This window comes from Hippocampus zosterae, chromosome 15, assembly GCF_025434085.1.
Source record: "Hippocampus zosterae strain Florida chromosome 15, ASM2543408v3, whole genome shotgun sequence".
NCBI lineage: Eukaryota > Metazoa > Chordata > Actinopteri > Syngnathiformes > Syngnathidae > Hippocampus > Hippocampus zosterae.
This window is the reverse complement of record NC_067465.1, coordinates 13,280,554-13,352,642: the sequence shown is the minus strand read 5'-3', so window position 1 is coordinate 13,352,642 and position 72,089 is coordinate 13,280,554. Positions and strand designations below refer to the sequence as shown.

General features: G+C 43.2%; 1 protein-coding gene and 1 long non-coding RNA gene across 5 annotated transcripts in view; one reads left to right on the top strand and one right to left on the bottom strand.

Moving 5' to 3' along the window:
- The window catches only part of dsc2l (desmocollin 2 like), a 12,192-nt gene extending 8,187 nt beyond the window's left edge, over window positions 1-4,005 (top strand). For 2 of the 3 annotated variants that reach the window (XM_052087823.1, XM_052087824.1), the window contains exons 14-16: window positions 588-703; window positions 808-1,053; window positions 2,617-4,005. In XM_052087823.1, the coding sequence (XP_051943783.1) occupies window positions 588-703; window positions 808-1,053; window positions 2,617-2,817 (563 nt within the window). In that variant the 3' untranslated portion in view covers window positions 2,818-4,005. Of the gene's footprint in view, window positions 1-587; window positions 704-807; window positions 1,054-2,266; window positions 2,444-2,616 lie in introns of those variants that run through there. The other variant, XM_052087825.1, reaches the window with a different exon arrangement.
- A 27,913-nt stretch (window positions 4,006-31,918) lies between these two features.
- Window positions 31,919-38,808, bottom strand: LOC127616336 (uncharacterized). 2 transcript variants are annotated; one of them, XR_007967092.1, is made up of 5 exons: window positions 38,687-38,808; window positions 38,462-38,576; window positions 36,253-36,353; window positions 33,961-34,054; window positions 31,919-32,275 (listed from the first exon to the last, which is right to left on the bottom strand). It is a non-coding gene; the product is annotated as an uncharacterized LOC127616336 (long non-coding RNA). The 2 variants fall into 2 exon arrangements; XR_007967093.1 differs by having other exon boundaries at window positions 31,919-32,272.
- Window positions 38,809-72,089: the final 33,281 nt, after the last annotated feature.

The following is a 72,089-nucleotide window of genomic DNA, read 5'->3' as shown; positions in this document are numbered from 1 at the left end:
TACGGTTAGCACATAAATGCTCACCCACTCTGTACTTTGAATTGGTCTACAAAGCATTTACATGATCAAGAGTCCAATAATATTTGTTGTATTAATGTTGCTGTTTTTATTTTTCTTTTATATTGTTTTTATTTCTTCACCTCAGTACTTACTTGGAACATTCAACAATTTTACACCAATTTATTCAACCTTTTTCTTATTTATAATTTCATTACATTCCAAGATTTTGTGCCTTTTTTATTTTTGTTTTGTCTGTCCAATGTTGGAAATCAATAGTGGTCCCTGACTGAGCACAAAGCTTTGACCACCACTGTTGTAGATTATAGAACATTATCATTATAATAAACAAGATGTAATTCCCCTTTTAAGACAGTACAGATTAAAAGAAAAGCACAAAGCAATTATTTGGTCTCAAGGGCACTAGCAGGCAAAGGTTGGCACGTATGGGGGCGTGTCAGAGGCAGTGCCCATGCGAATAAGGATTAGCATCATACTCAGGGAATGTGAACATTTTTAGCAATCCTGACTTGTTGATTGACAAGTTTATTCCGCACCGCCATTTAACATGAGCCATGTTTCTCCTGCAGTCTTGCTGCTTGCCTGTTTCTGCACGACAAAGCCAGACTTGCAGATACTGGAGGATACAACTGACAGCGGTGGAATCCTGATTAAGTCAAACACAGAAGCCCCGGGGGAAGAAGTGGTAAGCACAAAGGAGTGTTGCTTCTTCAAATACAAGCAACGTAAACGAAGCACTTTTCAATTGCTGCTACGCTTTGTTTCCTAACTCGTGCTTTTGGTCGACAGGATGCTAGTCTCATCAAGGTGCCCCTTGCCGGCTCTGAAATCAAGGGCTCAGTGGCCAATCAGGATTGGCAAGTGAAGGGCTCCACCATCGGACGCCAAGACACCACCCTCTACAAGACCGGCTTTGGCAACACCGAAACGGAGTTCTTCAGCGGACATTACGACAGCCAGTATGGAGCCCAACAGATGAACTACGACGCGAACTTTCTCAGCACCTGGCAAACAAATGGACGCTATTTGCACCAGGTAATGTTTAACTCCTACTTTTTGGGGGTGGGGGGGGGGGGGGGTTGAGAGAGGCGGCGCGGTGGTTGACTGGTTAGTACATCCGCATCTCAGCACAGAGGTGTAAGGTTTGAATCCGGCTCCGGCCTTCTTGTGTGGAGTTTGCATTTCTCCCCGTGCCTGCGTGGGTTTTCTCCGGGTACTCCGGTTTCCACCCACATTCCAAGAACATGCGTGGCAGGCGAATGGAAAGACTCCGCATTGTCCGTAGGTGTGATTGTGAGCGCGAATGGTTGTCCGTCTATTAGTGCCTTAAATTTGTTGGCATCCAGTTCCCTGCTTACTGCCCGAAAAAAGCTGGGATCGTCTCCAGTACGCCCACGACACTTGTGAGGATAAAGCCGATCAGAAAATGGCTGGATGGATGGATGGGAGAATTTCTGTAGTTGTAAGAGTAGCGTAGCTAGCTCTACGACAGGCATGTCCAAAGTCCGGCCCGCGGGCCAAATCCGGCCCGCGGTCGATTTTCATCCGGCCCTCGGCCCCTGTCATAAAATCAGTGCCGTCTGGCCCGCAGGTTGGGCGCAATGGAACACGTGTTGCATTGACTGAGGTCTCGTAGACTGGTGAGTGATGTTTCATAGAGTACTGCTTCCCTCTAGTGGCTAAATGAGTAATAGCATTCACTAAATGAGTAATAGCATTTAGACACTAGAGGGCATCACTCACGAGTTAACAAGACATCACTCCGTGTTTATATTGACTGATATGTCATATTTCAAATGATCCTTGCAGTTGTGGATATGTGTATTGCTTGTTCATTTCCCTGTTGTTCGAGTCAAAGGTTTTGTGACTAGTGAAAAGTCATGGTGATACATTTTATGTTTCAAATCAACCAATTTGCACTCAGGAGACCTCCGTTTAAGAAAAAGTCAAGTGAATAAGCAGTTGCATGTGATATACCCGTTTCAAATGAACCAAAAGAAATTCTTAAGTGTGTGAAACAGACTGGCTTACTAAAATTTGTTGAACAATATTGTTGTTCAATGTAAAGAATGTCAGCCAAGGTCGGCCCCCCGACATTTTACCACATAAAATCTGGCCCCCTTGGCAAAAAGTTTGGACACCCCTGCTCTACGACTTGATTTAGAATGCAGGGTTTGATTTCCGACCTTTGTTCCATCGGAAGAAGTAAACAATAATACATCAACAATCGTAATATTATATGTTGCATAGTGTTTCGCTGGCCTGGGCTGGCTCTTCCTCCACCAATTTAAAATTGGGGTAAACTTGACATTACGCCATCGGCTGTCATCAGCTGTTACTTAGGCGAATTTACGATGAATGCGCCGCTAATGGAGCAGATTTATTTCAGACTTTATTTGTGTGTCTATGCTTTAGCTGTCGTTAAGATTAACAAAAGTGTTGTGTTTGTTTGTTTATTTATTTATTTAGACTGCCATCACATTTCTCCCAACGTTGTCATATGACAGCAGAACATTGGAATTGACTCGAATCATGCAGTGTAATACCAAATTTAATGAATGGCTGCCAAATCTTTTTTTTTTTATGTATGCCTTTCAGAAGCTTACCTATTTCGGGGGCGAGGAGGACGGGCGGTACGCTGATGACATCATCCACCAGTACGGCTTTGAGGGCGTGGGCTCGGCGGCCGGCTCGGTTGGGTGCTGCAGCGACGACGGCGGCAACAACGAAAACCTCGACTTTCTAAATACGCTGGGACCCAAGTTTAAAAATCTCGCAGGCGTTTGCAAAAAGACATGAACAACAAAGCCGAAGAATCTCAGTGTTTTGCCTTTATCGGATGCAGCGCGCCCCCTCCCACCCACGTGACGCCTGAACACGAAGAACGAAAGAAAGCCGAGTCATGTGTTTGTCTCTTTTGCTGGATTTTAATTTTTTTAAACCTCTGCTGCCTTGTTTTGAGTCACAGGCACTGATAACCTCGCTTACACTGTCATTTGTACATAACTGCTGCGTTGCGCTTTTTGCAATCTTGGTTTTGCAGGTCGTTAGTAGCTGATGCATTGATGTGTAGTGACAGGCATTGGGTATTTTTTTTTTTTTTGGGGTGATATTTTAGTAACAAGTTCAGGTATTTTGGGTTGTACTAATTCGACTTGTTCATAGTAAATGACGTGCAAAGTGGGGTTGGTTATTTGATGAAATGGTTCCCCAGTTTGTTTTGTTTTTATAGAGTTTTGATATTTTTCTATGATGAAATAATATGAACTAAGATGCATTTGCCGAAGCGACATTGAACTGTGGACTTTAAAGTAGGGTTGGGCATGATAAGGATTTCATTGCTGATTAATCGCGTCTGGAGGCACCGGAGAGCAGCCGGCGCACACCAGTTGGCTGCGACCACTCCCACCGTTGCCGTCTAAAAAAGTTCAACACGATGTCAGCCATGAGACGTTGCGCTGTGACCGCTCGCAAATATCAAGTCCAGAACTGTGTTTTATCATGCAATCAAATCATGTTAAAATGAACAATGAAACACATTGAAATGCCCGTCCCCACTATAAATTCATTTTGTGACTCGTCTGCTTCGAAACTATACGAGAGCTGCGCAAACACATTCCATCAGCGTCGGTTGCGATCGTCAAAGGCGGGAGCGGGTGTGGCTGCAGCAGCAGCCGCCGCCAGCGGTTATTGCAACATTCTGCCAAACCTGTGAAAGTCTGCACAAGGGCGTCAACTCGGCGACCAACGTATGACTGACACTAGACTGACAACGGCAACACAGAAGTCGAGTCGACGGAAATCTGGCATTTCCGCATTTTGCATTCGTTTGCTAACTGGCGATGAACATTCTAATCATCTCGTGAAGAATACGTTAAAGTAGACTTGGCTTAATTTATTGAACATTTGACTTCAACAGGCCGAATGTATTTTCACTGTAACATCTGTATTGTGTGCGACTGTAATATAATAAAAGGCTCTCTTGTATGAGTATGCCTGTTTTTTTTTGAATGCTCATTTTTCTGGTGGCCGCTGTGAATGATTTACTGGGTGTGGCAGTCTGGGCGTGCGTAATTTGAAGCATGCTGTGGGACACCTACGGCTACAAAAGCGCCCAACCTTGTCTCGTTGATGGATCGGGTTACAGTGCATACCGTACAACCCTTTTAGAACTATGGAAAGCCGTTTGAGCATTACTCGATAGCTGTGGAATTCAAATTCGGGCACATGTAGGCCCTACTGAGCTCTTTGTCTTCACCAAGAAGTTAATTCCGCACACGAGTTGATATAAAAAGAAAAAATCCGCTATAATCATTGACATTTCTACACATACCAGTCAGCAAAGGCATCTGGCATTTGGATTCGGCATGAAGCTGGCACAGCTGGCCTTGAGTCGGCACTGGCATAATGCATGTGGGCCGAACGTGGCAAAGGAGGCACTGGCTTGACTCTGGCAAACCAGATGAGGGCCAGTTGTGGAGTGAAGTATTTGGGCCAGAAATCAATTTACAACTCCGGCCCGTATATGGCCAGACAGTATTGAGCCACCCTTAAATGCAGTTTCAGATTTATTTTTTCAAAACAGAGCCTTGTTTTACAATTGCACACCGATGAGGAATTCCATTCATCACACACACACACACACACACACACACACACACACACGCACATATTTTGCTGAGCTAACGTTCCTCTTTTTAGCGTTGACAGTTTGTCTGCTCTCATTTGCCCATGCAAAAAATCGTACTTGTTGTTGTGACAGTCTGTATATACACACATGTACACACACAAGTCAGGAAAAGCGCTATCAATCAATCAAACTATTTATAGCACTTTTTAGACATAAAAACACAACTCAAAGTGCTGTGCAATTAAAATTTCAAAATTGCAAAAAAAAAAGAGGATTCCTTCCCCCCTGACACATAGCTATATATCCCCACAAGCATGCCTGTGCTTGCACACACACAGACAGACACACACACACACACACACATACTTTGAAATGAAGACATGGCAGGAAAAGAGCACCCAAGGGAAGCTAATCAACGCTGAGTGACAGCCGTCACACCTCCCAGCGTGGACACCCGACAACAAGAGGAAACACCGCCGCTTATAAAAAAAAATATATACTGTAATTATATACAGTACATATATAAAATGATAAAATAGGGAGGCCCAGAGGTTAGCGTGTTGACCTCACAGTGCAGAGGTCGTGGGTTAGTTCCCGGCTCCGGCCTTCCTGTGTGGTGTTTGCATGTTCTCCCCGCGGCTGCGTGGATTTTCTCCGGGTACTCCTTGTCGGGACTCGTGCGGCCGAGTTTTGGAGTAGTTGTGAGCTTGAAATACTCCAAAAAGCAGGTGGAGAAGTAGAAGCAGGGACACGCGCTGAGTAATTTGTAAACAAGAGTCAGCTGGGAGTGGAATTGATGGCTGGATGTTGTCTGCTCGTATCGAGCTGCCCAGAAAGTTTGGATGATAGGATCGATAGTTCCTGCATAATGAAAACTGGTGCGCCTTAGTCATTCTAACCAGTGTCCTGAATTTGGGTTATGCACCCCCCTCAGAACACGGTCTTCTTTTTCTTCCCCAGAACCCAATTTAGACAATAGTTTCCCCGATCCAAACACACAGTGATCCTTCAAAAATGTTCTTAAGATCTGAACCAAAGTTCCTACGGTGGAAATTAATTCATTGATTAGACCGGTGAGCTCATGTTGTGCATTTCACACAATTTGTTAATTTCTGCACCTTTCTCTATTTTCTTTTATTCCGTTGTCAAGTTAAATTGCAATACGTAGGCCTATGTATTGAGGAAAAGCATTCATTTTGTGCAATAACAAAGAATGGCATCCCTATATTATTGTGCATGTGACTGTTCCTTTGGCACAAAAAAGGGTTGCTTGTACATGATCTTCAATCTTATTTTTATGATTATAATTTCTTGAACGAATCATTAGAAAAAGCACCGTAGCATGCAATCAGCATCCCCACCTTTGAATGAATAATTCACAGTGTATTTAAAATGGGGGAGATTCTGTAGATAACAAGCTTATCTACATTATGCAGCAAGAGCCATAAATAAGTCATCCAATATGAAAAATGAATTTGAAACCTAAATTGAAATTCGCCTTGAATGAAGACTCAGGGATTATTAATTCAACGATGATTTCGTGTGCACGTGCAGTAAACAATCCACAGACGATTGATTTGGAAAGTGTGCTGATCATGCATCAGTGTGATATACTGCAAAGGTGGGATTTCGTCAGAGATTACAGAAACACTGTCAGCATGTGGTCGAGTTGTAAACATCAAACCCAAATCCCACTGAGGCCACTTAATAGAATCCTGCTAAGTCCAAATAATGAAAATAAGCAATTAACTTGGATAATTAATGAAGGCTCCCCAACCACAAAGGTAGCTCTCAAGCCACATTTTCACAAATAATCCTTTTTATTTTATTTTGATTGCAGTCCTTGTCAAAATGACTTCTGCATCAATAAGAAGGTGAAATCGGAAATTGGTGTTTGAAACTTGCTGATGTAAATGTGACAGAACAGCACTGCTCATTAAATCACCACAAGCTTTTTTTTGTTGTTTAAAAGCAGACATGATTTGAATCTTTTTCCCCACAGTCTAAATTATTTGCCAGGTGTCTATGTCAAAATTCCGGCACACTTTATACTCAATATATTGTCTTGTTGAAATAAATCCATTGAGACAGCACTCATTCTCTGCTGAACCAATCAGGAGAGCTGCGATTGTTACCGTGACGACCATGGGTGGAGCCTAGCTTTTCAAAAACAGTGGAGACTTGGCCTGCCTCTTGTCATCTTGCCAGCAAGTGTATGCATGACAGCGGGCTGCATCTCACTAATGAGTGTGTGTGTTCTCCACAGCCACTAAGACAAGCCCTGCCTGGAAAAAAAGCACCCGATTTAATAGACGGCGTTGTGTCTCGCCTTATCAGAGCGGCTTCTGCTAAGATGCAATTAATTCCCAAAGCAGCAGTGTGAAATTAATTTATTGCTTGTTAACGAGATTGCAGCCCAGTGTGAAAACAATCTTTAGAACGGATGCTTTTCCTCCTTCACCTAAAAAAGGACAAGGCCTGACTTGGATTGCTGGCAAGCAAACGAGGGTGTACCCCGCCTACTGCCCGATGACAGCGGAGATAGGCTCAATTAATTAATACCTTGCAGACGAGACGGCACTTACTTTGCTCCATATATTCGCATAGCACTGCTGATGCCATCATGAATGCCGCGTTTTTGATCATCCTTGCTTGCGGTTGTCGCAAAACAAAATTTACATTACATAGTCAAAGACATCTTCTTGAGTACGTCGGCGCCGCAGCCGTGTAGGATGTGGCAACGTGAAGCCCATTGTGAATATGCTTCCTCCTTGGAGATGTATCATCAAGCAAAAACTCACTGGATTAATACAGAATTATTGCTTTTGATTGTATGATGATATCCGAGCTCAGGTTAATTTATATCCTCCTGCCTACCTTATTTTCAGTAACATCGTGATTGGCTGTTGCAGAGAAGACTGGCCATCAATCAAGCAAAAAAAAAAGACATCACTTTTTCTTCATATTTTTAATGTGATAAGCAACTCAACATGAGTATAAATAAATAGTTACCATGCTAAAATAATATTAAAACTTTATTTTAGAAATCCTCGCCATCAGCATGGTGAGACTTGCAAGCTAGCCAGTTTTCTTGACCGGCTGGATTGATCGTTGGTGAAATGGTTGTCCGTAGGCACTTTATGTTCTCTGACTGTACACTAGGTAGCAGTGTTGCTATAAAAACAACGTTTGAAATGAAATACAGGTAGCCAATTCAGAAAATACTGTACAGTGTTTGGCTGGACTCTAACCTTGTTATTTTGCCACCACATCCTTCGGTTAGGAACGATTAAAGAGACCGACCTCCGTCTGTGCTTAAACCGTCCTTTTCAAAAGAATGGGCGTTCGTCCTGGACGGACGGACGGACGGACTGTTCCATCCTATGGACGAAATGTCTATCTCTGTCATAAAGACTACAGAGAGATAACTCCCTATTTTTTATGGCTAGGTAATAAATATATGGAATTTATATTTGGACATAAACCAAGAGACATCTCTTTAATTCTGCTTTTGTGTATTCATTGTGTTTGCACTCGCTTCAAAAATAAGGCTGTTCTGAGTACTGTGATATTCCCATCATGTACGCTAGATGGCAGCCTTTCCCTCTCGTACGAGTAGAAGGCGCGCCGTCTGAGGCCTTTGAAAGGAGAACTTGTGAGGGGAACAACCAGCTGACAGCACTTCAGTTAGGCATTAACTGTCACTTGTCTGACAACATCGCAAGTTTTCTCGTGGGCACACACCTGCTGGCTCATTAAAAAAGTCACAAGGGATTGCTCTATGACGTTCCGCACACAATCACACACAAGCTTTGAAGTTACTTGGGTGAAGCTACATTCTGCAACCGAAGAAGAGAAACTGGGAGAAAGTTTTCAGCATGGTACAAACTAATACTGTGTGTGTGTGTGTGTGTGTGTGTGTGTGTGTGTGTGTGTGTGTGTGTGTGTGTGTGTGTGTGTGTGTGTGTGTGTGTCCGATCTGCTTTACAGATCTGCCTCACAAGGGTCGCGAGGGTTGCCGGAGCCTATCCCAGCTGTCTATCTCAGTACGCATGGGACAACCTGAACGGGTTGCCAGCCAATCAAAGGGCACACAGAAACGAACAGCCATCCGCACTCACACTCACACACCTAGGGACAATTTAGAGTGTTCAATCATCCTGCCATTCAAGGTTTTGGAATGTGGGAGGAAACCGGGGGACCCGTAGAAAAGCCACATAGGTCCGGGGAGAACATGCAAACTCCACACGCATGTATGAACTAATTATTAGATTAATTTAGCGTAAGAAGCCATCAAACATCTGTTCAAAACTGCATATAAGCTACTTTGGCCAATTACACACACGTGCATGCATACTGAAATATTGGCATCACCAGTTACAGATTTACAGACAAAACATTTTACAATAGCTGCAGTGGAAATAAAAATAATAATAATAATAATGCATTAAGCTGTAATTTGTGGTATCGCTTTAGAAACCCGTCATATATCTTGCACCCCCCACCCCCGCCTCCTTCTTTTCATTTTCCATGCACCTTATGAAAAAGATAAGATAGCTCCACCAATGTTGCCATTTGCATAGAGTAGCCATAAAAATCTGAGAAAAACATCACTTTTGGAATGTGGTGTTTTGCACTGCGAAAAATACATCACATTGAATGAAGTGGTGTGCCGTGGTCCCTCTGCCTTTGGGAGGAATTTAGAAACCTTAATCCACCTCCTCTCAATTATAAAAAAACCCCATCAATATTACAGAGCACAACTTTGCAAACGGTAAGGAAACTACTGGTAATTTGCTCATCGATTGGATACGTGACGGTTTTCGTTGAGGTTTTGGTTCGGCGAGTGCGCGAGACCGTACTCTGTGTTCTTCATATTGAAAAACAGCCAGAGTTCAGATAACATTGCACGTTCGATTTCATATTTTCAATTCCAACCCATGGCACAGATCAAACTAATTGATCAAGAAGTAGAACACTTAAATCCAAGTTTGGCTAAACCTTCCCTCGGTTTGATCTGTAAGCAGGAGTTCATTTTCATTCCTTTCATGCTACGGTTGGAAATCAACCAAAGTAGTTCCAACCCCAACACTGCCAGCAAGTTAGAGAGTGGGCGGTCGCCGAATGAACAAATCACCAAAGGAAGAGTAATGGACCGCAAAATAAGAGAAAGTGAACCAACCAAAAGAGATGATTTATTTTATGATATTGATCTGGTTTCTCTCCACGTATCAAATGACAAAATAAAAGCACAAAACAAAACAAACAAAAAAAGTGTGGGATGAAAGCACAACTTTCATCGGGTTTCTCCTAATGAGGATCTAACGCGGATCAAACCGCACAATCCATCAAACATGTCTCACCATGGAATGCGCACCACGGTACTGTAAATGTCGCACATTCATTACGATGAGGAGTAAAGGTCTGTGCTCCTCTGGCTATTCATCTCTACGGCCACACCAAAACCTGTGTTTTTTGCCCTTTATTCCTATAAAACCTTATGAACGCAACAGGGTGCACTTCCTGTTCATTACTGTCCACCCTGTAGCTGGAACACACTTTAGATCGCACGACTCGGAGCAATGTTCTGACAGATGTGATTTAAGTCCAGCGCAGCATGATTGGAACCTTGGCTGTTTTTAACGCGAGAAAAATGACAGGTGAGGCACCAACCGCTGAGGTGGGCGACATCCTCAGAAGTCTACGCTACACTCAGCCCCTATTTTGCAGTGCTTTCTTGGAATTGCTTTTCCAAGAGAAGAGTATGAGGGTGGTCTTATATCTTTGCACGGTATGGAGTTGGTGTTGGGGTTGTCGGATGTCGAAAAAATTCTGTTTCGACGGTAGCCACGTAACACAAATTTGATCTTCAGAATCAAAGTAAACTTTAAAATGCGCTGTCTAGTGCATCGCTAACATAAGATAAGAAAAGATAAGAAAACCTTTATTTGTCTCACAATGGAGAAATTCTCAATTTACGGCAGCAAAATTATGAATGGGAGAAAGTAGAAGACAAAAAGTATATAAATAAATACAAATATAAGCATATTAATAACAATAATAATCATATAATAAATTTGGATGAAAAACCACCCAATCAAAAACAGCGGTAAGTGAGCCTTTGTGTGTCATGAACTGAAATGTATGTATAGTGAACATGAAATGTATAGTCACATTTTTATAAGACATGCTTTTGCAACAACATCTTGCTCGGTGGAATTCAATCTTTTGTCGCTTATCGTCCGACAAGATCATTTGTGTGGCAAGCTATATGCTCAAAATGCCATACAACTTGGGAAAACGTACATAAATCTAGGAGTGATTCAACTACTGTATATGTGTCATTTTTGCGGTACGGCAAATGTTCCTATAAAATTTGCGGTATGGCAAATATGAAACATATACAGTAGTTGAATCACGGGTGACATTTTTCAGTTCACCCCACTTTTGATGTTTTTTTTTTTTTTTGAGAACCTAAATTTTTGCGGAAAAAACGATTTGCATTTTTTGTCGTCCGTACAAAGCAATGAATATGTCAAAGTTAGCTGAAGGGCTTACCGTACAACCACTGAATGAAACCAAATGATTTGGAAAAAACATGAAATAGAGTCAGAAATGAGCGAAGCGTGTAGCTTTTTAAATTGCATGTTAACCCTTTTATGTCTACTATATGATATATATATTTTTTAAAAGAACAGTTCAGTTGTATTTAACCTTTAAATACACTTCACAACATTTGGGTTGAAAGAAGTGCCTGGTTTAAAATGTTTTAAACTTCTGTGTTCTAGCTTTTAATGGAATCATTATCTATAGTCGGTACACTTTTCATTTTCCCATTTTTTAAACACAGTGTTATTGAGCAAACTGTACACGATGTTACGGTGAGTTACAAAAATACTTTTTAGAATACCTACGATGTTGATGTATTTTAATATCGGTCAATATAATCAAATATTTAGGGAGGTGGTACGCTGCGTAAATAGTTCGAAACCAGTGCACTAAGTACTTCAAATTACTTCACAAAGAGCACTGGAAGAATTCTAAGAAACTTCAAACCAAAGAGCGCAGCTGACAAAAAGATTAGAGGCAATAGCAGACATGTCAGTAGGGCGGTGAGAAGACTAAACGCCTCACAGTGCGTCTTGTCAGAATCAGAAGAGCAGATACAATATTTTCCTCTCAATGAAAGGTGTCTCGCACCTGCTTGAACAAGGAAGGAGAAAAACTGGTGTGTGAGCTTGTGAGCTGAATGCGCAGCGAGCTCATGTCAGGTCTTAAGTCAGCCTCAGCGTGTCACCCCTGCCGTGAGGATCTATAGACCACCGTCTGTGCGACTTGCTGCTTTGCCTTTTCTGGCAGCACTTTGAGGCTGAGAGACGACAACCCGTCGGCTCACACGAGGGTCGCGGCCGGATAACCGCACAGACTGTGTGTGAGGTTTAATTGGCCGGTTGCGCATTTGAATTTCAAGGTTTCTCCCCACTTAGTTGGGGCTTAAATAAGGGATGATGCTAGGGGTGGAAAGAGAAACTCAGATCTTGTCCCTGACTGTCACGACAAAAATTGTGTACAATTGTGGGCAAAACGGCCATGACTTACCAACAAGACACGCCAGATGGTTGATTTCAATGTGCGGGGCTGTTTTAACATATATTACATCTGGGAAAGAGCTGAAGAAAGAACAAAGGATATGTGCTGAAAATAACTGTGAAGGTGATTGGGTGAACAATCGCATCCATCACAGGGAAACACGACTAAGAAGTAGAAAAACAAACAACACGGCAAAAAAGACAAAAGTCTTCCGTGATATGTTTGCATGGGGGCAAATGGCGCTGGGTATGGGGCACGGGGGTGTTCCCACGTCCACCTCAGTTTCTCAAAAAACACGATCCAGCCCCTCCACTTTCACCACGGAAAGCGACAAACATTTCTGGTAAAGCAAAGAGTTATTTCCTCTTCCTCTCTAACGGCATGTAGCCTGATGACGTATTAAACCGAAAATGCCGGAATTTGTACACCTCGGTTTAGAATTTCAATCAAACCTTTTCCTGAAGTCAAATCGGGCACTCAGCAAGGCAGACGAATCAAACAAGCCAGAAATATAATTAATGCTCTATTCATGTAAACACGATAGTTACGTGTTATGTTGTACATTTATTAGTCCGGGAAGTGGTGGGAAGGCGTTCCGAGTCTGCGTATCCTAAATTCCGAAACTGAACACACCGCAACAATTTTTTAAAATCCCAAACTAAATACACGTTGTAGTGTATTTAGCTAGCTGATAGATAGACAGACAGACAGAAAGACACTGGCGACCAAGGCGAGGTCCAAAATAAAAGCAGTGGCAGTTGCAGTGTTCAGAAATAAGAAAACAAATTAAGAAGCAAAAAAGAATTAGGACATCAGGGCATTGTCCAAGGTAAGGTAGTTGTGCAAACAGACAATTAGATGCATCTCATGACATGTGTGTCTTTTTTTTTTTTAATCATGTTTTGATTGATTAAACCAGTATGGAGGTGAGTGGAAATATCCTTTGGCTTTTTTTTATTTTTTATAAACAATTGTTAGATCCTCTAACAATTTAGCAGTTGATGTCATTGTTTAGAGGAGAGCGGATTTTGCCTCAATCTCCTCCAATTGTTCTCTTCATTATCTAGTCAATTTTATCAACTTGAAGCTTGGTATCGTCAATTTGGGAGTTTTGAAACGGACGACTTCGGCTGTATTTACTCCGCATGCTTCAAATGACACTTAAGTGTCATATATGGGAAATACAATTCAACTATGTATCATATGAGTGAAAAGACAACAAAAAACAGATTGAGTTGTACATATATTCTGATTGGAATCAGGCCTCTTCCAAATGTGAATAAAATTCTGAATCCATCATTGAAATATACCTGTGGGTGTTGTATTGACATCAAAGCGTCCCCAAACTACAAAAAAGGTGACCCCCCCAACCCCACTTACTGTAAATCTACACTACAGTGAAGCATAGACAACTATAATGGGCTAAATAAGGATGGATTCATGTTGACATTTGGAATTATTTCCGTTGACTTTGGCCACCTTCACATACAAGTTGTTTTCTGTGTAAATGCAGCCATATTGGATATGCGCCACTTAAAATGGACAGGGAAATAGGCAAAAATATAAAAGGTGGATGGGAGGGAATATATACATTAAATCGGACGTTTTGATCTGCAATGTGAAACCAGCCTCAATCAATCAGTCCGAGGTTAGGCTGCAACTAAAAATATGCTTCTGACTTTTTGGCAACAGGATCTAAAAAAACTGCACTGCTACTAATCTTCGACACAGACATACGACTACATTGTTTAGACGCTACACTTCAAACCCAGATTTCCTTCATATTTATGATGGAGCTTTGGATAGCTCGGGGAAATAAAATGTATCGATTTTTTTCTTTTTGCTAGTCTTGACCCAGCTAGTCTACTATCGGGAGTTTGAGCATCTGACAATGCAGCCAACAGAACACAAATAGAAAACAAATGACAATGTGTGCTCTTGGAAACAGACGCTTTGACCCTCTGTATGTCATGCAGCTGGCTTCCCAAAATGCATGCTCGCGCCAAGTCCCAGCGAGCACACTTGGATTGTTTTCCCCAAATATTGGCAAGCCAGTGAAAGATGCCAGTTAAAATTTGATTCAACTGAGTGGGTGTATTGAATTGCCAAGAGGAAACAAAAGACTCACGTCACGGCAGCACACTTGACCGGTGTAGATGTAACTTGTGTAACATAGATGCAGGATCCATCCCACATCAATTAAAATGAAAATCAATGTTACTTTTGAGTCAATCGTTTTGATGATGGTGAATTAAATGTGTTTTTTGCCTTCCATCCACATTCAAGCACAGCCTTAACAACTCAGCTTGCAGAAAACTGGCAACGGAAAATACTGAAAACATCATGTCCAAAGTGTGTAGAACAGAATTCTTTTTTTTTTTCACTTTTGGCTTGTGTCATTTGAAATGAGCAATATTATTCCCTAAACTTGAAACGTTATTTGCCTGAAGCACAATTGCCAGTTATCGGGCCAATTTTGAGACATTTTCCCCTCATTGTTGGATGTCATTCCTGAGCAATTGGCCTGTGGTTTGGCGTATTGGCAGTGACAGGGACTGTGCCCTGATGAAAAATAGCGGGGAATAAAATAAAGCAAATCATTGACATGCCCCCACCTCATAGAAATGTTTATACGTTGGTTCCCTGACAAAGCCGTAACCAGCCATAACTTTTTAAAGATACCTTGGGGACAGTGAACGCTGCTCAATTTCTTCACAGATATGATCACTCGGTCCACACGCAACTTTGTCACAAGGAAATTTTGGACAATTTCCCCTGGTCATCATCCTTCCAAAATCTTCTCATGTTTCCCTCCCACTGATGACACTTCATGTCCCAGTCACCAAAGGCCCTCTCCATCCATCTTGAATGACAGATAAAGGAGTGATGGAGGAAGGGAAATCGATGCATGGACATTCCACAGTCTCCTCTCCTCTGGCCTTCAATCTTCACCTCGGAGAGGTCAAATCAAAGCGATGTCATTTGCAATTCCCACAACGAGGAATGAATCACCCGATGTGTTAGCATGCTTCTTTCAGACGTATTAAATATGTCTAGACAGAATGACTATACTGGATGTACTGAGGTATTTTTAAAGTAGGGCTGGGAGTTTAATGCATTAATTTTGAGTAATAAAGAATGATTTTGCTTCATCCTGCAGCACTTCAAGCCTTCATTATTACCTTAGTGCGAAACACTTTGCACTGAACACTAACAGCGAGCGAGTAAACATTAGCATCAACTTGTGCAAACAAGGCTGGTTTGTCTCCGTAAGAGCCTGAATTGGGAGGACAAATAAGGTTGGTTAATGGGTTATTATCCCCCCCCTCCACCCCCACTTTCTTTTGAGTTGCCGGTACAGACAATGTCTGACAGTACATTGCAATACTGTTAACATGTTTCTAGCGTGAGGATCACTAGTCCGCAAATTACTTCTTGATTTGATACAGTAAGGAAACGTTTTAGGGCGGCCCGGTAGTCCAGTGGTTAGCACGTCGGCTTCACAGTGCAGAGGTACCGGGTTCGATTCCAGCTCCGGCCTCCCTGTGTGGAGTTTGCATGTTCTCCCCGGGCCTGCGTGGGTTTTTTCCGGGTGCTCCGGTTTCCTCCCACATTCCAAAAACATGCGTGGCAGGCTGATTGAACACTCTAAATTGTCCCTAGGTGTGAGTGTGAGTGCGAATGGTTGTTCGTTTCTGTGTGCCCTGCGATTGGCTGGCAACCGATTCAGGGTGTCCCCCGCCTACTGCCCGAAGACAGCTGGGATAGGCTCCAGCACCCCCCGCGACCCTAGTGAGGATCAAGCGGCTCGGAAGATGAATGAATGAATGAAACGTTTTTAAACTTACTGTAAAATCCCGTGTATAACATGCACCGCTGTATAATACGCCCCCTCATCTCAAATAAAACAAACAAAAAAAAGTTACATCACAATCAGCGATTCCAACATTTAAAGCAGTACATTTGACAAAGCCAGGTTTGTTAAAAAAACTGCTCAGTAGGAATCGCAACTGTCAGGCTGACAGCATCAAAGTGTGCAAAGTCACTGACGTCGAATAAACTGCCTTTGAAAAGTAATGCAGCAGCTCTCGCCTGTACTGGATTTTTTATAAACACTGACAACGGGCGCTGTAGAATACGGTGTCTGAGTAGTTAACATTTTCTTTAGTGCCCTTAATCAGCAGCCGAGTGTTGTTAAAGTCAGTAGCAACAGTTGGTAATGGCAATACCTAAGAGCAGGGGTGCCTATTACGTCGATCGCGATCGGCCGGTAGATCGCTGACTGGTCCCAAGTCGATCGCAAGGGGCGTAGAGGAGAACAAAAACAAACGTTTTGTGCGTCTTTGTGCATGTTAGGAATATATATATTTTTGTGTTCATGTGCACTGCACCTTAATCATCCTATTAGTCTCATTTTCACAAAAAGTATTAAAAAAATAAAACAAAATAAAGCAGGTAAATCTTTGACCTACGGTGGCGCGTGACCTGCGTCACCGGAAGTTGTTCGCACTCGGCAGTCTGCAATTGCAGCTTGTGATCAGAGCTGTTGCGCTCTATCTTTATCATTATTCTCATTCTGAATTTATTTTGTGTACAATTCACCAAAGGCACAGGCAAAGAATAGGAATCTAGAGGACCGAGGGAAGCACTTGAAAATGGTACGTATGAGCTACGATACTTAACAGGCTGCAAAAGTGCGTCGCATGCCTCCGTGTCAGGCTGTTGCTCATCATGGCGTGCGTGGGTATGCGCGTATGTGTCACGTTGCGTGGTGGTGGTGGACCCCAAAAAGCAGGCAGGAGAGAGGAGCAGGGTATATTTGAAGATGTGTATTGAAAAAACACAGAAAACAAAAACAGCAACCAAAGCATGACAGTAGCAAACGCAACAATGGCCCGACACCGAGTGTGCGGGCAGGAGTCCTTTTATATGCCTGATTACCTATAACCAACAGGTGTGCAGCTGCCAGGGGAGCTCCACACTGCCACCTGTTGGTCTCTAGACCGAATCGTGACAGTACCCCTCCCTCAAGGGACGGATCCCAGACGTCCCAAAGTCATCCAAAAAGGCTTGCCTCGCCAGGGAACAGGCAATCTTTCGGCTAGGCGTGACCTGACTTGGACGGCGCTCGACGTAACGGGGGACATGGAACAGCCAGACGTGAACAGGGGCTCGGCCTGACGTGGGCGTAGAAGTGGCACGGCTCGTCGTCGACGTGAATGTGACTCAGTTCGAACAGACACGTGACGAGCCTCGGCTCAACATGGACGCGGACGGGGCTCGGCCCACCGTAGACGCGGCTTGAACCTGACTTGGACGGAGCTCGACGTAACGGGGGACATGGAACAGCCGGACGTGAACAGGGGCTCGGCCTGACGTGGGCGTGGAAGTGGCACGGCTCGTCGTCGACGTGAATGTGACTCAGCTCAAACAGACACGTGACGAGCCTCGGCTCCACATGGACGCGGACGGGGCTGGGCCCACCGTAGACGCGGCTTGACAAGAAACAGGACAGCCGCATCACCAGCGCTGCCTGAAAGGGGGAAGGGTGTCGGCCGCAGACGAGCTCCGCCAGGCACATGGTTGAATAGGGACCAAATCCATCGTACCTGCGGGGTCCAGGTGGTCGGGTCATTCTGTCACGTTGCGTGGTGGTGGTGGACCCCAAAAAGCAGGCAGGAGAGAGGAGCAGGGTATATTTGAAGATGTGTATTGAAAAAACACAGAAAACAAAAACAGCAACCAAAGCATGACAGTAGCAAACGCAACAATGGCCCGACACCGAGTGTGCGGGCAGGAGTCCTTTTATATGCCTGATTACCTATAACCAACAGGTGTGCAGCTGCCAGGGGAGCTCCACACTGCCACCTGTTGGTCTCTAGACCGAATCGTGACAGTATGTGGTAACGGGTCGATGGCGGTAGGTCGATTGATCGAAAAGTCGGTCTTCGGTCGAAAAAGTTTGGGCACACCTGCCTAAGAGGTTGGAAAACGAGTCGAGTCAGCCGTTGCATCGTGACTGCCGGCAACAACTTCAAAATAAAAGCTTAGCTATGATTTGGTTGGCTAAGGTTTATTTTGAAGTTCATCTTCTTACCACATTGGCGGTGTGAAGCATAGCATGAACTATTGTGGTTGCAGTGCCTAGGTAATGTCTGAGCACTGGTAAATGTTCTCAAGCAGGTGATACATTTTTGGGTCACATTAACACCTATCCCGTGTATTATACTCCCCCCTGATTTGGGCTCTTTTTTTTTTTTGGTGGGGGGGGGGGGGGGCGGAATGCCTATTATGCACAGGATTGTACGCTTAATAGAACAGCAACAACTGTTTAAGATAATGTCTGTCTACTTGTTTGTATTTGTGGTTTGTATTTGCGCTAAAAAACATAGCTTCCCAAGCCCAATATTTTTATTTGAAAAAACGCGATAAATAAACAATGCCTCAAATGACTTTTAATGAAATCCCACTACTATTTTAAAGATTGTGCAAGTCGATTGTGGCAGAAGTTGGTTTAATACGTGCAGTGATTAAATGATATTGACATCCTACAAACTCAGGTCTCCAAAAGTCAAAGCCGCTTTAGGAATTTGACCTTTGGAGGCTCCCAGACGATGAATCCCTTTTAGGTGGAATGAATGCATTAGCCTCTGCCGGTGATTAATTACGAACAGCAAATGGCTGCCATTGGTGACAGCTTGTGTGATAACATTTCTTATCAGTGACCTCCATCGGCAGACCTTGCCATAACTCATACATTCCTGATTTAGAGCCACAGTTAATTCATGATGGATTCCCCGATTAAAGAAAAATAAGAAATTAATAGAGACAGAAATTTCTCCTTCATATTACTTCCATCATTAATTGCTGCCAGTAAGATAGATTATGATCACGTCAAGCATAAGTCGTAAAACAGAATTTGGTAAAGCCACAAAGCCGGTGAAGAGATATTCTATACATGTTGTCGTATTTGTGGAAACTCTTTTCCAAATGTAGAATCATGTTCTCTAGGTTTTGATGAGTTTGAAAACAACATTATTAATTTACAATAACACAGCCATTAGCGGGTCCAGGTAGGAGTTGTGGGAGAAAAAAAACCCGCCAGGAAAGAACTAATAAAAGTGAAAAGAAAATACTGCTTGTTTTATACATGTCAGATCTCTGTTGGAGCTAATTTATAGAAACAGCATGATTTTGGAGGATTGCTTTATTGCTTGGTTTTACTGTTTGGTGCTTTCTACCGCCGTATTGTTTTGTGTTTTTTGTTATTGTAAAGTGTCCTTGGGTGTCTTGAAAGGTGCTTATAAATAAAATGTATTATTATTATTACCGATTTGTCTTACTGTTTATTGTGAATGTTAAATTGCTCCATGTACAGCACTTTGTATGCAGCGATGGCTGTTTGAAAGTGCTCTATAAATGCTGTTGACTTGACTTTAAGGTGCCATGCGTCACATTACTTGTGTCAGTGTATTGGCTTATTTAAAAAAAGTCATTGTTGGCTATTAGCGGCGGTGCACGGGGCTAAAATTGCAAATATCTAAATTTAGGAGTTTAAATTATTCCGTAACCAGGCTTATACCTCAATTCACTTTTCCCTCCATTGAAGTTACTTGAAATGCCATTTATTATATAATCATAATAAATGCGGACGTAAAGAAATACAGTAAACGGCGCCCCATGGCGGGTTCACTTTTATTTACTTATTTTTTGTGCAAATTAAATCTCTATTTTGTTCTGCCTCCCAATTATGTTTCTCAATTTGATGAGTGAAAACAGGAAGCATTTCTAACTGCCTGTTTTTTGCAGAAGATGATTGAATGACAAATGCTTTTCAATCCTCCTTTTTACGTCAGTCTGTCTCTAGAATTGTAGATCATACTGTAATTTGACACAACTAAGTGAAATTCACCATTTGTATCTTTGTGCTGCTTTCATCCATCCATCCGTTTCTAGTATGCATAATGGAAGTCCATCCCACCCCGGACCGGTTGCCCAGCCAATCGCAGGGGCTAACAAATTAATGAGCATTCACACCCCAAAAAACTATTTAGAGCTTTCAGTGAACCAGTGAATCTTTATTTTTGGAATGAGGCAGAATAAAAAAGTCAATATCCTCATGGAGAGTTGAGCATACTATAGATGTCCAGACTGTGAACGGACGTGCTAATCACTATTTCACTGCACTGGGTTTTGCTTAAAAATGGCAAATTCCAGGCGGCACGGTGCTCAAATGATTAGCCGGTCGGCCTCACAGTGTAGAGGTGCAGCGTTCGATTCCGGCTTCGGCCTTCCTGCGGGGAGGTGGCATGCTCTCCCCATGCCTGTGTGGGTTTTCTCCGGGTACTCCGTTTTCCTCCCAAATTCCAAATCCATGGGTGGCAGGCTAATGGTACACTCTACATTGTTCCTTGGTGTGATTGTGAGCCCAAATGGTTGCTCATCTATGTGTGCCCTGCGATTGGCCGGCAACCAGTTCAGGGTGTACCCCACTGACTGCCCGAAGACAGCTGGAATAGGCTCCAGGATGCCCGGGACCCTTGTGAGGGGTATAGAAAGACCAAAGATAGACCAACGATAAACCAAAGATAGGAAGCGTATTTCAAAATCATTGCGAAAGATGTACTCTGATTTAAAAATGGAGACAGGGTAAAAAAAAAAAAAAAAAGTTTGTGCTCAGTAAGAATTTTTCAGTCATAAAAGCTTTCCTGCAAATAACATGAATACAAAAGAGCAAGCTTATTGGAGAGTGCAAGTAAAACCTTCAGGAGACAATCTGCTTTTAGATTCTGAAAAAGCATAGAATGTTCTACAGTAGTTGCACCTGAATAGCAATCTTCAGGTTCATCGAGAGCACGTATGTCGAGCCAGCGAATAGAAGATTCTACTTGAAATTGTTGCTCATCTAAAATACACAAGGAGACGTTCATTATTCATGCGAATAATTATTTTATAATGTTCCATTATCAAACTAAGTGATGTGGGCCCTAATGGGACCCACATACACATACGCACTGGAAAATACGCTTTGGGCTGACAAATACTGTATTTTTATTCATATAAATGATGTTTATTTCCCAGCCACATTCTACAGTGGCTTTGACCATCGGCAACAAGCGGCCATGACAATTGAGAAGAGGGTAGATGAAGGTTGCGTGTAATTATATCTGCCCACTGGCTTCATTAGATCACCTTCAAGTCAGCGTTGTGCGATAGTGTGTGCATATGAACGGATAGTATGCCATTGAGGAAAAAAAAGCATTTTTAATCGAACATTTTCACAGCCGGCTTGATTTGCATTCTACGGGATGATGTAAGTTTTTATGACTTTGACAGGCATGCTTCAGACTCCTAAACATGCCGTTTACCCAAACTGTCATGTCTGTGTTCTCAACAGATGAGCACGGAATCGTGACAGCTGACAAAACACCGCACAGTTGTGGATTGTTGCTAATAATGGAGCCTGAGCGTATTCATCATCATCATGATCATCATCATCACAGCTTGTCTTTTTCCTGCTTAGCTGATGAGCGTGTTGAGGTTGCTGACAAGCTTGAGGGTGCTGGTGTAGGGTCAAACAAATTGCCACAACCAAAAATACTTATTTGACAGAAAAGTGTACTGACAAAGTTAAAAACAGAAATTGCCGGAAAAAACATAACAGAAACTAGTGGTCAATACCTTGAGTGTGGGGCAGCCAGTGAAGTTGTTATGGTTTCCCAAAAATTACCCTTGACCCAGCTATGTACTACAATCCACATTTAACTACATTTAAAAGATATATATATATATATATATATAAGAATTTTATACACAGCCCACACTCTGGGCTGTGGTCCTGCAAATAATGGTCAATCCAGCGCTAATGTCACAACTCCACCACACTGTAGACACCACTTATATTTTTGCACCCTAACTATAATTGGGGAAAAAACAAGCCCAAAAACTTTACTCAGCATTCCGTTTTATAGACTCCTCTCAGACACCGTCATCACAGAGAAACTGCTCGGATGCTCATTTAATCATACTGGAATTTTTCCAAGGTGACATTATTGCTTGCATTCCATGTTGCACTGTGCTCACGCCCCCCCCCCCCCCCCCCCAACAACCAACCCTCCGGTCTTCCATCGCTTCCATTTTTCATTGTCATTTTAAACTGTCAACCTTTACTCCTGCGCTCTGCGTTTCTCTTGCGCCTTCCTCCGTCTAAGTACCCATCGCTTCAAACTGGGAGCGCCGTGATTAGCACGCATGGCTGTTTGCTGGAAGGGGGGAGGAAGCTAGCGAAAAAAAAAAAATGTTGGCTTGCACTTACAGCTAATTACAATTCTATAAATATGGGGAAGGTGGGTGGCGTGATGGATGTAGTGTGTCGGAAATGCGTTGAGCATGGATGTCCAGGCGATCAAACCTGGAATATCGAATGCATAATAGCACATAGTGCCTAATGAACCAATGGCTTTTATCTGTAAATTACATGTGAGAATGGACACACACACACACACACACACACGCACACACACACACATACAGGATTTAGCATTCCTCTCACAGTGCTAAACCATATCCTGACCCGGCGAGATAATGGACGGTTATTTCGCATAACAAATCGACCAGCGGCGGGCGCGTTCCTCTATTTTCGCCCACTCACATTTTATCTCCCCCAACCCTTCCCAAGCTTTCATTTACTGCAGGTAATTCTCAATTCGACAAATTGGATGCTGTATCTGTTGAATGCAAGACTCTCTTCGTCCCCCCCGCCCCCCAAAGCCTCAGAATTTATTCTGCCCAACGTGGCATCGCTGTGACGGCGGACGGCTTTCAATATATTGGGGAGGTTAATCCGGTAGTTGGTCTGTTGGGAAATGAACAAACGTGTCTCAATCCTGATCATGGTTAACTTTTTGTACACTCGTATAAAAAGAAAAAAAAATCTGTCTTCTATTTCCATTAGCTACATGGACAAAAAAATGATGAAATATGAAGCATACTGTGACAGGTTGCTCTCAACTTTCCACTGAAGTGATACATTATAACAAGACGCATACAGATGCATTCATTTCTCAAGATTTGTATAAAATAAAACAGAATTTCAATTATACTTGTTTCCTAGGCCTTACTCTCGGAATGAGCGGAACCATCTGTGCTGTAAGAATTCCTCAATTCAAAACTGCCATTGCAGATTCTGGAATGAAAAATGAAACCAAAACAAAACAACAACCATGTCGCGTAAACTGGTATAATCTCTCATTACAGGATGAATTAGAACTCAATGTTATGTTACTGGCGGGGGTGTCGATTTTTCATAACAGCTTTATTTCCGATTAACAAGTTTCATTAATGCCCGGTGGTCAACTGGTTAGCGCGTCGACCTCACAGTGCAGACGTCGTGGGTTCGATCCGGCCTTCCTGTGTGGAGTTTGCATGTTCTCCCCGTGCCTGCGCGGGTTTTCTCCGGGTACTCCGGTTTCCTCCCACATTCCAAAAACATGCATGGCAGGCTGATTGAACACTCTAAATTGTCCCTAGGTGTGATTGTGAGCGTGAATAGTTGTTTGTCTCTGTGACACCCTGCGATTGGCTGGCAACCAGTTTAGAGTGTCCCCCGCCTACTGCCCGAAGACAGCTGGGATAGGCTCCAGCACCCCTTGTGAGGATAAAGCGGATCAGGAAATGGATGCATGGATGAATGTTATGTTACTTTGTGGGTAAGGCTTTGACATATCGGGCACAACGTGGTTTGTTGCGAGCTGAATGGATCATGTTGGGAAGCAACGATTGTGTTTTACGTAAAGACTTTTATATTTTGAAGTGTGTATTGACATGTTCACCACATGTCGTAGGGCTGTTGCGCTAACGGCGACATTTGAAAGATGAGATAACCTTCTGCTGAATCCGAAAAACATTGAGAAATGTTTCCGCTAGGAGGTTTGCCGGATGTAAAAAGCACAACAGTACCTTCTAAGTATCTGAAAATCCGTCGAGTGGATGTTTTAGCAAAAAGAAAACTTGTCGTTCCAAGGTTTACATTCAAAACACTTGACTAGCTGCTACAAAGTATTCATGTAGCACCTTTCAAGCAATTCAAGCACAAAGTGAGGCTTCTGAGCGAAAAGTGTGAGGGCAGGTTGGAGGAACTCACACAAAGTCTTAACGTGTGGGGAATGTGGAAACGGTACATGTCCATTGTAATGATCACCAATTAGAAATCTTCCAATGTGTCTTTCCATGTGTAGTTTGATTCAGATGACACTTATCAGGTCGGACTGTGTTCTCCGCAAGCAGTAACAACACCGAAATAAAACAATGACAAAAACATTCAAAGGTTGCATTGCGTTTGATTGACCTGAGCCGACTCTTCCTCTCCAATGATTTCAGAGAACATGACTGCCTCAATATTCCACTGACTTCTCTTGGCAATTATTAGTTGAGTTAATGGGCGCATAATCATTGTTGATAATTTCACAGAGATGTTGTGCCAATTCCAATGACAAAAACCTCAATTCCTTTTTCTTTTCTATTTACGCTACCATAACTCATTTAACATTGACAAAGTTGGCAGCCGTCTGCGAGAGGTCTTTAAGAGCGCCGCTTTTTTGTTGTTTTTGTCATATGGTGTTTATTGTCCTTCGCTCATTGTGGAATGTTTTCAGCGTTTTGGCCATAACATTCATCAAAGAAAATCTGTGCTTGATGGTTGCGCCTTCCTCGGCAGCACGTGTGGACCAGAGCTGATTTTGATGGAGGGGGGGGGGGGGCAATGTTGGCGCATAAGGTGTATGCAGGAAGAGTGGGTACGATTGCATGATTGTCCAGATCTTGTGATGTGTTTTATTTTGTTATTTTATGTTAACTTTTCTGTAAAGCGCTTTGTTTCAGCTGCAGCTGTTGTGAAAGCGCTATATAAAGATGTATTGTATAGTAACTGAGAAGAGGGTTAGAGGAGGGGGGGGGGCGGTGGTCGACTGGTTTGGGTCTCGGCCTCACAGTACAGAGGTGCAGGGTTCCGGCTCTGGCCTTCCTGTGTGGAATTGGCATGTTCTCCCCGTGTCTGCGTGGGTTTTCTCTGGGTACTCCGGTTCCCTCCCACAATCCAAAAACGTGCATGGCAGGTTAACAGGACATTCTAAAGCAGGATGGGCAAACTACGGCCCGCGGGCCGAATCCGGCCCATTGGTCTTTTTAATCCGGCCCGCTGAAGGTCAGTCTACAATTAAGGTTCGATATGAATGATTGCATTAATTTCAATTGGACTTGTAATGACAGGCATTTCACCGACAGGCGGCGCATTGACGTTGCAAAACACAGGAAGGGGGGGGGGATCTTTTCGACCAGCCAGGCCCTCTGTATCGCTCTACTTCTACTGGTCTGATCACAACCCATCTGCAGAAATGCACAGGCTAAAATTGGTCATCAACAACACTGTCGTCATTAAAAAAAAGTATATGAATACAGTACCCTCATGCTTTTGTTCTGTTGATGTTTGATATGGACTGTCAACAAATGCAGTTTTTTTTTAATGTACCATAGCTCGTGCTGACCTGGCCCTTCTGTCAAATTTTAAAAGTCAATGCGACCCCCGAGCCAAAATGTTTGCCCACCCCTGTTCTAAAGTGTCCCTAGCTGTGAGTGTGAGCGCGGATGGTTGTTTGTCTATGTGTGCCCTGCAATTGGCAGGCAAGCAGTTCAGGGTGTTCCGCATCTACTGCCCGAAGACGGCTGGGATAGGCTCTAGCATGCCCATGACCTTTGTGAGGATAAAGCAGATCAGAAAATGGATGGTTGGTTGGATGTATTGTACCCTTGAGAGGAAGAAAAAAAACACATTGTGTCACTGAAACCACACAGTGTAATTCAGCCCTTTGCTCATCTAGGTTCAAGCAAGAGCCAGTACACAGCAATACAATCCAGTGGGCCCTACTTTTATTCTGGCGGACAGAGTTGTCACACTCCCATGCATGATCAGGAGGTGGAAGGAGAACTCTCGATGGCCAACTTTACCCAGATAGACTTGCACTTGCCGTGAAAACTGAACCCTATATGTTGAGCAAAACTGAAGTTTCAACAAAAGAAAAAGAGCAAGAGAAGAATGCAGAGAACCGCCAGGAACCGAGACAGACCATGGAATGGGTATAACAATAATCGTTGTCAAGGACGCATTGTCCACAAAGTTTGAGAACGTCGTTAGTACTGTGTGTGGTCGGACTTTTTTACATTTACGTAGTTTGGTGTTGCTGTTTTAGTTAGCAACAGAGCTCAAATGAGTTCTACAGTTCATACTTTCATTTCTGTATGACAGGTTCTATGAACTTAGGTAATTTCTAACACCCCCCACTCCTCTTCTCCACCCCAAGTTGAAAAAAAAAGGTTTCTAATTGAGACATGTCTATCAGAGTAGTGAATTTCCATCCAGTGTGCTGTGTGAAATGAGTCTTAATTGGAAGGAAAATGACTTGTTACATATAATGAATGTTTGTTCAATTACTGTATTGACGCCAGCAACACTTAAGGCAGAATAATTAAATGTTCTTCCACAAGCTGACAGAAGGTCGCTAATCAACCTATGAAACAAATTCATTATTATAACTTTATTATACGGGCTGGCGTAATCTTTGTACTGTATATGCACTGCTTTACAGGATAAACATATTATAAATTATATAGCTAAGGGCATTTATTTTGGGTAGCCTTGAAAAAAAAAATCATTTGTTTGACATTTTCAACTTCCTCCGCAAACACAAACATAAGTTTGACCTGTGAGGCCATTAGTTTTGGCCTCTTCAAGCGCACGCTAAAGCTCTTGGCAACTCTCCTCCCATGGGCACCGCTTCTATTTATTTTTAACTTGAGCGGTTGCACCTTGTCCTTTCTTTCGCGTTCGTCTTTGGGCAAATCTGACAGATAAGCCGGGAGGGAGGACGCAAACATTGCACACAACAAGTTCTACTGGTGCTCACAGTTATTTACAATGAAAGGATTTCAGTAAACCCGCTCAGGTGGAATAGATTCGAAAAAAGCGGCTGTAACGTATGAAGAGCACTATTAAACGCTAAGCCCAGTCGGGCTGGTCGCCCGTGCACACCGCAACTGTGTTGCAATATGTCAGAAGAGCGGCGTGCAAATGTAAATGCTAACTCCAGTCGGATGGCTTCAGCTAGCTTGCAGGCTTTTCTTAAAAGAACTCTTATGCAACTACTGATTGCTTCTTACACAGCAGGGAGTGAAGCCTACTTGGTGCAGACTGTTGCACACTCCAAGCAAACAAGTCTGCATGACCACTTTTGAAGATCAAGGCTTGATTTGATTTGATTTTTCAAGCGGTTCCTCTTCAGCGTGAGCAAGCAAGCGTCTGTCATACGAAAAAGTCCAAGATGATCATTTAAAGTGAGAGGAGAGTGCTCTGAGGCACTTATAAAAAAAAGAGCAAGAATACTTGACAAGCAAAGTTCTCTCCAAGGGTTTGTTCACGCCACACGATTTGAGTAAAAGCTGGAAGGTTTTTCCTTTGAGTTTGCGAAAGGCGGCCATAAGCATGCCAACGCGCTAGATAGCGTTGGAACGAGACGGGAGTGATATTTGGCACGTCCTCTCGGTTTGATTTATTCCGTTTTTTTTTAATATGTCACACTTTGTTGGAGAATTCCAGCCGTTCATGTTATATCCTGCGTATCATTTTCAGGGTTGCTAATAGCAAATGATTTAAGACTACAGCCTGGATTGGTCAATAGCCAAAACACAGGGCACAAAATAAGACACACTGACATTCCTTTTAACACTGTACTTAACACGCGGCATGTCTTTGGTGATATTAAATCCATTCATTGTTGATGTGCTATGAAGGCCTGATTTAAATCACGTTGAGGGCCGGATCTACCCCAGACTGTGCACCAAGTAGTAAGTGTCAGACTCCGCTCAGTACAGATGTACCTTTGACATAACTGGAAGGTTCAGATTTGCATACAAATTTCGCTGACAAAGCTAATGTACACAATTTCTTTTTTGGACAGATGACGCATAGCAGATTGTAATTTGTGTAGCACTCCCCTGTAGATAAAACTTCAAGAAAAACATCAATTTATGATTTTTATTTTTGTCTTCCATATTACATTTGTTGTTTTGGGGTCTGATTGAAGAGCATGCTTTTCGGTCATGGGAACCTTGGAATTGGTCAAAATATAAAGTAGAACATTTTAAGTGCAGCCAAAGCACCTGTCACTACAGTAACTTTTACAAATGGTGTTTACGTCAGAAAATGAAAAGGTCCGTGTAGTCAAATGCCACCACGCAGGAAGCTAAATTTCTTTCCCTCATCAGTATTATAAAGTGCCCTCTTATTGTTTTGAGATTTGAACCAGCCCTTTATCTTCACAAATAACACCTGTCAAAATAACAATATGCTATAGAGCTCACTAATATTCTACATATAGTTTGAACAAATCTAAATAAAAACAAACATTTGCATGCATGCAGAAATGATGATCGATAGGTTTAGTATGAATAGAGCGCAGGGCCCCGTTTGAATCTGATCGACTAAAAGTTGTGTTGATTGAAGGTCATCTGGTATTCACATTGTGAGGTGACGTGTCAAGATCCGAAAGGTTGCCAAGAAAAGGCAATAAATACAATTACTCCCTCACTTTTGTGCGTGCATATGATAACTGATCACCGACCCGATCAGAAAATTGAGAAAATTAAGACAAACTATTATTCAACTATTAGTTTTAGACAATTGGAATGGGCCCGGCCCACGAATAGCCTAATTTGCATGCAATTGACACATTGAAATTAATTAGAAAAAATCTGCCCCCATAACGTTGAACATTCAATATATGAATACCCCACCAAAAAAATGGTAAAAATTGAAATTGAAAAGAAAAAGAAAATCTGTGTATTATGAGAAATGTTGGATTTGTAATGATGGCAGCACAGAGTTTCCTAGGAGTTACCGACATTGTGTGTGCTGTCATGTCTTTATTTATTTATTTTTTATGGTGTTCAGTTTTTGATTGGCAAATTATTATGAATTGAAATTATAAATTTCAATTCAAAATATCTGCTGATCAAATCTAACCAAACGGATCGGACTCTAATAGGATTCCTGACATGTTGCAGACATTTGATTATTTGATGTACAGCACTTTGTATGCAGCGATGGCTGTTCGAAAGTGCTCTATAAATACTGTTGACTTGACTTGATTAAAGTTTTAAGTAAAGTGTCGAGGATGTTTTGGGTCAGGGATCATTGAACTGTTTGACTAAATCAGAGGATGATGATGTCAAACACGACCGTTTGGGGAAAAGAGGCAACTATGGTAGGTAGATCGAGCACAGTCCACATTTGGTGAAGCGGTTTTTGCACCACCGCTGTGTAGGTGCTGTTCCTTTATGCAAGAACATTTAATCTCATCTCATTTTCCTGGATATTTGTCATTTTAACTCTATATATCATCTTTATTGCTTTCCAAGATATTATTTGAAATGAAAATACTTTGGCCGTATCAAACTTCCTATGAGAGATTTGTGGTACAGTACATACTTTTTTTTTGGAGCTCATAGTGAATTTCTTGAGGCCTTGCGGGGCTTATTTTATTTATTTATTTTCCTCAAATAGCATTAAAAAGATGCCTACATGAACAGCATAACTGTACTGGCCGAAGGTTCTCCTGTATAAACCACTTGCAGTCGGCAACGCATCTGTTCAGAACTGCAGGAAAAGAGCGTTACAACTTTAACGGTCGTTCAATCCTTAGGGTTGGAGTTTACTCACTTTCGCCGTCACATTCCTTACTCCCGCCCCGAAAGGACGGTCCAGTGGAGCTGAAAATGGATACAGCAGGCACCCCGCAGGCCAAAGAAAAGCCGGAGGCCGTTAGGAAAGGTGCCAAAGAAAGCTTAGCGCACTCCATTATGAGTGCGTGTGGGCCAAATTAAAATCTAATTCTGGGTTGATGTCGAGAGCGAGCGAGCGAGAGAGAGAGAGAGAGAGAGGGAAGGGAGAAAGAGATAGAGAGTGTCATTTCATCAATTTACACCACTCTTCCTTTCCATTTGAGATGTAATTTCTGTTCATCAGACACTGGATGAAATGTGTGCCCCAAAGGAGTGTTTTAAAGTAAAGCTGCTATGGACAGAATCGTGAAAGCATGCATGCATGTGTGCAAGTGAACGGATAGTGAAAAATTTGAAAAAAAGGAGGCGGAGAAGAACTCCATAAACGTCTTGTTACTTAGTGATGGAGACTTAAAGGAATACAATACAATACAAGCTGATTTATATAGCACTTTCACAACAGCGGCAGCTGTAACAAAACAGTTAACATAAAGTAAAATAAATGACTCATTTGAGTTAATTACCAAATCTCCAGAGAGAACCCAATAATGTTCTTAAAACGACCAACTCAATTTCATTAAAAAATAAATAAATAAATAATAATAATTTTCAGGACGTGTTCACAGTGAAATAAAACACGGAAGGTTTCATCTTTTGGCACTTTTTGGGGAATATGCATCAACGTGGTGTTGGGAGTGCAGAAACTTGGACATGGCAAATTTTAAATGAAATAAATGTTTTGTTGAAATGTCTTTTCCCCAATACACCTACTGTTACAGGGTTTGACTGTAATCAGTTCGGTTAGTTCCTTTGCCGAATTAACCTGGACAGGAGCAAGCATTTTGAAGAAATAGGCTTCGATTGCTGCTCCTGAAAGTATAAACAACACAAATACTTCCTTACCTGGCAAATTGCTCAGCTCCAATTTAAGGGATGTTTAACTGCATGTTGAAAATTGTCCCAAATGCCTTGTTTTACCAAGCTACGAATTTTAAACCCCACCCTCTTATCCATGCGCAGTGGCAGAAAGAGACAAGGAAAATGACCGATTTTGAAGTGTGCAAAATAAATAAATAAATAAATTAACAAATAAAAAGTTGCTAAAACTATCAGGCAGAATGGGAAGTGCTGCTTTTGCACAAAATGGGAACTTGGGATACTTTCAACGAAAACATGTCACATATGACACATTACATATTCTGATTTGTGGCAAAATCTCCTTTGCTCAAACTAAAATTGGAAAAAAAACCCTATTTAGTAATGAAATATGCTTTAAAAAACAAATTAATTGAATCTTAATAAAATTAAAACTAAGTGTAATCATAGCGAACACATCCTTACTTTTCAGTGGAACTCATTCAAACTGAACCGCAAGGAGCAATTTTGCTAATGAATTTTTTCAATGAGGAGCAAATGACTCAATTTTGAGGAGCCTTTTTATTTTTTGCCAGTTAATTCCTGAGACCCAAAGCAAAGATTTTACGAAAGAAAAATACAATATAACCAGTGGGTTGAATGTATCAAGTCACATTTATTTCTAAAGCCCTTAATTACAAACACTCTCAAAGGGCTTCACGCATGCCCACAGTTGACAAGTATTCATGACATTCCCTGACCTGAACCCGCAGGAGGGCAAGGAACCCCCCCTCCCTCCCCAAGGGAAAAAACAAATCTGGGGGAAAATGAGAAACCTTTAGAAGCGGTTGCAGGTGGGAGAATCCCCATTTCAGGATGACTTATCCTCAATGGATGTCTATTGAGAAACATTTGACATAATGTACGATATAATGTTAGAATGCTATATTCAACATTCAACATTCAACAAGATGCAATCGGAGAGGTGGGCGCCCCCCCTCTGAGATGGTTGATTAAGAAATCTTCAGAGCAGTGCCTCCGAGCGGTCGCCCCAGCTCTTGTCCAGCTCAGTGGGTGCAAATCATGTTCATAATGGCTCCAGCTATTGAATATTTCAATATTCGACTATCCTCCTGAAAATTCTATCCAACAATTGTGTGAGGCGTGAACTGTGATGTTTCCAACCTTGCGTCCCATTTCGAGCTTCCTTGCAAAGCTTATTAGAAAACGGACTCACCCAATCACCGACTGAGCTCTTTCATCCAGACGCTCTCCAGGCAGGGCAGGGCGACCATCGTAAGAAAGGCAGAAGCCGTTTCTGCTCTTTGTAGCCAAGCCGCCGGCCTTGCGCTGCTGATTGGATTTATTGTGCTTTAGTCCGTATGAGGCGTCGTTTGATCGTGCCCGGTGACTCAGTCCAAACGGGATGAAATACGCTCAAACTACCGCAGAACCTTGCGCTCCTGCCTGGCCCAGTAAGGGTGCTTATCAGAGAGCACAAAGCCAGATGATAAAAGGAGGTGCTCAGAAATAAAAGATAGACGGGTACAAACATTTTTTTTAGCTCTTCAATAGCTAACAGTGTGAAACCTTAAATGAGGACGCCTCAACAGGGCAGCGTACTCAACGTGCTGGCAGAAAAAAAAGGTGGCACATTTAAGTCTTTTGCGAGTAGACCCGCCAGTTGAATTTTATACTAAAAGTAAAGCTCTCTGATTAGTAAAGGAAAAAAAACCCAACACATTTTAAAATCAGAGAATATTACAAAAATACCACAATCAATTACCGGTAGCTCGAAAGAGACAGTGATTCAATTAATCAGCAAGTATGGACTGGTACATGATTTGATAGTGGACTGTGTTTGTTTAAGCCAGGCATGTCCAAAGTCCGGCCCGGGGGCCAAATCCGGCCCGCGGTCGAATTTCATCCGGCCCTCGGCCCCTGTCATAAAATCAGTGCCGTCTGGCCCGCAGGTTGGGCGCAATGGAACATGTGTTGCATTGACTGAGGTCTCGTAGACTGGTGAGTGATGTTTCATAGAGTACTGCTTCCCTCTAGTGGCTAAATGCGTAATAGCATTCACTAAATGAGTAATAGCATTTAGACACTAGAGGGCATCACTCACGAGTTAACAAGACATCACTCCATGTTTATATTGACTGATATGTCATATTTCAAATGATCCTTGCAGTTGTGGATATGTGTATTGCTTGTTCATCTCCCCGTTATTCGAGTCACAGGTTTTGTGACTATTGAAAAGTCATGGTGATACATTTTATGTTTTAAATCAATCAATTTGCACTCAGGAGACTTCTGTTTAAGAAAAAGTCAAGTGAATAAGCAGTTGCATGTGATATACCTGTTTCAAATGAACCAAAAGAAATTCTTAAGATTGCTGAAATTAAAATAAAAATGGAAATGTGAAACAGACTGGCTTACTAAAATTTGTTGAACAATATTGTTGTTCAATGTAAAGAATGTCAGCCAAGGTCGGCCCCCCGACATTTTACCACATAAAATCTGGCCCCCTTGGCAAAAAGTTTGGACACCCCTGGTTTAAGCCGTGAGGAGCAGGCCATGACATTCTCCATTTGATACCAAATCCTCAAAATCAACTTTAAACGTCATGTTCAGGCCACATTAACTCGTGAAGGCAAACAAATCATAATTTAGCATTGCTCGTGTCTAGCATGCCTCCGCCTAACCAGGGGCGAAGTTACGTGGTGGCCAAGGCCCCCCCTAATCACTCGCTGACCACTCCCACTCCGGGAAGACTTGATCTGCCAATGGCTGCTGCAACCCAAATTGTCCGACTTCAGGCACGGGTCTTCAAGAATTTTTGTCTCTTGTCATAATAGCCATGTTATCCAAATTCTGTGTTGATGGGTGGAACTGGGGGATTTTTTTTTAAACCATCACCGCTGGTATGGATCGTGTAAGAGCGACAATCAGAATAAACCAAGCTAGCGAGGCTAACCACTAGCTCGTCGACAACCATCTTATTTTCAAAGCGCAGAGATGTACAAAGCGAATGTTACCTTGTTGGCGGCTTGATAATTTGCCTCTCTGCAGAGCGCTCCCGTCAGGCGACAGCAGCACACGGGCGAGTCAAAAGTCCTCCTAACCGGATCACTGGAATACGAGTTGCCAAAAACACATTATTAGTACACTTCAAGCATTTAGCAACGTGGAGTAGTAAACTAGACTAGTCAACTACTGATAAGTCACCATTTTAACTTTGTGTCATTTTTGTTTTAAATCACAACTAGGATTGTTGTCAGGATAAATTTGTCAATCGTAAACTTAATCTGTTCAAGGGTGATTAGTGTTGCAGAGGCATGTCTTAAAATTGAAAAAGGTACATTTAGAGACCTTTGAAATGTTTGAAAGGAAATGTGAGGAAACTTGTTGACGATTCGTCTCAACTCCAGCACTCCATTGTTGCACCTGAACAATGTGAGCGCCACCCGTCTCCTCTTTCTGCACATTCCATTTTTCATAAAACACCGGAATGAAAGCAGGACATTCATACACGTAACACAATGAGCACCATTCACATCATTCCAAAGGCAACCAGCAACAGAACACTTGATATTTCCAGAACTTTTTTTTCCTATTATGCCTGACAAGGTCAAAGAAAAATAATAGGGTGAAAAAAATAAAACATACAGCATACAGTGAAGTATGAATGACTTTCTTCTCGGTCCGGGCGATAAATTGATTTCAAACATCTATGCTGACGCATACAGCTCACTCCAACAATTCGGCTGCAGATTGAGAGAAGCTCATTTACTGAAGCAGTTATTGTTGCCAACTTGGAGTGATGTTTTAGAAACTTTTTTTCACCTCTGTTGCAACTATCTGTCCAAAAAAAAAAGCAACAAGCAAGTTTGATTCCTGCTCGGAAACCGGCATGATCGTTTTCATCTCGTTTTCCATTTGACAAGAAAGGAGCCTGGCGGAAGGCAATCATGGAGTCAATCATGCTGATCATTGCATAATAAACATTGCAAAATAGAACCATTTATTGTGATGGTGGCAGGTTTTTTTTTCCCAATATGAGGTACTGTATATGTCATTCCAAGCTGCAAATACTTTGCGATGGTTTCTTGACCTCATGTGCACAAGTGAACATGAGGGAATCACCCAAAAAAGTTGGGAATTTGGGAACATTAAGGAAACAATATTGTTAAGTGTTAGTCAAATTTCATTCATCCTCCTAACATGGCAGCTGGACTTGATGCTGTAACCTGGTTTCAACTGAGCACAGCCTAGCCTCAATATAAATGTTAATTAGCACGCTTAACCCTGAACAAGTGCCTTTTTGGTCAGTCTCGTCACAGTGTATTACGAACTGTTTTCTGAGTGATTAAAGTCCTGAAAATTCCTTCAGATCATTCAAAGGTTCTTAGCATGCTCTTTGAGGCTGCTCCCTGACCTTTCTCATGATCATCCTCACTCTTCCACTGTGGAAGGATGGCGGCATCATGACGACAACAGCAGTCTGATCTCACCGAGCCTTTTGCTGATGGTTGCTGTAGCCCAGGAGTGTCAAACTCAGTTCGTGGAGGGCCGCTGTCCTGCGTGTTTACCAAGTCTCCCTGTTGCAACACACCTGATTCAAATGAATAGGTTCAATGTCAGGTTTGCTGAAGATCTGATCATTTGAATCAGGTGTGTTGCAACAGGGAGACTTGGAAAACAGGCGGGACATCGGCCCTCCAGGACCAGAGTTTGACACCCCTGCTGTAGCCCATACGGGCCTCCTGAAGGTCTACAATCTTGTCCCAGATCTCAGCTATGTGGTCTGACCCGTGATGGTGTCGATATTGGGTGTTAAGAAATTGGTTCCCTTGAACAGGTGTGCTTGATTCACATGACCAGTTGGGGTCAGGAGAGTTTGGTGATTGGTTGAGAGGCACAGCTGTGTGCTACATGGCCACCAGCCAATCCGCGGGAAGCAAATTGCTGGCCGAATTGTAGGGTAAACGCCCTCACATACAGGTGTCAAACACAAGGCCAGATTTGGCCCGCCGCATGGCTTCATTCAGTCTTCGAAAGCTAATAAATGGTGTCCACTGAATCTTTCTTGCTCTTTTCAAATCCAGTCTGTTCAGTCGTGGAAATCGAGCCTTACAAGCATTTTTTTCACCAAATCTCTTCTTCACATGAATTGAACGGCAGTTTTATACTTATACAAGTGTACATCTATATGCACATGTGGCGAAGACTCTTTGGAGCTTCCACGAATAACTCGACAGAAAGAGCTTTCCCCCTCTGCTGAGGTGAATTACTTCAACAAGCTTCCTTGAAACCAATTTCTGTACTACCTTCATGTTTCTCTGCCTGCATTTGGTGACGACGCTTTGTTTTTGGTTCCCAGTCTCCCTTCGTGAGCGTTGGTGGGTGGAGCCTCCTGCATTTGCGCCTCCTGTCTATGACAAGACAGACGTGGATTTCATCACGGCAGAAGGAAGGAAGGAAACCAGCTTGTCATCATAATCGCAAGCTTTTCACATGATTGTTCCTTATCTGAATTTCATCGTTTTTTTCCAGCCCTCTGTGATTTGACATTATTTTGTGCTTATTTTCCTTGTGTAGGTTTGATTCCGTTTCTGTTTCGTTCACTTCCAATCCCTATGGCTTTTTGTTGCACTTTTTGGTTCTCATTTTTGCCTGCACGTCCGTTTGTACAAATTCTGTCAATTGCTCTGCCATTGTGGAGTCTGATTGGTGTATCCACAATTCGGCGTAGTTGCCTTTCTGACCTTAGGCTTTGGCATCTCAAGGGGCTTCCGAAAAATACGATACAGCACAATGCGCCTCTATTTCTATTGTGCTTTTCAATAGCTGCAGCTGTAACAAAGTGCTTTAAACAATATTTAACAGAAAATAGAAAAAATGGTACAACATAAAACATGGACAATAATACAAACATAACTATTCCTGCATACATCTTGTTGTTTGAAACAGTTAAACAAACACAAAAAAGAGAATAGGATGTGGAAAGGTTTTCAAGACAAAAATGCAAACACTATAGATGAGGCAGTTTGATTTATGTAGCGCATTTCATTCACAAGGTAAATCGAGATGCATCACTTAGGTACAGTTAAAGGCAACATTTGAACATTAAAGGTGATTTTAAAACATTAAAAAAATAAGAATTGAAGACTTTTAAAAAAACTGAAGAATTTAAGACATTTAAGAAAAGTAGAGCAAAACAAAGTAGTTTACTAAACTTATTAAAAGGACCTACGGCGCAAGGAAATGAGTTTTGAAAAATTGATTCTAGAAATTCTCAAAAATACCTTAATCAAAGGTATGGGGGCGGGGCTCATTTCATTTGCGTGCAGCATAACAGCTAAATGCTGATGCACCATGTTTGCTTTGAACTCTGGTCTCCACTAACTCATCTGACCTGAATAGTGAACCACAAATCTGTGCATGACTACTGTATTGTAATATAGTCATATAGTAATTTACTCTTCAGAACAAAAGTTTTATTCAAAAGTAAAAAAAAAATGTTGCATCACCAAGTACATTCTAAAAGTAGTTTGGACAAGGCTGATGGTGACTGGACCCGCTCCACCATACCCCAGCGTTTTTTTTCATCTGCCGGCGGGGGGAAGCTAGTAGGGCATAAAACAGAGGAGCTTTACGCTATCTCCCTCCGTTTCCACTCCCCGCTGTGCAGGCACCTGGACCGAGTGCACCGAGCGATAAGAACATTCATCACGCGCGCTCTCAGCTTTGGGAGCGCTTGCTGGGGTTGGTGCACCGTTAAAATGACACCCCCACCACCTTCCTATCTCCCCCAAAAGAGGTGGCTGGCTGGAGCGCTGCGCTCCCATGTTGCAGGATGGCCAGCCAAGGAGGCAACGTGGTCCAATAACACAGGCTGTCAGCTCGGCCCGCCATGATTAAACTAGTCACCGGCTGGTGACACAATGACTTGAGGTAGCAGAGGGGCTTAAGCTTAGTGCAAGTTTTCCACTGCTGCCTTTTGCCATGACTTTTCATCGCAGGAGCGTGCGTCTGTGAGAAACGGCAGAGCAGACACAGGCGGCGAGAGGTCCCACTGCGCCGCTGATTGATCTCTGATTTATTTTCCATGTAGCGGCAGCGGAAGAAGAGATTCCGAAAATTTGTCTCCCTCTCACTTCAGTTGCTGTTTTGCAGTTCTCCCGGCGGAAGCTTACATGGGTCTGACCCACATACGGCATCTCATATATATATTTGCATCACATCATAAGATTAAGCGGCTGAGAAACTTGCTGGGCAAAATTTTCCTATGGGTAATTATTGCAATGTTTTGCAAAAGCTCTCAGGAGAGAAATTATTCATTTACATAAGTGGTGTTACTTGAAAGAACTGCGTCTCCATCCTAAAACAATTAGTCTTGTTTTGTTGTTTTGTTGACATACACACAGCATCGTCTACGATCTGTACCTTGCGTGAGTAAAAATGCTGTCATCATCTTCACGGAGCATTAGCTCATTCGTGGACTGCGAAAAAATAAATCAATGCAGCTCTGCTTACCTTTAAGCTTGGACGTGACAGCAGGGGCAATGCACCCAGGGCGGGTGAGGGTGTTTGCATGATAAAGTTTCAGACAAAGGAGTCACTTGATTGTGGCTTTGGATCTTCTGCCAACCTATTGAAAATGTTAAATACTGAAAACTAGTACTGTGTTGTATTGAAACAACAACAACAAAAAGAGAACATAAAGAAATACACGGCTTTTAATAAGCATAATTACTGCACTTGCTGTAGTATTCATCAGTTGGATGTGTCATTTTAGGGGCCTAGTTAGGAATGTCCTCGCTGGAGTCTGCTTATTTCAGTGTGAAAGTCTGTCGGGAGGAAGAGAAAAGTGACAAATGACTCTAGTAGCTCCTTGAGCGAGGCCTCATTTTGTATTTGCACCTTGGAGAGTTTGTCCCATTCCATCAGTGGCTGAAGGTGTAACAGCCACTGTGGCTGGCTGTGCTTGTCCACGTGCAAGGCCATAACAATGCCTTGATTGCTAGTCCAAAATACTCCTAAGTTGGGGCACTAGTTAGTCAAGGTACAGCTGTATTTATTCACAAGTCCTTCAAAGGCAAGTTTTCATGATATTACCTCATCTGACGATGGCATGACCCACAGATGTATCAGTATCACTTGTGTGTTTGTGCACGAACGCGCTCTGCTCTCTACCTGATTGTTTGTGTTGACCTACTCCTCAGCGAGGTTTGACTCTTGACCCCTCCCTCCCCGGACAGCCCTCTCCTAGACGTCTGGCATATTTCAGCAGCCTTTCAGCGTGCGTGAAAGGTCCAAGATGGTATGATTTATTTTCCCGGTGCTGGCTGTAAGGGGCACCGCAGGGTCAAAAGATGAGCACTCTATTTTATCGTTGCTCTTGTATGTTGTCCTAAGAGCGCTAAGTCAAACGCTGACGGGTTTTATTGCACAATTATCATCCAACATCTATTACTGCAGAGGCTAAACAGCAGTTGGCCTGACAAACATGATGCTTATTTACAAGCGAGACACACTGCAGTCTTCGCAGCGGACAAATAGCCTTGCAAAAATGCCATGAATTACAAATGGGCTGAGACTGCTTCTAAAGAGAAGCGATCCAGTTTAAAATGAAACCATCCATCCATTTTGTATGCAGTCAGTCCCTGTTTAAGATACATTCCTGTCATGTTCTGTCTGCTTTGATTGTGTTTCAGCTTCAGCTCGAGCGAAGGGCGTTTTCCCTCCAGCAGGAGCACCCGTTCTCCGTCAAGCCTTGCCAGGTATTGAGGACTGCCATGTTACCAAGTCACTGTCAGATTATTGACCTTACTTGCTGTTGTGCGTCAAGTGGTGTACTCGAGACGTTTCCATAACTTTTATGGTTTCTCTTGTTTTGTCATAGAACTTTGTATTTTCATGATTCCTTTTTATCGATCTTGATCTTTGGTTTCGCATTATTGGACTTTTGATATTTTGTTTGGGTACACCCGCTTTTCTCTTATACATTGCCTTTACAAGTACTTTGTCTTTAGTGCATAGTTTTTTTTCTGTCTCGTCGTGGCTGGCGATATCAGTTTGTATTTTGTCAGTGCGCTTTTCTATCGTAAATATTTTGTGATCACACTTTGTCTGAGCCTGCATTTCCGGAATCCAAAACATTGTTCGGTTCTGAACCTGACGACAGTTCCAGACCCACGCGAAATATTCAAAACACCATCATACAGTATAGAGACCATATAGAACCATTGTTAGTTTTACCACTCCCATGTGCTTTAAACTCTTGAAAACAACTTTTAAAGACATTGCTTATATACTAGAATGCAGTAATTCACCCTCCACTGTGTTTTCGGTCCATTCCAGACAACGGCGACAATAATTGAATTGCAAAATATAGAAATAACCCAGCACCCCTGCTAGTTTTCTTCATTATATTTGCTGCGAGGACATGGCATTTCTTGCTGTGTATAGCATGTCGGACATGCTATACACAGCAAGTCCCCAAATTAACATTGAATAGTACAAAATGAAACACAGCACCTTCTCAAAGTGATAAAGTGTTACTGGAGTAAATCATGTCCACCCACAGCCACACCCACTAACAAATCTGCCTTGAAACCTCCACTTGCACTTTCACTTCTTATCTGTGTGAGTGAGTTTTGGAATATATCTTCTTTTAATGTGTATAAAAAGACAACAGCAACAAATCTGCGTCAGACTAACACGATAAATCAGCTGCGTTTTTCTGACTGTTTTAATTGAATCACATCGTATCAATAAAGACAATGTAATTAAATTAAAGATGCCATCAGGAATAATTGCTTCTTTGTTTGTTTTTTTCACCCCACCTCTCCAAATGAGAAATATAATTCAATTGTAAGTCACTGGTGTGAATGCAAATTGGTAAATGCTGTTTGTTGACACCTGGTGAAAACACTGGTGCTGCTATGAAGACTGTTATATTGGTACTGTGACAACAGATGAGGAGTGAGGTTTTTTGGGGCATATACACAGCTGATGCCAACTCGTGCCGTGCAAAATGTAAATTAGTCAAACCTCCCTCATCGGACGCTTCAGAAATAGTGCTGGCCGGTGGGTTAGCCTCTAAAGCAGAGGTGGGCAAACCACGGCCCACGGGCCGGATCCGGCCAATTGGTCTTTTTAATCCGGCCCGCCGAAGGTTGGTACACAATTATGGTTCAATGTGAATTATTGCATTTGTTTGATGTGGACTTGTAATGACACGCATTTCAACGCCAAAGGGCGCAGTTACCTGAAGTTGCAGCGCACAGGGAGGGAAGGGGAGACGAAGAGAGAGGGCGAAATCGTATCTATCACCTGCAGACCTCGGTCAAACGGAAATTCCCGAACCCGATAAAAACAAACAAAAAAACCCAAAAACGGATGCATTAAACTTTCTCCTACTATATTACATTAACAATCGATTCATTGCAACGGAAGTTCCGGAAGCCCTATCGAAGCCCGCAGTAGCGCCAACTCAAAGCAACTCCCGCTCGAGACAAGGGAATAAGTGTGTCCCCACTGCTATTTTCTGTCATTGGATCCAAAATGGTGACATGCAAGTGACTCTTGATTGTAGTGAGTTTTACTGCAATTGCAAAAGTTTCAGGAGACACTTGGAATCGGAAAGACTCAAAAAGACTTTGACAAACAAGGAAGCGATTCTTACTCAGTCCGATTCTGGCAATTTCCATGCTCGGAGTGAATTGCTTGCGGCTCGACGGAGAGTCGAGTAAATGAACGTTTCTTAAGCTTACTGGTTAGCACACTCGACTCTCATCCCTGGCGATGGTGGTCACGTAGGTTTGAGCACTAAGCAAGACCACGACATGTATTGTAAGTATAAATGCAGTATGTACATAATGCTACAAAATGATAATGTAAGGATTTATGCTAGTGCTAACCCAACATTGTGAGGTATCCTGGTGGGTCCAACAACATCATTGATGACAACAGGAGAGGATGCAGGGGGAAGTTGGGAACCTCAAGTTGTGTCGAACTCTTCAAACCAAAGTCTTTATCTATTGATATTTGTTTTTAAATGCATCTGTTGTTTAGATGCATACACAAGCTAAACAACCCCCCAAACACTCACTGCAAGCCTCTGCTACCTGCCTCTATCTCTTACTGATTTGACTTAATGCTGATAAATGAGGCAGCGGGCAACCGCAGTATTTGTCATTCGGAGTGACCTGAGTGGATTTAGCGGCACTCTGCAGTATTTCTCTGTGCGCCTTGCATTTGTGGAAACGCTCGCAAGGAAAAACAGCCTGTGACGCTTGCGGTGTTCACGATGATTGCTGAACATGTAACTGACACAGTAACTCGATATCTTTTGTATTGCAAACAAATCTACATGGGGATGTTTTCTGATTTGAGTTGTTGTTAACGTAGAAAATGTAATACATTAAACACTTTAGAAGAGGACATGGAGTATTATGGAATAGTTACGTTGACCTTACTTTTATTTGTCTTTGTTCATTTAGTTGTAACTAAATAAACATTTAATTTACAAAAAACTATTTCTGAAAATGGGTCTGTGGACCAGCCCTCCTACACTCTGCCTTGCTGTTACAAAATAGTATTAGTTACTGAATAACCAGTCCGACACGATTTTTCAAGTTGTGTTGGACTAGCTACAATGTAGCCTAGCTAAAATGTCCCGACATTTTAGCTAGGCTGGGAGAAAATCCAGAGCCACTCTCAAGTGACTACCCTGTGTGAAACAACAGAGGCACTGTTATCCCAAAACGCTCACTTCAGCCACATTCCACACAGGAGCAGCACCCCTCCGATGTTGTCAAAGCCAAAAGGTAAGGAGAGCAGCATTGTGTTTCCAATCGATGATGAAGTAAGGGAATCGGAAGAAACTAAGGATAGGAATCCATAAAATCCCGAATCACAACCTTTTCCAGTGAATAAAAGAAAAAGCGCCAATCAAACAAATAAAAATACTTGTTATACTCTATGAAGTACTGCCTCCATGAGAGAAAAGGCTTTGACTGCCCCAAGCGCTTGTTTGTTTCCCGACATGCTCTTCCAATAGAGCCTGCTCTAAGGCTCCAGCCCCGAATTTCACATGGGTCAGACACACCATCGGCCCCACCCTGTTGCTCACTTGCATAAGATGTGACTTCCACTGGCTGTTTTGAGCAAGACAAGAAAAAGAGTATGTAAAGTGTGGTAGAATTTTTTACGGAAGGGGGAGGAAAAAACAATCTTGCAATAAAAGCAGGATTTTTAAAACGATGTGACGGGTAAGCAAAACTGGAATAAAGTCTGGGGAAGAATATAGAAGCAAAGCACATACCGAGATGATTTATGTTATTATTAACTCATTCCCTATATAAAAAAAATAGCTTGTCATTTGAAAAAAATCTACACAGCTAATCTCTCCCTTGTGCAAAAACGGTGGTACTTATTTAAATTTTTGACTCCTAAATAAGGTGAGAAGGAAAAAGAACCAGTAATGACAAAGAGGAAAAAAGGTTTGATCCATGCGAACACAACTGGACCAGCCTGCATTAATGGAAATAATCTGCCCCACATAATGCACTCAATGAATGTAATCAACCAGGTGTTAGACATCCGTATCATTCCAATGAAAAGGCCACTTGGTGTCAATTGACGGTTGTGAATAGCGCGACTACAAGAGATAATTGGGGCGGAATTGAAATCGTACCAAAATATATAAATAAATGATGGAAAGACTTTTCGCTAATTAAGGATTGGCTACAACTTTATTGAAACCAACTCAGGTAAAATTCTCACCTACAGAATTTTGAGTCTTCAATTAACCCCCAATGTTGATAATAGTCAAAAACTCGCTCTGTAAAATATAAACCCAAATTAAACATCATCAAAAGTGGCCTAAACTTATGCGCACGCACGCACGCACACACAGTTGTATTTGTCTGTGAACCGGTGCCTTTCGGAGGCGCTGCCCGGTGAGTAACACTCGATACTCTGACTGCTGCCTTTTGCAAATTTCCATCCATCTATCCATTTTCCGATCCGCTTTATCTTCACAAGGGTTGTGGGGGGGTGCTGGAGCCTATCCCAGCTGTCGTCGGGCAGTTGGGGCACACAGAGACGGGCAACCATCCACGCTCACACTCACACCTAGGGACAATTTAGAGTGTTCCATTAACCTGCCATGCAAATTTTTGGAATGTGGGTGGAAACCGGAATACCCAGAGAAAACCCACGCAGGCCCGGCTAGAACATGCAAACTCAACACAGGAAGGAAAGAGCCGAGATTGAACACACGACCTCTGCACTGTGATGTCGACGCGCAAACCACTTGACACTGGGCCGCCCCCTTTTGCAAATGTGGTTCAGTATTAGCTCTTCCACATGCCCCTTGCCAGTGTTTTCATTTGGTTTTTGTGTGTTTGTCCGTTTGTCCTGCGCAGTAAACGTCTGAATGGGCATCAGCGACAACGCTCAAATTTGCTGCTCTTGTTGTTCTGAAGTGATGTTAAAAATTGCTGTGCGATGAAAGAACACAGATTGAAATAAAAGAATCTTATTTTTTGGGGTTGTTGTTATTAGTATTGTTCGTTTGGCGCAACAATTACTGTTGCAGTGTCTCAAATGAAGATAAAATGTGCCCTTAGGCTGGGCATGGAAAATGAAAAAAAAAGAGCTTCCATTGGACTACTTAATTCCACCTTTGAACAATAAAAGCAATCGCCATATTCAGGCTGATATTCCAATCATAGCAATTACAGAGGCTCGCTCCTCCGATTTCTGTCTGAACAATTTCGACCACACTACGTCCATAAAAAAAAATAAAACACTGAGTAGTTATTTTTATTAAACTTTATTCAAGTCATTGTTATTCAAGATCACTGCAGTCATTGTAATCAAACTTTACTTAAAAGTTGGTTCAATAGTTAAGGCTCCAAGCAAAGTGGCTGAAAACTAAAACATTTCTTTCCAATTGAGACGAGAAGTTCCCCTTGATTCAAATGCCGGGATGAATATTTTTCATATTTTTTCACCCCTCTTATCATTGTGAGTCACTAGCGTCTAATTACACGCTTCTGCCTCCGAAATGCTCTTCAATCAATATCAGTTATTTGGGGATGGATAAACAAATTGACTCGAGAAAACAGAAGGAGGCTCACGACAGGTGCCCTCAGTTCATCGGATTTAATAGAGCACGGCGGCGTGCCTCTGTCGTCGTTTCAACGCCCTCTGCGTGGGCATGACCGCAAAATGCGACATCGTCGTTGACAGTACGAGATTCAGACATGTCAAAGAGTGATTCATTACCCTATCTAGGAGCCTCCCCGCTTTACCGTGCTGTCCCCGTCTGGTATTTGCCCCTCCGGTTTGGCACCAACTTTGTCATCAGCTAAGGTCACACTGATTTAAAAGCGCATAAGTCACATTCCGGTCCACACATAACGAGACCCCTTACATTCCGTGAGTGAGCCAACTGCTCCAGTTGGGAGGTGTGCCCGATTCTCCCTTAACAATCTCGAGTCCCATTTGTCAAACACATCCGTGAGAGGCAGCATTGTGCCACGGGGCATCCAAACTGCAAAGAAAAAGGAGCAGTACTGATGCAGCTACAATATACAGTGTAGCATAATGCTGCGTGCGGCCATGCTGCACTGGCTTGTATGGGTCTGCAAAAATAACAAATCTTATTCTACATATCAGTTTCATGTGACGTTAGCATACAGTGAAACTCCTCTACAATGAAATCTACATGTGCGAAAATACCCCCTCATGTGAAAAAAATCATTCATTAAGCCATTCTCTCTTTTCCGCTTCCCCCACAACGAAAACACCCAATGTTGCGTAATTCAATTTTTTTTTTAATCCACCCTTGCCTCGCAATGACGTTGATGAATGATGAAAATGAAATGAAATGAAAACAAAAGCCTACTAATCCAAACTTTGCATTCCCCAGCGACCTCTGCTGCTTCGTTCGGAAACAGCAACAGCAACCACCACACTGGTTTACACATGCGCTGAGGAATGAGGAGGCAATTAAAAACGCTCGTCTTTGTAAACAACAGTAACGTCATTAAGATGCGCACGCATCTTGGAGGCAATGTTTGCCAACATTGAAACTCATCTATCGCTCATCTATCGCTCACTTCTTCGCAGATTTACACCGAATTGCACTCGGAACAAACAACAACCTTAGCCGTACTTCCATCCATTTTCCAATCCGCTTTATCCTCACAGGGATCGCGGGTGTGGTGGAAATGATCCTAGCTGTCTTCCGGCAGTAGGCAGGGTACACCCTGAACTGGTCACCAACCAATCGCAGGGCACACAGAGACGAACAACCATTTGCGCTCACAATTACACTGATGGAGTGTTCAATCAGTCTGCCATGCATGTTTTGGGAATGTGGGAGGAAACCGCAGTACCTGGGGAAAACGCACGCAGGCGCGGGGAAAACATGCAAACTCCACACACGGAGGCCGGGGCCGGATTCGAACTGTACTTTAAAACTCTAATTTGAAACCCTAAACCTATTCTGAAACCATCCCTTGAAAAGTGACTTTGACAGCCAGAACATAATTTGAAACCTTCTGCTGAACCCGTCTTTAACTCCAATACTCGACATCGAAACCAGACTTTAACACCCTACTTTGAAACCCAACTTGATGCTCATATTGCACTCAGCAGCCAGATTCTTGATGTCATTGTAAGCATCCGTTTCTGATTCGATTTACGTTTTCTGAGCGCTCACTCTTCACACACCACGGGATACTGAATGTCCTTGTTTATCGTAGTTGCTTGTTATTGATGTACTAGTGTAGCCTATACTACCGGAGACAAATTCCTTGTGTGTTCTACATACTTGGCGAAGAAAGCTGATTCTGATAATCATTCAGAATAATCTTTCTGAAACATCCGGTAATTTGGCTTTTGATAACTTTGATCACAAGGTGGGAAAAATGCTCCGATTCAGCCCAAAAATCTGTATCAGTGCTTTGATCAACCTTTTCTATACTCTATTAAAATGAACCATTGAAGTTATTTGGATGATATAAGCGTCAAGAATGTTTTCTCATACCTGAATTTAAGAAGTTGAAAGACTTTTTAGAATGACAGACACCGCGCTTCAAGTTTTGTTGGACCTTGGAGGTAAAATCTTCCATGAAAAATTGGCCGAGGGTCCACTGCATAGCATTATGCTGTTAGTAGGTTTCTGAACTTCAAAACAAGCATTTAGTCAATAGCATTGCCCTGCACCCATGACCTCGCTCAGTCTAACAGTGACGTGCGGTCTCAAAGACTTGCGGCCAGCTGCGGCATACCTAATAACATTGACGGCGATAACAACTTTGCACTCACAAACAGAGGCTGCTGACATGTTTTTCGACAAAAGCACCACCGTCGAATTATGTGCAGATGTTAACTTCACACTGAGCCGGTTCACCACATCTGTTAGTCGGTGGGAGATCTCATTAAATCCAGCCCCCCGACATCAAGCGCTCATTGGCACATTGCACAACAAACACCGATGGAAAAGCTCGCTGGTCAGATATTATGACTTCCAACTGTTGCTACATTTTGATTTCATCCTCTTGTTAATACATTGCAAGTCATTTTCACACCTTTTTTACCCTAATATTGGAGGGGGGGGGTTCTGTTTTTACACAAATTGTGTGTTGAATTTACCGGTATTTAATTTGATTTCCTCAAGTGGTTGAATGAAATTAATTCATCTGGATCCATAAACATTTTAAATAGACTATACATCTACTCAAAAAATGAATCTGGTAGAAACTATTTTCAGTGCATGCTGTCCTTCTATGTGTCATGTTTCAGTTCCTGTTAGTCTCCTGTATGTGGCAGAGGTGATAATCCCGAAACGTTATCTAATTATCCAAGAATGATTCACCTCGCTGGCCGCCTGGATCGAAAGAGATGTTCACACGCGTCGAGCAGTTGGGCGTCAGAGGGATGCTCACCTCGGATCCTGAACCTGCCCTGCACCCCTTGTCATGGTGTTTTGCCCTTATGTTTTTGACCAGCATCATTATTTGTACTTTGTCGGTCTTGTGATTGTTAGTAAACCTTTTTTTGTAGTATAAGCTTATCCTTATCTACATTTGTGGGTTCCACCCATATCCGGATCATTCCTGGAATGTTGCGGCTATGTTTAATTGCATTGTTGTTATTTGTTTAAAACAAACATTGAAAATCTGCATTTTCAGTAAAAGATGGATTACCGGTATTAAAACTCTGCAAATCAGAACAAACCTGTAATACAACAAAAATATGATTAGAATTAAAATGTTTGCTTCCATCAAGTCACCCAATTTATTTTGGTATTATTGCGGCGGCCATACAGAAGGATTTTCAAACCGTAAATTGGGAATTGTGGTTCATTTTATTACACAAGGCTCTCCCCCCGTATCGGAACAATGTCTTGAAAATACTGTATAACCTAACCAAATTTAAAAAAAAAAAGAAAGTGAAACGAAGACATTTGCAAACGTCAAGGGCACAGCAGGAACCTTATTTCATTAAACCACCATCATCATCACTATGCAGTGTAAAGTGGAGGTCCCCTGCGGATAATATAATTGGCTCCTCGTACTATACAAGCAAGGTATTCAAACAAAACAAAACACAAAAAAAAAACCCAACCCCGGAAAAAAAACTGTGGGCGTGCACACATGCTCGTGTTTGGGTGAGAAATGACACAAACATACCAGGTTGTCCTCATTAGTCATAAAGTCGTGTGAGGATGTTTGCGTGCTCGCTGCACATCTCTACATTTAGCAGTCACTCTCCACATCCAACTTGCTCTACTTTGCAAAGTGTACTTGGTGACAAATCTGCATACAGCCTGTTCGCAAGGGCCGCCCTCTACAACTCTTTATGGATGGCAAAGGAAGGCAGGCAGGCAGCAAATCTTTGACCTTTAAAGCTGCTTTGTTGGCCAATCCATTCTTGCACACACTGCAGTAGCGGGCCTCCGTGTTGCCCCTGCTAGAATTAGGTTGATTGAGCATGGCCGCAAATGGATCAAGCGTATCTTGTATGGACGGAGCCCAGGCGGGCAGCGCATAATCACTGGGCCAACGTGGCAGCCAGATAGCGGGACTGTTTAGTTGGCAGGTTCCGATCTAAAGCTTTGACAGACTCCTGTGACTGTTATCTTGCTGTGCATTAAATTTGAGGTCCAGTGAAGACTTGAAGTCCATCGTAGGATACAAGGTGGATGGCTCTGTATGGAAAACCCAACCAGTTTTGAAGGGAATTGGTCACATTGTTTTTTTTCATAATCTATCAAAAGTGGACTTTTTTCACTTTGTTCTTCCCAGAGGAATTTGAAAAACCAATCATGTGTCATTTTCTTGGCACTCTACAATTGGGCTATATGTGTTGGGAAAGTTCTTCTTGTATGCCAAGGCCAGTCCTTGAGAGCCCCCCATACAGCCTATTTTGTGCCCCTCTCCAATGTACCTCATTCAAATGATCAGGAATGTTATCGGGCTTCTATAAAAAAAGAAAAAAGAAAAAAAACGTTGTTTGGATTGTTGTTGTTGTTTTTTTTTAAAAAATAGATTAAAACAAAAACAGGGCCAGTGGTTAGTGTGTCGACCTGACAGTGCAGAGGTACCGGGTTTGATTCCAGCTCTGGCCTCCCTGTGTGTGGAGTTTGCATGTTCTCCTTGGGCCTGTGTAGGTTTTCTCCGGGTACTCAGGTTTCCTCCCACATTCCAAAAACATGCATGGCAGGCTGACTGAACACTCTGAATTTGTCCCGAGGTGTGAGTGTGTGTGTGGATGGTTTTTCGTCTCTATGTGCCCTGCGGATTGGCTGGCAACCGTTTCAGGGTGTCCAACACCTACTGCACAAATACAGCTGGGATAGGCTCCAGCACACCCCACGACCCTTCTGAAGATAAAGCAGATCAGAAAATGTATGGGTGGATCAAATAGAAACAAGACTGAGGTCCTGCAAGTACAAACATCATCGGCTTTCGGTTGAGGTAGAAATCTATCCGGCCAATTTATTCCATCTTTCTTTCTATCTTCCAGCTGCGGCAGGGACAAGACAATGGAGCCGCTACTGGACGCCATTACAGTAATCCCTCGTTTATCGCGGGTGGTTTTGGTCCCCATTAACCGCGAAGTAGCGACCACACCCCCCTCCATATAGGTACGTGTACATAATATTTATAAGGCCAAATGTAATGGTATACATTACATGCATGTAGAAGCAAATTTTGAAGTAATTAACATGATTTAATGCTGTATACTAATAGATTTCAACATGAATAAGTTAGGTTCAGGTTAGTTTATGAATAACAAAATACAGTAAACATTAAAAAAATATATACATGTATATATATTTTTAAGTCCGCAAACGGTCTGCGAGAAGTTGCGAATGTCAGCAAAAAAACAGCGAGTCACAAAGAACAACATATACAGTACTGTACTACATGTATGTGATGTATGTATGTTTATGAATATGTTTGAAAAATCTGCGATGCACTGACTCCGCGATAAACGAACCGTGAAATAGCAAGGGATCACTGGAATGTTTTTTGGGTGGGAAATGATCTGTTTTGACTTTCTGTTGCCATTTGATTGTATTTTTTAGACACCTGAGTATGCCTGGAAAGGCCAGCAAGGTGCTTTAAATCAATGCTGCGTTTCAGATTCGCCCTTTATGTCATTGTGGTCTGTATTTGCTCTTCAAAATAGGGTGGATAAAGATTACGACAAAAGTCAGATCTTTTTTTTTCCTGGTCGTAACGCTGCTGTGCTTCATGGCACTTTGCTTCAGGTACGCCACTGTGTGTTGGTCTAGCATTAGCAATTTCCCCCCTGCCCGCCGAGAAATACATGTAACATTGGTGGTTGAAACGTGCCAAGATGTCCAAGAGGTATTAATAGTTTCACAAGCCAATGTACGCGCTGATAAATATTCACAAACCTTCATATTTATAAGTGGATATATTACACTTTTGATCCACACATGTCCCAGACGTGTACACACCGCAGTTTGAGTATCTCCGACTTAGGACCTTGCTCATACGCAGCATGTGTGGGGGTGCATGTGGGCAAGTATTGCTAAAACAAAAGGATATTAAAATCCAGTGGGCCATAACAAGCGTCCCTCCCACACAAGTAACACGAGCTGATTTTTGGTATCCGCGATTTGGATTTGTTCCATGCGGGGGGTGTAAGTTGAGCTGGATCGTGATGGCCTATCAAAAGCTCTCAGCCTCAACCGCTCTCAAGAGTCACATTGCATGAAAACAGCCAAATTTAAAATCTTAGTGGCACACCAACAAATGTCAGCGCCAGTAATAAAATAAAATGCAACAAATTTCACACACTCACCTTCCTTAAAAGCCAGAGAAGCTCTTTGTGTCAAAAGACCTCAGTGGGCCTCTTGATAGGAGATTAGATGAGCTCTTGACAAAGAAAAGTGATGTGGAATATGAAGATTTAGTGCTTTCTCCTCGAGAGTGTGTCCCTCCGCTGGGGGAGGCGCTCACGCAGCTGGGGGCTAATGCAGAGTAGGATGGCTGCAGATGGAGACGTGCCACGGGAAGATGAATCCCCAGCACGGTCGCCGAGAGAGCTCCTGAGATTTTAATTATGCCCCTCCACAAAACACGGCACAAGCGAGTGACAAATTAATAATTCATACGAGACGGCAGATTTTTGTTGGGTTCAACGGAGGTCTGCACGGCTTTGGAGTCAAACAAGTCCTCCTTGGCACTATTAGAGGCATATGGTGTCATCCTCAGGAATGGCGAAGCAAATAGGGAGGGGGTGGGAAGGACGTTAACTTGTTATTTACACAATTACCATTCACTATGTTCTTAATTGTGTTCATAAACCAACATAATCTAATCGATACACATATACACACACACACATATATATATATATATATATATATATATATATATATATATATATATATATATATATATATATATATACACACACACACACACACACACACACACACACACACACACACACACACACACACACAGGTAAATATTGTGTGAGTGTGTGTCGTAGTTCAGGTGAAGCTCAGAATGTCTCTTGCATGATTTATTCCAAAGAGCAGTCATAATGGACTGAGGACAAATAGATAAATAATGCGACAGGAAAATCAATAAATAAGAAGAAGGTATGAAATTAGAACACAGACAAGGCGATTATGGTGATGCATGACGGGAATTAATCAAAGAAGCGCTTTTCTTTTGTCCTGCGTGTGCGCTCAGTCAGCCCACAAAGTGACACAAAAGGCTTGAGTCAGTGTGACTCATGCAGTTACACTTCCCGGCCTGTTGGGGGCCACGATTATCCAACATGAAAAGAAGGGTGAGCCATCAAGACGAGAGATGCTGTTTGAGATACCGTGACAATGAGTCGCTCCCATCGGCCAGCTTCAGACAAGGGATTCACTGTTAGTGTTTGGTTTCATCATAGAAACCTTACAAACTGCTATCTGCGTTGATCAAAATGTGCACCGCAAGGGTGTGAATGTGATGACTTCACAGAAGAGAAAAGCCCCCCTTTCTTTTTTGCATTCAAATTGCTCTGAGAACAACTTAACGGTAATTTACTTGTTTTTTAATTTCACTGGCCTTATCCAGCGTAGTATCTCTCTGTTTAATTGCTTGACTTGGCATTATCAAGGTAGAACATCTTACAATGCCAAGAGGTGTAAAATCTAAGAAAAAATTCTCATTTTCTTATCGGATGGAATACCGCGAATGCGACTCGACTGGAGAGTGCTGCTGCTGCTGCTGCTTATCAATTCTAATTAAGTTTTCATTTCAGCTCGTTAGCGCCGGCAAAAGGAGCCCTGCATGTGTGAAAATGGAGGGGGACTTCCAATTAAACATTTAATAGACATAATGTGAAGCTCAGGACTGGCGAGAACGGAGACATTTCTCACATTTGTGAGCCTGTACAGGTTAGGGAAAGTGGGTTTGTGAATTTGGATTGTGGTTTTTGGGGGGAGGTTTTTGTCATGGTCGAAAAGCAACTTTTCATTTTTGGGCCACAATACCAAAAGGTATGTTTTAGTGCAAACAAAACATTGCCATGCCATACTTACAGTGAAGCAAGGTAGCAGCACCATGCTTTGGGGCCATTTTCTTCTAACTGGGACTTAGACAAGGTGGAAGGAATTATGAAGTGCTCCAAATAGGACCTTCAGGCTTCTGCAAGAAAGTTAAAAAAGGAAATAAAAGCCAAAAAAAGCCTACAGGAACAGCTAAAACGTCTAAATACAGTATCATTGGTATGGATCCCGAATGCATTCATGAAATGCAAATTGAATAAAAATCCTTCAGGGTTCATAGGTCTGTGGACTCAGGTCAATTAGTGGAGCCCAGGTTTCGAAGGAAACCACATCAAATTGATCTGTTATGCTGTTCTCAAATGTCATCAGAAATGAAGCTGTGCTTTTTCACATTCCTTTGAAATAAGGTCTTAAAATCACTTTCGCTATATGGTCTTTTTGTCATTTCAGAAAGCGATTTTTTTCTTTCTGCAATTTGCTTTTAAAACTTTTGCTCATAAATGCATTTAAATGTTGTCAATGTACATTCTTATAGTCATTTTAATGTTCTGTCTGCAAATGCTTTTCGGTGTTGTGCTTCTGGTTGTGTAAAGCACATTGTGTATGAAACGTGCGATGTCTTGCCTTGACTTAGTGGTAAGTGTGAGTTGAGTCTGATTTCATTCATTGAATTCCAAACACAGCCCCCCCTTACCCCCCCTTAAATTCCAACCTTCGACCTCATCGTGGTGGGGGGGTGAACGGGTAATCTACCCGGCCAACAGAAGGCTCTGGTAGAAGCAGGGCTGGGGACCCGGCTTCTCAATAAATTCCCACGAAACTTCTTCATGACTTCACGACAGACTGCAATTACGACTCGAGCTACGGCGTCCGCGGGAACCGACGCGCCTGCCCTCAGCTCGACGGGGCGGGTGATAAATGTGCAAGTCGGGCACCACTATCCCCTCCACCATCACCTCCTCCGACGCCGTGAGCGCCTCAAAATTGCTTGCTGGAACGTCCGGACTCTCCGCGACGAAGGGACCCAAGCCCTCACCATGAGGTCACTTCACAACTATGGCGTCAGTGTGGCATGCCTCTCTGAAGTACGCCTCCCTGATGCCGGGCAGCGAGAGCTGAAGGTCCCTGGTGTCAATGTGGTCTACAACCTCTACCATAGTGGAGTGACGGACAACAGCGGCCGGCACGGTGTTGCAATCGCCCTTGCTCCCGAGGCACAGGCTGCACTGCTGGGGTGGGAACCCATCTCCCCCCGCCTTGCCAGGGTGCGCTTGAGGGGTGCCATTGCCAACATCTCTGTCGTGGCGGTATACGCGCCCACACTGGACGCTGATGACGTGGACAAGGAGCAGTTCTATCATAAGCTCCAGACGACTGTCGATGGCATCCCCTCCAATGACATCTTGGTGATCGCAGGAGACTGGAATGCGCGCACCGGACCGGCGACTGACACCACGCAACGAGTGCTGGGGCGTTTTGCTCTGGGAAGACGCTGCGACAATGGCGAACGGCTCGTTAACTTCGCCGCCTCAAATCGCCTAGTCGTGATGAATACACGCTTCCAACACCCCCAACATCAGCTAGTCACCTGGTACTCGAACGATGGGCGGACGACTAACCAGATTGACTACATACTGGTTCGGTCACGTTGGGCGAGTTCAGTCCTCGACGCACGGGCGTACCGTGGAGCAGACACGGGAGGCAAGAGCGGCTCCGACCACGTGCTTGTGCGTGCTACCCTTCGCATCAGACTTAAAGTTAATCGCCCTTCAAAACGCACCATGCGGATTGATGTCGCGAAATTGAAGCTGGATGGAGGGAAGAATTTTCAAGTGGAGGTCCAAAACCGCTTCGCTCAACTACAACCGGCTTCCAATGAGCCAGAGCAGGAGTGGCGAGAACTCAAATCTACCATCATTGCAGCTGCACGCTCACACCTCATCTCCACCAAACGCCAGAACCGTGACTGGATCACTGCAAACACTCTGGCCCTTGCAGAACGATCCAGGCTTGCGCGAGTAACGGGAGCAGCCAACTTCCGCGAACTACGGCGACTTACCACTCGGGCGATTCGGGCAGATCGAAATGCCTATTGGTGCGACTTTGCCGAAGAAACTGAGAGGGCCGCCGCTGCGGGAGATACCCGCAAGCTTTATCAGCTGGTAAAGAAGGCCAGCAGGAAATCCGCTGGAGTCAGCGAAACAATCTGCACAGTGAACGGTTCTGTGATAACCTCCCTAGAGGAACGGCTGCAACGTTGGCGCGAACACTTCGAAGTCCTACTCAATCACCCACCACCAGTGTTGGCGCCTGTGCTTCCTGCAATTGATGAGGAGTACGACTGCAGCTCGGACCCACCTACGGTAGACGAAATTCGAGGCGTCCTGCTTCAGCTCAGGAATAATAAAGCCCCAGGTGAAGACGGCATCCCGGCGGAAGTTTACAAAAGCAACATTGACGTCTTTGCAGCGTGGCTTCATCGCGTATACAACGCCGTATGGACGTCCGAGACCATCCCGGATGACTGGAGCGAAGCAGTGTTAATACCCCTTTTCAAGAAGGGAGACAAGAAGCTGTGCACCAACTACAGAGGCATTAGCCTTCTCGATGTGGCTGCAAAAGCATTCGTCGTCCTTCTGCTGAAACGCTTCCAGATGGCCCGTGACCACCGGACTCGCCCAACTCAGGGTGGCTTTCGCCCCGGAAGGGGATGTGTAGACCAGATTTTTAGCCTGCGTCGCACCTTGGAGCAACGATGGGCCTACCAACAACCAACAGTCGTGTGCTTCATCGACTTTGCCGCAGCATTTGATTCAGTTGACCGGGGTGTGTTGTGGATGATCATGAAGGCTGACGGGATCCCTGTGAAACTGCTTCGGCTCATCCAGGGCTACTACCGGTCAACCCGAGTCCGAGTGCGGGCCTACGGCAGCGAATCAGAAACCTTTGAGGTGCGGTCGGGTGTCCGACAAGGCTGCGCGCTCTCACCAACCTTATTCAACTATGCCATCGACCACATTCTCAACACTGCTCTCCATGGCTTTGAGGGAGTGAGGGTCGGCCGAGATGTCGCAGTGTCGGACCTGGCATACGCAGATGACATCGCTCTACTTGGAAACACGTTCGAGGAAGTTGAAAACGCGCTGATGAAAATCCATCGAACGGCCCTGACCGTTGGAATGCGCATCAACGCCTCGAAGACCAAGATCATGTCCTCCCTCACCAACCCAGCTGACCAACGGTCGCTGTCACTGGAGGGCGTGACCCTGGAAAACGTTGATTCCTTCACATATCTCGGCTGCTCTGTGGTTCCGTCGGGGCAAGGAGAAGCAGAAGTCGTGCATCGCATCGGGGCTGCCAGATCCGCCTTCGTGCGCCTACAACGCCATCTGTGGGGTCGGCGCGAGATCTCGGCAGTGACAAAGGGGCGTGTCTACCAGGCGATCGTGCGGACCATCCTGCTTTATGGCTGTGAGACCTGGCCTATGAGAGTGGCTGACCAGCGCAAGCTGGAAGTCTTTGATAACGATTGCGTCCGCCGTATTCTCCGCCGCCGCCGATCGGACCGGGTCGACACTGCTGACCTTCGTCGCTGCCTGCACCTTAGCCCCTTACCAGCGTGTCTCCTGCAACGTCGACTCCGTTGGTTCGGGCATGCGGCACGCCACCAGGAGGGCGAGTTGATCAGGGATGTTCTCCTTCCTGCTCCTTTGCCAGCCTGGCGCAAGCGGCGTGGTGGACAAGTCAAGACCTGGGCCACCACGATGAAAGAAGACCTCGCGTATCTTTCCGGCCCCTTGGTGGTGGGTCTGAGACGGTGGAACCAGGACTGGCTGAAGCTGTCGGTTGACCTGGCACAGGATCGCCGCGCTTGGGCCGCCATGATCAGGGATGTCGTGCGCGCCAAGGAAGAAGCCGGTTCAACCCGCCCAGGGTGAAGGCCGTTGCAAACAAAAAACAAACACAGCCTCAGCATATTGATGACTGCGTTGACTGATTAAGTTTTCACAAAGTGATACACTTCTGGGCGGAGTAAAACATTCATTATCTATTGATCGATAAAACATAGCACAGACAAAATGCACTTCAGCATGGTCTTACAGCGATGATCACGTGGTTGTGCTTGTTTGCTCTATTCCGTCAAATTTAATCGGGAAATCACTCTCATGTTTAATGCCTTCACTATGAAACGAAAACAAACAAAATAATTACACTCATTGTATATTTAAGCTGCAGCTGTTGTGAGAGCACTATAGAAATACATCTGTCCGTTCATTTTCTGATCTGCTTTATCCTCAAAAGGGTCATGAGGGTGATGGAGCTTATCCCAGCTGTTTTCGGGCAGTAAGCGGGGGACAACCTGAACTGTTTGCCAGCCTATCGCAGGGCACCCGTAGACGAACAACCATCCACGCTTGCACTCACAACTGGAGACAATTTTGAGTGTTCAATCAGCCTGCCATGCATGTTTTTGGAATGTGAGGGGAAACCGGAGTACCCGGAGAAAACCCATAACAGGACAAATGGTATTGTCAACTTGAAATCAGAAATGGAAAGTGGAGGTTCCACTCACAAAATATTTTTACATCCCACGTGGAGATGGAAGCAATGACTGAAAAGCGGTTGGGATGACAAAAAGGTCAAAGGACTTTGACTGGTCGGCGCCAAGCCCCCCTGGGACCAAAATGGCCAGAGGGCACGGGATGGTTGGCGGACAGATTGCTCACACAAGATAAAGAGGAGGAGGGGTGGGGGGGGGGCAGACTGAGCAGAAGAACCAGGAGTCTGCAAACGCGAGTGATGGAGTGCTCGGCTGCGTATGATGACCGGGATCTATCATCTGTCTTTCCTTACCATAAGGGAAACCATTACCGTGATTGATTCCTTGGTGGGACTGCTGCTCTTGTTCTTTAGAATCCAAGGAGAGACGTCGATTGTATAGTTGGTGATAACCAAATGTGTGCTTGTCGTTAAGGGGCATTATCAGCGCAAGACAGCCGCTTTGGCAAAGCCACTTCTGAGCACAACACCAGCCCAACTTTGTGGTTAGGCCTCCAAAAATTGGTCAGTGTTGATGCAAAAGGCCAGTGAGATGAGGTCAAACATCCACCGCCTTCCATTATCGCCATCAAGTTGAACAGTTGGCAAATCACCTTTTGACAGCAATGACTCATTCAGCAGGTCCGTATACACTTTGGCAGCCGACGAGGCATCATTAGAGCGACAGGTCACGAAAATGGAAGGCTCAGAGTTCGGCGGATCGCAATTACTGGGATACATTGCAGGGGTCAGGACTCTTGGAGATCCATGTCAAAAATATCCAGAGGATTATGTTTATTTGTCAGGTGAGAGCGAGGATGATCCTAGATGATCGCTGGTCTAAAGAGCCCGCGGCAGCTGTCAGAATGGGAAAATTATCCGATCGGTAATATGCACCAACAGCTGCACCCGCTAATGGCGTTCCAATCTGCTATGAGCAGGTCGAAAGTTACTTGGCTGATGATGGGGAAATGCATTGAGCAGTTTTTTTCATATATTGGATGCACTGCATTATAAGACGCAATCTACAAGGCATCCACTAGATGGAGCTACGCTCAAGGAAATGCCAACAGAATCTTTACCTATAGACAGGTAAAGATTCCACCCGAGGGACTCCTGGATGAAGAGTGCGCCGGCGTACAAGTCTACCGACAGCTTGGTGAAAATGTAGAGGAAAACCGACAGGGAACCAAAATAGACCTTGAGTCGATTCTGTTGGAAATGCCAACAGAATGACCAGATGTCAGTAAAACTTATTTAATAAAGCAGCAACACAGTTCACTTAACCAACAGCAAGTTATAACATTGACTCGTTAACGTTGAACTCTCTTGCCGATGCTCTCTTTCCGTGTTCAACTGCGAAGTCGATTGCCTTAAGTTTGAACTCTGCGTTGGAAGCAAGTCTCTTGCAAGGAGCCATTTTTGGTTGACATATTACCGTAATAACCATAATAAACAAGGCGCATCGGATTTTAAGGTGCACTGTGAGCTTTTAAGAAAATGGCAGGCTTTTAGGTGTGGAAAATACGGGAATTGATTAAAGGGGAGATTATTGATCAGTTCATTGTGTGTGTGTGTTGGGGGTGCTTGTTTATTTATTTATTTACATTAATCGGTCATCCCGTTAAGTGGTGTTTTAGTAGATTTTATTTGTATTTGTATGTACGCTTCCATGAGAGTTGATGTGATGAAAAGGAATATTGATGGGCATTTTTTCAAAATGTACTTGATAGATTTCCAGGGGATTAACGACAAATCAGAAGCCACGAGTTTCTTGTTGTTGTTGTTGTCATCATTTAGTGTCATTGTTGATTGAATTTGTGTATCCATGAGTGTAGCTATGATCATCAGGCAAAGCACGATTCACAGGTTTCATAAAAAGGTAATAGATTGGAGTAGTCAAAAGGGGGATAAAAGTACCAAGAACAAAAACAAGAAAAACCATAGCAATGCTAGTGAAAACTAGCAACAGACTCCGGTGCATGAAAAAAGAAAAACATGGGCTGGTTTCTCGCCGTTGGCAGGGTACGAGATGATTTGACTAAGGGTAGACCCACTTAACTGCAATTCAAGTGATTGTTCTTTTGTAATTGTCCTCCTTTGGATGTTTTGAACTGCTGCTTTCGTGCCAATATCACATTGAGCAGAATCATGTTGTCGCGGCAAACAAAGAAGCGCAGCTGCTGCTCGCAACCAAGTTGTGCTCTTCATTTGGTTTCATTTACCATTAATCGTTTCCAGACAAAAGATCAATGAATTGCTCAAAATGCCCATCCCAAACTACTCCTACAAAGTAACTTGTTTTTGAAAGAATAAGCCCAGCACCAAGGCTCTACCGGTACTTTTGTTGCGAATGATCCCCTGTGTAGGTGTGCCACTATTTTCCCATTCTTTTATCCCAACGTGTGAATTCCAGCGGGGCTCCTATTGCTTTATTTTTCTTGTATAAAAACACAAGCTCGGTGTTTATCTGATCCATCAGCATCTGGCACTTATTACAGAGATGGGGTTGGGATTATTAGGATTACCAGTGGATTGAGAAGGACAGGATTCATAGCAAGGTTAACAACAGCAAACACCTCTTTCACCCATGCAGCAGCCTCTATGCAAAAAGCTGCATGCTTTCCCTTACTTACTTCAGTGGTCCCTAACCTTTTTTGCCCCACCGGACTGGTTTAATGTCAGACAATATTTTCAAGGAATGGCCTCTAAAGTGTGGCGAATAACGACAACAAAATAATCTGATATGACCTGTTTGACAATGTGGTATTGTTTAAACATAATAATAAACATGAATCATGACACAAGGAACGTCCTATCTGGCCGCAAAACTCTCTGGTTTCCATGGTAAAGTTGAAACGTGCCTTCAAAATAAGATATGCTGCAAATACAAAGTGCATGAAAGATACGACTCACCATTACCGCTTATTATGCAAAGTGGGAGTGTTGAGATATTTTAAGTAGGACTCCTGACACTGTCTATTAAAAGTATCCTTTTTCTTGAAAGTCACTTTTGCACCGCTGCAGGGCTTTCCTCCCCTTCTCAAAGAAACTTTCCAAAGATGTTTGTTTTTTTTACCCATTTTGCTAGCTCCTGAGTTTCATCACGTGACCGAGAAGCGCGCCTTGACCTGCGTCAAGAGTGACATACTGACGACGGATGTAACAGAGAATCCGGTAATTTTCAAAATAAAATATGCTTCAGATTCTGAAATAATTAAAACGGAAGTAATGTAAGTTATTTATACTTTCTGTGTAGCCCGTTAACAAATGACCCACGGACCGGTACTGGTCCGCAGTCTAGGGATTGGGGACCACTGCATTATTTAGCAAACATCTTGGCCTTAGCCCACTTTGCGAATGAATTTCATGGGAAGACTTCTTATACGGTGATGGCTCAGCGCCTCTTCATGAATAAAAGTGAGCGGCTTACCTGAAAGGGCAAACGGAGTAATTGTAACTGTATTTGTCACAAAGCGTGTAGTTCTTTGTGTATTTTTCTATTTGTTATTCCAAAAGACAGGCAGATATTGAAGTAGCACTAATCCAGAGCGACAGAGGAATAAACACAATCCCTAATCTCACTGATCCCTGGCAAAATCATTCAATTAGACTCCATCTGGCACCGCGCACAGTGGGAGTGGCGGCGAAGGTAAGAATTTCTCATGGAAAAGGAGAGAGCCAAGCATACCTCATGACTGAATGCCACACACTGGAAGATCTGTAGAAACCTTCTTGGTGGATACATGGCAATGTTCATTCATCACGACCATTGCGACAGCACTTGTCGGATGAACTGGAGCCCGCCCCTGCTTCTAATAGATCTAATAATTTTTTTTTTTTTGATGATGGCACCCCCTGAGTGGCTGCCTCTCCAGCAGCTCATATCTTATCTTATCTTAATAGAGCCAGTATATGAAACAGTACATTTGTGTACTGTACTATCAAGGCCGGATATTCTTGTCCATCTTCCCTCCACCGTGCAGGAAATCTGAATGTTGCTAACATTTGCAACATATCACTTTTGCTAAGCCCTCCTTTGGAAAAATAATTGTCCGGGGGCGGAAAAAGGTGCTACAGAAGAAAGGTCACTACTTTGACAACAGTACAGACACAAGTCGTAACACTTGCTCGGGACCGTGCTTGTAATAGTGTCCACAAACTTGCACATAAAATGAAAGTACCATATATTTTACCATTTACTTTGATTTCCTTGTCACTGTGAGGGTCAGTGTCTGTGGACGAGCCACATGTGGCACCCGGGCCGCAGTAGTTGTACCGGGTCTCTGGTCTAAGTCAATTGCAGCGCACACATAGACATACAATCGTTCAAACCAATAAGCAATTCAGACATTTGGCAAGAAAAGTGGGGTGCATAATGGACTGATCACAAATCACTCGCATGGTATATATTGACCTTACAATACAATACAGGGCGGCCCGGTAGTCCAGTGGTTAGCACGTTGGCTTCACAGTGCAGACGTACCGGGTTCGATTCCAGCTCCGACCTCCCTGTGTGGAGTTTGCATGTTCTCCCCGGGCCTGCGTGGGTTTTCTCCGGGTGCTCCGGTTTCCTCCCACATTCCAAAAATATGCATGGCAGGCTGATTGAACACTCTAAATTGTCCCTAAGTGTGAGTGTGAGTGCAAATGGTTGTTCGTATCTGTGTGCCCTGCGATTGGCTGGCAACCGATTCAGGGTGTCCCCCGCCTACTGCCCGGAGACAGCTGGGATAGGTTCCAGCACCCAGCGCGACCCTAGTTAGGATCAAGCGGTTAGGAAGATGAATGAATGAATGAATACAATACAGTACTGACCTTTATTTACAGTATATAACACTTTCACAAGAGCTGCAGCTGTAACAAAGCGCTTTCACGGTAATATAACACAACACATAACATGACTTGGACAGTCATGTAATCAAAAGCATATTCCAGCACATGCCTTGTTGTTTGAGGCAGTTCTAGATGAAAGAGGAAAGATTCAAAGTATCTTTTCACCAGTGGATCAGAGACGTCGTGCTCCAAAAATGTGCAGATGTCTGCTGCAATGCAAGTTTGAAAATAAACATGAAGCTGTAGCATCCATTGATGAAAAAAAGAACTTGGTTCACTTCTCTTGTTCCATGTAAATCCGCTTCAATTCCAAGCGCTGACTCTCAGGTCCAAATACACATCAGCGTTAAACGGCGACGCTCCTCGATCCTCAACCTCAGCTCAAACAGCCCATTCATCCTGCAGCATCAACACAGACTGTCCAACCGCGCCCACATCGCCGCTGAACAAAACGGGGCTCTGAAAAATGCTGCCCATAACATGTGCAAAAAAACACAAGCACTGACCGTCAAATAGTGCCGCCCCATCAAAATCAGTGCTGGTCCACGCGTGCTGCAGAGAAAGGCGCAACCATCAAGCACAGATTCTTCTTCGACAAATGTCGTGGCCAAAACGCTGAAAACAGTGCAGGACGGGTCCACACGAAAGACAACTTTCCCCATATGACAAAACAAAAAAGGCAAAAAAAGCAGTGCTCTTGTGAGCTCTCACAGGTGGCTGCCAACTATGGCGTCATCTTGATTAAGCAAAAAAAGCATGGCCGCTCACTGCGGATTTATCAGTGAATTCAATTTGCGGGGGGAATGTGGCAGGATGCAAAACACAAACCCCACACAGGAGATTCGATCCAACTGCATGAATGGAATCACAAATGCTTTTGAAATTCCCAGGTTTTGTATAGGTTATACAATATACAATACAATACATGCTGAATAAGTGAATAAAATGCTCAGTAACTTGCCTCATAGACATTGTAAGAGATTTAAATAATACTAACATTTGATTAGTACTGTACGAGCAAAAAGCAGTGTATCTTGCTGTATAAAGTCCCACCACTGGTGACCTTCCGTGCAAAGACAGAGTAGGTTAATTATTTCCTGGTCAGCCACATGCCAGACCTTCATGCCAGCTTCGACAACATCTGGCAGCGGGCATCTGGTGCCATACATCAAACCGCCTCCTCTGCTGAGCACGGCCCACAGATTCAACAGTCAACCAGATAAAACCGAGGTGTAAACAATAACAATCGCATATGAGACATCGACGAGGCGTTTCACTCGGAGTTGAGTCCTGCTGTACTTGTGGTTTGAAAACTGCGAGAAAGGCTTGAAACGCCCATTAATGCTCGCTCAAGCTCATCCACATTCTCGGCGCAACGTCACCACACCACCAGCTGCCTCCTCCATGCCCGCCTCCCTGCCCTCGCCTTTGAAGCCACTTGCTGAAATGTCACAAAGCTTGAAGTGTTCCAAGCACTCCCGAAGCGCTAATGAACAGGATGAAAACACAACCATGTTGCTGTCATGCCAACATCACAGTCGGTCGGGGGGGGGGGGGGGGGGGGGGGGGGTGCAGGATTTCTCGGTTTAGGAATTTTGCCTGTCAGACTTCATCTCTTTCAATTCATTTCCACAAAGTAAAACACTTTGGCTCATGGAAGGTCACTGCACTTTTGCTAAGACCTGGACCCGGCCTTAGTTACTGTTGCTAGGGTTGGCAAGCGTTTGGGAGACAACATCAATTACTCCGAACCTCAGGAATTTGAGGCAAACGTGCTTACCACTAAGCCAGTATTTGTAATTTGCGTATATTTGACTTTCGGCATGAAGTAGGCTACAGCATGGATAGGTTGTTAGCCAATCACAGGTCACCAGAGACTGCAGCTGTGTAAAAAATAAAGAGACCACTGCAAAATGATTCGTTTCTCAGCTTTTGCCATAAATAGTTACAGTATATGTTTGAGTATAATTCACATTATTTACTACTGTTAACAAAACTTCCAAGTGCAAAATGTTCCCATTTACGTCATTTGATTATTGTCACAGCTGTCTTGACCTGTTTAAAAGCTGCGTCTACATCAAATCAAACCAAATGAAAATGTTCAAAAATAAATATTATATACACATATATATACTGTATATACCGTATACACCCACACTGTAAAGCAACCAATCACCCTCACACTGTGTTCCAAGTTAAGTCATGCTTCAAAAGTTGTTGTTGGTTTTTTTTTTGTAAAAATGGCTAAAACAAAGGAACATTTTAATATAAGAAAACATTTCTAGTGACCGCGACGATCTGTCCATCAATTCTTTTTCAATAGTGCTTATTCCAATTCTTGGGTAAGCTGGAGCATCTCCCATTTGACATTGGCTGAGATTAGCTGGGGGCACTTTTTTTTGTTCTGGATTGGTCAACAACCAATCGCAGGGCACATATAGACAAGTAACAAATTCAGATGTACGAACAAAATATCAAGAGTCCTCAACGAAACTACACCCTCTGTGAAGGTGTGCTTATAAATACACAACATTGCTGCCGGCCATCGCTGAATTAAATGTCAGATGTAGCAATTGTGGCTTTTTTTTTGGTAAAAGCAATATAATATAACAACATGCGTATTACTTTCAAATGACCTAAACAAGTACAATACTATGTATTCATGTCTGGAAGAAGACAGTAGGCCACAGTGAAAATATGCATGTTTGAATGTGTGCACAGTATAAAATATCAGTTTTTTTTTGTATCTGGGAATGTATGGCGCACATGGCCCAATCTTGGGGGCGTATTCCTCGGCCAAAGTGTACGTCTGCCAGCATCAGGATAAATTTAAACAAGATGTGGCATGTTCTTGTTTCTTTGAAGGTGTTCCACATCATACCTCCACTCGGGCCGAGGGTAGGAGCACGGCCATAAAAGGACACTCTGTTTACCTTAACCTGCCAGCGTCTGCTCGCCAGATGTTCCCAAATCGCTCTTTCATCTCCCGGCTTAGAAAAACATATTTATAGATTTTTCTGCAAGTTTGTTGCCGTTTTGCACAGACGAGCACCAAGAAAAGTCAGCTTTGTTTTCCCAAAGGCTAAATTTAAACACGATTTAATTTGCCTCTGAGATCTCGCTGGGATTTGAAGGCATAGAAGGTTCAGCGCTCTGTCCTTCGGGCTCCTTTGCGATGGAGTAAGCGATACCAGGAGGCTGGGGCCTATAAACATGGGCTCCATTAAGTCATTGGCTTTGGCGAGCAAGCGTACATACACATGTCGGCATGTCTCCTAGAGTCAGTGTTATTCTTACCTGAGGGTTTCAATTGGCTCTGATTGCTGGTGACTGTTAATGGTTATTCTTAGTCATTTTCTTTTTTTTTTCCATGTGCATACACGAGAGCTGTGCTCTCACTGTACACATTAGGTACGCCTATAAAAACGAAATTATTGTCATAACTCCATTTTTTTTTTATTGCGAAAGAAAACTCGTTTTTGTTGAAAGGAGAAATAGTATTGACCATTGGCTTAATCAATTGCATGCATATACATGCAGTTGGTGCCTGGGAGTTCCTCCTCACCCATGAAGTGTGAAACAAAACAAGACCACTAATATTTTGTTGTCTATTTCTGAAAATGCGTCTGTGAGAAACCGCAACTGAGCTTACACCAGGTTCTCTACGCATGACTTAACGAGCTAGGCTTGATGAAGACCCACAGCTACTTTCAAGAAAATAGCATGTCAAGAAACATGACATCCCCCACATGTGCTAACAGGCCTGGTATCAACTTAAAGCCAAAAGGGAAGCAGAGCTTCACTTCACTTTCTTGTACACACAGATTTGAGCTAAAAACAAAAGGTCTTGAAAAAGCGGCACATACTTGAGTGCTCTGCGAAGGTTAATGAATTTGTGGCGGAAGCTATTTGTTTTTGGTGTCCAGGTGCTACAAAAACACAGTCTATTGCAGTGGTTCTTAACCTGGGTTCGATCAAACCCCAGGGGTTCGATGAATCAGTCTCGGGGGTTCGACAGAGCCTCTGCCATGGAAGTTAAGACACACCCGACTCAACATCTCAATTAATTATGACACGCCCGCTTGGTAATCAATGGCTGGTTCATTTTGTGCATTCTCAATAAATGTTTTTTTTAAAAGAATAAGAATCAGAAAAACTTTATTTGTCTCACAACAACGAAAGCAAGTAGAAGAAGGAAAAGTTAGGAGCTGCCGTAAAGCCAGCCACTCTCTCGCCGCCATCTTTAAATCATAATAATATAATAACAACATAATGCAACACAACACATAAGACAAAGACAGTCATTCAATCTCAACCACTTTTCTGCATCCTCTTTGTTGTTTGAAGCAGTTATAGATGAAAGAGGAGAGGATCAAAGTGTCCTTTCACCAGTGGATCGGGGACGTCATGCTCAAAATGTGCACACGTCCGCAACGTCCTGAATTTCTAAAAACATAAAATAAAAACTTTTTTTATTTTATTTTTCACTAGTGAAGGGTTTGGTGAATGTGCATATGAACTTGGTAGTTTCGGTACCTCTAACAAGGTTAAGAACCACTTGTCGAGTGTAAGAAGCGCTACCCTCGTATAGTAAAAATGCTTTTAGTGTCTCCCATCCCCCTACACTCTAGGCTCTGCTCCTGCAAGTAGAAGATACTCTCGCCGCAAGACTAGACTGATAGTCTAGCCTGATAGTCTAGCCTGATAATGAAAGCCAGACTTGTCAAGGAATCTGAATCAGAATAGCTTGGTTGTCACTGGGAGCAACAAAATGCAACAAACAAAACTCATCCAAGAGACACACTGTGGAAAGACCATGACCAATACGGAATAGAATAGAATGGAAGTCTGCTGAGTCGCCTTATACAGCGCCTTCTTTTTGCCGATGAAAAGGGAGGTGGAGGAGAAAAGAATTAGCCCTGTGAGAGGAGCACAGTATGCAATTGAAAAAGAAAACCTTAGCAAACAGGCATACATTAACATGTCATTCCAACATGTGGAGGTTGGAATGACTGAATGTTGGTGGGGAACATTACAGTCCACCTGCAGAGGGTGCCACCACATCCTATTCTCCAGGTGCGCCATAATAGAGGGGGGGGGGGAAGGCAACGATAGGGTTGTGTACTGCATTTGTGTGATCGTACAAGTGGGTATGCGTCATTTTTCCTAGCTACATGCCAACACATCTTGTTGCCTTGGAGATGACCCTCAGCTGACACCCAAACAGGGATGAGAGAGAGTTAAAAAGAGTGCAGTTTTGCAAGACAAGAAATTGCAGGTGTAAAGTAAGATATAAGTCTTGGCCCTTATTTTAATGAAAAAAAGGAGTAAAATTAAACCCCCAAAAAAGTGTCTACTTTAAAAAACAAACAAACTCTTTTCCAAAGAAAAGTATAGGAGTCAAGCTGCCATTTGTCTGTTCTTGTACATTGCAGTTTTACAAACATAGGAATAGTTATTGAGGGAAACTGGCTTTACCAGACGTAATTCCGAGGGACTTGTACTTCGACATAAAATTTTCAACGCCTGCTTTTGACGCGGAGGTACATGTGGTTTGAGGTCATACACCCTCAATACTTTCCGTATACTGTATTGCCTGGAACGAAAATGCAATTACAACCCTACAGAGATCGTTGAAAGTAGCCTGCAGAATCCCCTCGTGCATGTTACGTTGACTGTCTGGTTCTCTAAAGCTTACGCTTAAACATACTTTTCGATAGTCTTTTTAATGTCATGTTACATGCACAGTCAGTACTTGAATGGTGAGTCTGTGCGCGTGTCCACTTGTTATATATAAAACTGTCCATTTTCTGTTCAAGCCACGCAAACAGGATTAGACAAATGGCTTTAAATCTCAGTTAACACCAGTTCCCATCACAGTTTCACTCAATCTGACATTCCCGTACTGGATTTAAATGCCTTTTGCACGCATGAGGGATTCACAGAATAGGACGCATATGATCATAAACTGGAATCAGCTGATGCAGTGTCGGCTGAGTTTAAATTATAACAGATGTTATATCCGTGTACTGTGGGGAGTCCCCTACTTTGAGCTGTAGATCTGCTCCAGTATGAGTCCATGCAAACTCTTAATCTGGGTCACTTTTTAACAGAGTGAACCGGAAGCAGACGCATGAGTGAAATGGCGACAAAGTGCGCTGAATGTCAACACATAATCATCAATAAATGGTGGACTAAACGCGATATTTTATGCATTTGTTTGAACAATTGAAAACAGTTCCAGGTGTCCCAATAACATTTTTGTTTTTTTACATGCAAATAGGGAGAACTTCATCCACTACACTGAAAATGGCAGAAGTACACCTCACAAAAGACAAATAGCCCCAGAGTGACAGGTTCACCAAAGCAATCACATGCAGCACTACTGCGAAGCTAATGCTAATATTTACGTCCAACAAAACTCAATACAGCTCTGCTTATCTTTTGGCTTTGACATGATAGCAGGAGAGTTGCACCTGTGGATATTATGTGAGATTTTGAATGAATAATATTTCAGAAAGTGTTGGCCACCGGTGTCAAAATCAAAGCCTGAGGGCCCGCAACATCATTATATGGGGTATGCGAAGGTAAATCATGTGCGTCAACTTCAAATTGTTTTTTGCAAATCATCTTCACTTTTAAGAGCACTAAAATCTGAGAAACTACTTTTGTTCCCAAACCCCACTTGAAAAGAAATTATAAAATTGTTGAAAAAAAACAATGATTTTCTGTCTTCTGTTTTCAAAACTAGTAATCCATTGATTTGGATATGTGCTCCCAGTCATAATGGCTCTCAAAAGGAAACCACAACCCATGACTAAAATGACTAACATCTAAATGCTCCTTTAAACAAAATGAGCTTATTTGCTTGCATGATACACTGCTTTAATTAATCTCTCGCTGCCTATTGCCTGCCAAAGCATGTTACATGACCTTGCATCCCCCGCACCCTGCCCACCACCTTTTTCAGCAACTCCCCTCAGGCAGACGCTACAGATCCATGCGCACCAAATCCAGTAGACACTTAAACAGCTTCTTCCCTCTAGCCATTAACTCCTTAAACAGTCACTGACATAGTCACTCTTCTTGCACCACAAAATGGTACTACAAAACTACTGGTTACTCTAAAATGGTTCAATGATTTTGTTGTTTACGATGATACTAGTGCAGCGTGTTATACCGGAGACAAATTCCTTGTGTGTTCTACGTACTTGGCCAATAAAGATGATTCTGATTCTGATTCTGATTCTGATTGATGTTGTCACGGTAACGCCAGGTATCATCAAATTAAACATAAATAAATATCACATTTCATTTAGGATTTTGAAACGGATCTTGACGAATGTATTATGGACACAGGAGTGACCCTGACAACACGCAGTGTGTGTGCCACAGAACTCATTTCAATGTCGAGAGCAGAGGTGGGACACATAAAATCCATCAATTTTCTGAACCGATTATCCTCACCAGGTTAGTGGGCGTGTTGAAACATGTCCTACCTGACTTTGGGAAAGAGGCAAGGCACCCTCCTCGATCGGTCGCTGGTCAACTGTAGAGCACTTATGGACAAACACACAAACAACCATACGCAGACACAAGCAAGGTGAGAAAATGCAAATGACACACAGGATTTGCATCGCCAGCCTCGGAACTGTCTGCGCTAGCCACTTGTCCACCATATGCACACATTTTCAATAATAATTTTCCTTGAAGACAATAAAAGCATTTTGACATGAAGAGGCAGGCCTGCATGCATGACCATACCAGCTAAAACAAATACCCTCGGATCGTTTTCCTCACTTGAAGGTGACTCAAGATCCTTGCCTAGCTAATCATACGATAGAAAGATAAACACATTTTTCAGAAATTCTAATTTCAACGTCATACTTGATCGAGAGCAGCCATTCCAGAGACCCAACAATTTGTATACAAGCCATTTCAAAGTTTTCCATTTGTCCCCATTAAAGTTATTTTAGTCTCTTACGAATAACCAAAAGGTCCCCATGAAGCTATTTAGTGACAACACATGTGCCACGTGGCCCACCCACGTTTGTTCCAACATCCACCTGCTCGCATTTTACAAAGTGCTTTGAGTTGCGTCAAGTCCATCATAATTGCTCCCGTTTCTCCGCCGAGGTCGGTCCAAAATGTTGACATATTACAGAGGAAAGCATGCACCAAAATAGAAATGAATGGCTTATGCTTTGAAACACTTAGCGCTCGCTCAGATGCTCAGCAGAAAACGAATCAGGTACAATAAAGGGACAGCATGCAGCAGCCCTGATCAGTTATGAGCGGAACAGGCGTTTCGACTGCCACCTGAACCCTCTTCTTGCACCTTCGTCTGTGTCCTAATAAGTGACGCTTTCAAAACGCTGCCTGATTAGAACGTGTCCATTTGATGCCGGGGCCCTGTGGATGCATTATCAGCCTTGTCTCATTTTACACTACACATGCGCAAGAGTGTGTGTGTGTGTGTGTGTGTATGTGTGAAGTGATATGCAGCTTCCTTGGAATGAAAGTTGTACCAGAAATAAAAACGTCAATAGCTTCAAAGCAGATGCTGCTTCCTAGAATGTTATGTCGCCGGATACGACGCATCGCACTCTCTTTGTGTTGATGCAGTACATCAGATCGCAGCAAGTGAGACTTCGGCTGCACACAGCAAATGGCTTTTATGTCGCCTTCGTTAAAGTTTGTAATCTGATGAGCAATTGACAATACTGCACAAATGTGCAAACGCTTTTTCGCAAATAGCCGCCAGGGACATTTAGTTACTCAACTACAGAATCGTGAGATGTTTTTGCAATTGTATTGAACCATGGTACTGCTATAGTACAATGTACGTATATGGAGTGCATCCGGAGTTTAAAACAGACCAAAAAGTACTATAATTGAGACATGCAGTTACGTCAGTCCCTGGAACAACAAAAATATACTCGCAACATTGTGGAGCGATCAAGTGAGATTTTATGCGACATTTCAATTATTGCCAAGAATAAAGCAATGAAAAAGCTAAGAGTCGAGAATGACGGGGCAACACTAATATGTTATACAAAGATGATATGGACACACACAACATCATGACTAGTATCATCTAATCTATGTCGAGGAAAATGCATTGAAAAGGCTTTCCGCCTTTCCGAGGTGGACAGGGCAGAACTGTTAAATTGTCTCAGAGAACATAAAAGTTGTACTCAAAACATTATGGCGAGATTCAACTTGAGAAGCAGAGAGGGACTTTTGGGAATCATACAGAACCATGCTACTGGTGTACGAATTGTGTCAGAATTACATTACACTACATTCGTCCAGTGAGTCATTCATTCATTCAAGCTAGTTAACAGTCCAACTAAGCATCCATCATGCTTCCAGATTCAAGCTGTTTTAAGGAGGGGCAATATGCAAATTTTGACTCGCACACTGCAAAAACACTCATGTTGAGGCTGGCTCTGAGCATCTGACAGGTCCTGGCTGAAAAGAATATCCATGTACAGAAGCAACCTCCTGATTCACCCATCCTGGCTCCTCGTGAATTTATATCTCTTTAACAAGCTCAAGGGGCTCTTCAAGTTAACCCATTTGGTAGACATGGATAACGTCAAGATGGTCCAGATGATGAGCTGATCCCAGAGGAATCCCTCCAGCAACACAGGGAGGTGGCGCAGAGACTGCTGGAAAAGTGTCGTCGATTCCCTGGACATTATTTTAAAG